At 46.0% G+C, this 71,127-nt stretch overlaps 4 protein-coding genes across 5 annotated transcripts; 2 read left to right on the forward strand and 2 right to left on the reverse strand.

Moving 5' to 3' along the window:
* Window positions 1-24,170: 24,170 nt before the first annotated feature.
* Window positions 24,171-30,485, reverse strand: LOC123183316 (probable protein phosphatase 2C 52). The gene is made up of 9 exons (XM_044596098.1): window positions 30,235-30,485; window positions 29,410-30,161; window positions 27,287-27,414; window positions 27,109-27,207; window positions 26,844-27,002; window positions 25,884-25,970; window positions 25,631-25,722; window positions 25,429-25,503; window positions 24,171-24,514 (listed from the first exon to the last, which is right to left on the reverse strand). The coding sequence occupies exons 2-9, from the start codon at window positions 30,141-30,143 to the stop codon at window positions 24,335-24,337; spliced, it is 1,554 nt and encodes a 517-aa protein (XP_044452033.1). The 5' UTR covers window positions 30,144-30,161; window positions 30,235-30,485; the 3' UTR covers window positions 24,171-24,334.
* A 2,230-nt stretch (window positions 30,486-32,715) lies between these two features.
* LOC123183317 (CTP synthase) lies at window positions 32,716-38,178 on the forward strand. 2 transcript variants are annotated; one of them, XM_044596100.1, is made up of 21 exons: window positions 32,716-33,009; window positions 33,885-33,964; window positions 34,052-34,138; window positions 34,589-34,639; window positions 34,753-34,870; window positions 34,973-35,029; window positions 35,116-35,180; window positions 35,325-35,408; window positions 35,489-35,539; window positions 35,624-35,686; window positions 35,771-35,817; window positions 35,904-35,973; window positions 36,058-36,120; window positions 36,208-36,297; window positions 36,379-36,417; window positions 36,488-36,715; window positions 36,907-36,992; window positions 37,078-37,126; window positions 37,245-37,325; window positions 37,408-37,501; window positions 37,598-38,178. In XM_044596100.1, the coding sequence occupies exons 1-21, from the start codon at window positions 32,892-32,894 to the stop codon at window positions 37,798-37,800; spliced, it is 1,824 nt and encodes a 607-aa protein (XP_044452035.1). In that variant the 5' UTR covers window positions 32,716-32,891; the 3' UTR covers window positions 37,801-38,178. The 2 variants fall into 2 exon arrangements, with proteins under 2 accessions (XP_044452035.1, XP_044452034.1); XM_044596099.1 differs by having other exon boundaries at window positions 35,904-36,120.
* A 1,315-nt stretch (window positions 38,179-39,493) lies between these two features.
* LOC123183318 (protein PLASTID TRANSCRIPTIONALLY ACTIVE 14) lies at window positions 39,494-44,048 on the forward strand. The gene is made up of 12 exons (XM_044596101.1): window positions 39,494-39,763; window positions 39,852-39,989; window positions 40,725-40,850; window positions 41,326-41,454; window positions 41,562-41,651; window positions 41,726-41,876; window positions 42,105-42,214; window positions 42,714-42,782; window positions 42,898-43,003; window positions 43,116-43,313; window positions 43,407-43,449; window positions 43,593-44,048. The coding sequence occupies exons 1-12, from the start codon at window positions 39,509-39,511 to the stop codon at window positions 43,669-43,671; spliced, it is 1,494 nt and encodes a 497-aa protein (XP_044452036.1). The 5' UTR covers window positions 39,494-39,508; the 3' UTR covers window positions 43,672-44,048.
* Window positions 44,049-49,392: 5,344 nt separating this feature from the next.
* Window positions 49,393-53,502, reverse strand: LOC123183319 (TPR repeat-containing thioredoxin TTL1). The gene is made up of 7 exons (XM_044596102.1): window positions 52,388-53,502; window positions 51,685-51,886; window positions 51,384-51,568; window positions 50,973-51,306; window positions 50,685-50,889; window positions 50,394-50,500; window positions 49,393-50,286 (listed from the first exon to the last, which is right to left on the reverse strand). The coding sequence occupies exons 1-7, from the start codon at window positions 53,287-53,289 to the stop codon at window positions 50,125-50,127; spliced, it is 2,097 nt and encodes a 698-aa protein (XP_044452037.1). The 5' UTR covers window positions 53,290-53,502; the 3' UTR covers window positions 49,393-50,124.
* Window positions 53,503-71,127: the final 17,625 nt, after the last annotated feature.

Raw genomic sequence — 71,127 nt, forward strand, 5'->3', positions numbered from 1 at the left:
CACAACGAGCGGCTGACATCAGGGACCCAGCAGCTCGCCCGGTTATTTTTGTTTTGGGTTAATTTGATAAATGTCACTCCAAATCTGGTGTTTCTAAGAAATGCCAATGCAATTTCCAAACTTTGAAAAATGCCATTTCATGCCATCCCCAGTGGCATTTTTCGAAGTCTGCAGTGGCGTTTTTCAAAGTTTGCAAATTGCAGTGGCGTTTTCCAAAGTTTGCAAAAATTGCAGTGGCATTTTTCAAAGTTTGGAAATTGCAGTGGCATTTTTATGAATCGCCATATTTGTTGTGGCATTTATCTAATTTGTTTTCGAGACGGAAGCAGGGTGTCAACTGGGCTGTGCGGGGCACTCTGGCATGTCTAGACAGCCTTCTCTTTTATGTTTACCACAGACCAGCCCAGTAGTTTTTTTTCTTTCTGAAAATGGCTAGCCCAGTTTTTTTGTGATTCGCCAAGTAAGTCGCTTTGTCAGGCCTATTGGGCTGCAAATCTTTCAAGACGAGGAGAGCTTCATTCGGCTGGACGAGAAAATGGCCTATCAGTAATGAGAAATGGGCTGTACATTTTTAAAACACATCAAACCGGCAATTACTTTCACATTTCTTTTTTTCATTTCAAGATTTTAAATTGCATTAATTTTTATGCGTGGACAATTTGTTGGATTTTATATTGATATACATTTAGTTTTAAAATTAGTTTGAATGTGACTCGAAATTTCGGGATTAAAAACAGTTCGGACCGCACCGAAATATGCAACATTTCGTATAATTTTTTAACCGTGGCCAGAATATGGGCTGTAATGCTAACAAAAAGAATATGGGCTCCAAAAAAACCTTCAGAATTAGCAAATGGGCTGTAAATTATTAGAAATAATGGCAGATGGGTTGTATGCTGTTTTTCACAGATTTGAGGCTTTCCTAAAAAAGGTTGACGCACAAGCAGTGACTGTTGGATGTCCATCCAACGGCCGTCGTGCTTCTTCAATCTCTGCTCTTCCTGCTCCAGCCGCTCAACCAAGCGCCGGCGGGACTGCCTGCTCCCTCCTCTCCGCGGCCGGCTGTGCTGCCGCGCAGGCTTCACCGCCCCACCGTACTCCCATCGCTGGCCTAGCCATCCCTCTACTCACCCACACCTGTTGTTATTCTCCGGCGATGGCAGACGAACCAGTAAACCCGCGTATAGTCGTACTCCCCTCCGCGTGGGAAACAACTGCCGAGTCTTCCCTGCCTCCGTGTCGTTTCCTTCCTAGGCCTCACCGTCGTCCACCGCCCTGGTGCTCCCGGCGCGGCCTGGTCAACGTGGTCAACGACCGACATGCATCTGAAGTGGACTGTACGTGGAGAGGCTGACAGCTGGGTCCACGGCCGCACGTAAGGAAATGCCTCCTTATTACGCGCAAAATAATGATTCCTCCACCTGACATCTGGGACCCACCGAAAGGGCCTCTGTATTTCGCGAAAAAATGTTACCGCCGCTGACAGCTCGGACCCACCAGCTATATCTTCGCACGCAAGGAAGTGCGTCCTTATTACGCACAAAAAAATGAACACTCCCCCTGCTAGCTGGGACCCAGTATAGTGGCAGGCTGACTTGTGGGCCTACTAAGTTGACGGGGACGGAGGGCTTTTTCAACTTAGTCAATATGCAAGATTCTAGCTCCAGTGACCGTATGATGTCCATCCAACGGCCGTAGTGCTTCTTCAACCTCTCGTCTTGTTGCTCCAGCCGCCCAAAGCAGCGCTGGTCGTGCCGCATGCTCCTGCCTCCCGTGGCCAGCTCTGCTGCCGCGGAGAACTCACCGCCCCCTACTATTCCCACTGCTGGCCAGGCCCTGTGGTGACGGCAGCCTCACACCGCAGCCGAACCAGTGAACCCTCGTACTCCTCTCCGCGCGGGCTTCCACTGCCGCGTCTTCCCCGGCTCCGCGTCATCCCCTTCCTAGGCCTCGCCGTCGTCCACCGCCCTAGTGCTCTCGGCGCGGCGTGGTCAACGTGGTCAAGGAACGGCTTCCATCGGACGTGGACTGTACATGGAGAGGCTGACAGCTGGGTCCACAGCCGCAGCAAGGAAGTGCCTCCTTATTACGCGGAAAATAATTATTCCTCCACCTGACAGCGGGGACCCACCGGACGGGCCACCGTATTTCGTGAAAAAAATGTTTCCCCCTGACTGCGGGGACCCACCAGCTACATCTTCGCACGCAAGGAAGTGCGTCCGGGCAAAAAAAACGATTCGCCCCCCTGACTGCCGGGACCCACCAGCTACATCTTCGCAGGCAAGGAAGTGCCTGACAGTCAGGACCCACCTGGTCGAAGCGTACGTAGCATTGTCATTCTGGTCGCGAACGTGTACGTACATACTGGTCGATGTAGAGGCGCGCACGTGTCGTAGTAGAGGCGCGCACGTAGCATGTACACGTACGTACAGCGGCCAGTGTGCAAGAAAGAAAATACGGCCACGTACGTACATACGGGCAGGGTCTCGAACGCCTACTCGCACATACGTACGGCCAGGGCTCGTGTACATGGCTGGGTCAGAACCGAGAAACAACGTCGTCGTCGTGTTCATGGGGAGCCAACCGGCTGGGTCGGAACAGAATGCGTCGTCGTGTTCATCGGGAGGGCTTGGACGGAACAGCCGATGGAAACGAGGCCTGGCATACCGCAGAACGGAGGAAATGGTCTTGTGTTCGACCGGCCACGTTTGAAACGGAATCCTGTTCATCTGGAGGGGTCTGGCGTACCGCAAAACGGAGGAAACGGACCTCCTACGGTCGAAACGGGAGTCCTGTTGATCGGGAGGGGTGTGGCGTACCGCAAAACGGAGGAAACGGACTTGTGTTGGAGCGCTATGGTCGAAACGGGGGTCCTGTTCATCGGGAGGGGTGTGGCGTACCGCAAAACGGGACTCCATGAGACACTGTTCATCTCCACCGTCGACCCCCTCCAGCCTCCACGGGCTACTGTTCATCCACCGTCGACCTCCTCCAGCCTCCACCTGCGACTGTTCATCCACGGGCTCCTGTTCATCCAGCCTCCACCACGTGCTACTCCACCGGCTACTGTTCAACCAGCCCTCTCCACGGGCTCCTGTTCAACCACCCCTCCACGGGCTACTGTTCATCCAGCCCTCCACCGTCTACTATTCATTCTGCCCTCCACGGGGTGGTCCTGTTCATCCTGCCCTCCACGGGGTCCTGTTCATCCAGCCCCAACTGGCTCGATCGATCGGGGTCCTGTTCATCCAGAGGCAACACCACGGGGTCCTGTTCATCCACCCCACCAGGAACTATTCATCCAAACCCCCCCAGCAACGCTCACTGTTCATCCAGAGGCAGCATCGATCGGCTTCAGTTAGCAGCAGTAGCGAAGGAATCGCTCGATCGGGTTCAGTTAACAGCCATCGATCGATCGCTCGGGTTCAGTAACGCGTAGCCTGCAGTGCAATCACTCGGGTTCAGTTAGAGCCCAACGCCTCGCTCGGGTTCAGTTAGAGCCAACGCCTCACACACACGCGCGTACGTGTACGAGAGAAACGCGCATCGCTCGGCCCCCGACCTCCCACCGTAACCGGGAACTCCCCGAAATTTTCCTCGCCCTCGCTTCTACCACGGTTTTTTCCGTCATGGACGGCCCAAAGAATGTCATGCAGCTGCGTCTCCGGCCCGCCCAGGACGAAAAGCCCATTTTCTGCCATGATTTTTTGTCATAGAAGTAGGAGCCCACCACATCTATGATGATACCGGGTTTTGTCATAATTATCGTCATAGAAGTGTCATATGTATGACAGAAAAAAATTCGTTCGACCCAAAATGTCACGGATGTGTCTTTTTTTTGTAGTGATGAAGGCAGCTTTCTCGCTACCTGGACTACCAGATCATCGAGCTGCGTCATCGTCAGCTTCCTTAAGCTTAGCGGCAAGCCCAGGTAACGGCATGGGAAGGCCCCCACAGGACAGCCAAGCATGTTATCGGTCCACTTGTTCCTCTGAGCACCTGATGGGTATCGCACACGTCTTTGCTCTGTTAACCCGCAGCCCTGAGGCTCCCGCAAACGAGCCAAGAATGGCATTACAGAGATCTAGATCCCGGGCCTCCGGTTTCAGGAAAAGCATCACGTCGTCCACGAAGATCGACACCCTCTGGTTTGGAGCCCCCACAAAAGGCAAGAGCAGGCCCTGACTGTCCGCCATGGCAAACAACCGCTGGAGTGGTTCCATCATTAAGATGAACATCATCGGGGATAATGGGTCACCCTGCCTAAACCCCTTCCTATTCCTGATTGGGGCCCCTGGCACGCCGTTGATGAGGATCCGGGTTGAAGCAGTGTAAAGCAAGCCAGCGATCCACGAAACCCATCGCGAGCCGAAGCCGAGGGCGCGCAGTACTTCCAGCACAAAGGGCCACAGCACCGAATCAAAAACTTTTGATATATCTAGTTTGATCATCACAGCCGGCTGCGTGAGGGAGTGCAACTTCCTGGCCATACCCTGCACCATCATAAAGTTATCATGGATGGCCCTTTGATAACCCACAAGTATAGGGGATCAATTGTAGCCTCTTTCGATAAGTAAGAGTGTCGAACCCAACAAGGAGCTAAAGGTAGAACAAATATTCCCTCAAGTTCTATCGACCACCGATACAACTCTACGCACGCTTAACATTCGCTTTACCTAGAACAAGTATGAAACTAGAAGTACTTTGTAGGTGTTGTTGGATAGGTTTTCAAGATAATAAATAGCACGTAAATAAAAACTAGGGGCTGTTTAGGTAAAGAAGCAATAAAGTTAGTATAGCGAGTGTGGAAAAGTGGTGGTAGGAGTTGTGAAATTGTCCCTAAGCAATCGACTACTTTACTAGACTGATAGCAAGTTTTATGTGGGAGAGGCCACTGCTAGCATGTTATCCCTGACTTGGAACTCTATGCACTTATGATTGGAACTATTAGCAAGCATCCGCAACTACTAACGTTCATTAAGGTAAAACCCAACCATAGCATTAAGATATATTGGTCCCCCTTCAATCCCGTATGCATCAATTTCTATGCTAGGTTGAAGCTTCTGTCACTCTTGCCCTCCAATACATAGTCCTATCAACATACAACTAACCCTATGGTGTGATCCACGCGCGCGCTCATATGATGGGCACCAAAGGACAGCAACATAACCACAACCAAATTAAACCAATCATAGCAATTCACCAATTACCAATAGAACAACGAAAATCTACTCAGACATCATAGGATGGCAACACATCATTAGATAATAATATGAAGCATAAAGCACCATGTTCAAGTAGAGGGTACAGCGGGTTGCGGGAGAGTGGACCGCTGAATATAGATGGGGGAAGGTGATGAAGATGTTGGTGAAGATGACGGAGGTGTTGGTGTAGATTGCGGTGATGATGATGGCCCCGGCGGCGTTCCGGCGCCACCGGAAGCGAGGGGGAGAGACCCCCCCTCCTTCTTCTTCTTCCTTGACCTTCTCCCTAGGTGGGAGAAGGGTTTCCCCTCTGTTCCTTGGTCTCCTTGGCGTGGGAGGGGCGAGAGCCCCTCCGAGATTGGATCTGTCTCTCTGTCTCTCTCTGTTTCTGCGTTCCCTGATTCTGCCCTTTCACCGTTTCTTAAATTCCCGGAGATCCGTAACTCCGATTGGGCTGAATTTTGGACACGATCTCTATCCGGATATTAGCTTTCTTGCGGCAAAAGAAGGGCACCAACCGCCTTACGGGGTGGCCACAAGGGCCCAGGGCGCGCCCCCTGCCTCGTGGCCCCCTCGGGCATCGTCTCGCGTTGATTCTTCTTCCCAAAAATCACATATATTCCAAAAAAATCTTCGACAGTTTTTATCCCGTTTGGACTCCGTTTGATATGGATTTTCTGCGAAACAAAAAACATGCAACAAACAGGAACTGGCACTGGGCACTGGATCAATATGTTAGTCCCAAAAATAGTATAAAAAGTTGTCAAAAATATATGGAAGTTGTAGAATATTGGCATGGAACAATAAAAAATTATAGATACGACGGAGACGTATCACCCTTCCTCTGACGAATGCACTCTGTTGCATTCCAACAAGTTTCGGTAGATCGTCCGTAACTCTCAAAGACAGGACTTTGTCAAAAATCTTCACCACCCCATGGACTAAGCTAACCGGTCAAAAATCCTTCAGCTCTTCCGCCCCATCCACCTTTCGAAGCAGTGTGACAAGGGCTTTGTTGATCGCATGCATTCCTCTCATGTCTGTTGGGGAACGTAGCAATAATTCAAAATTTTCTACGCATCACCAAGATCAATCTATGGAGTTTACTAGCAACGAGAGGGGAGGAGTGCATCTACATACCCTTGTAGATCGCGAGCGGAAGCGTTCAAGAGAACGGGGTTGATGGAGTCGTACTCGTCGTGATCCAAATCACCGATGATCCAAGCGCCGAACGGACGGCACCTCCGCGTTCAACACACGTACGGAGCGGTGACGTCTCCCACGCCTTGATCCAGCAAGGAGGAGGGAGAGGTTGAGGAAGAAGGCTCCAACAGCAGCACGACGGCGTGGTGGTGGTGGAGTGACAGTTCTCCGGCAGGGCTACGCCAAGCTCGCACGGAGGAGGAGAGGTGTTGGGGAGGGGAGGGACTGCGCCTTGGATGTGGTGTTGCAGCCCTCCCCTCACCCCTCTATTTATAGGGAGAAGGAGGAAGGGGGCTGGCCCCTCTAGATGGGATCTAGAGGGGGGGCGGCGGCCAAGGGGGAGGTGGCTTGCCCCCCAAGCAAGGGCGGGCCCCTTTAGGTTCCCCCAAACCCTAGGCGCATGGGCCCTAGGGGGTTTGGCGCCCCAGCCCACTTAGCGGTTGGTTCCCTTCCACCTACAGCCCATAATTAAGGCCCTCCGTGGCAGGTGGACCCTCCCGGTGGACCCCCCGGAACCCCTTCGGTGGTCCCGGTACAATACCGGCATACCCCCGAACACTTCCGGTGACCGTATGGTGACTTCCCATATATAAATATTTACCTCCGGACCATTCCGGAACTCCTCGTGCGGCCGGGATCTCATCCGGGACTCCGAACAACATTCGGTAATCACATACTGTTGGGGAACGTAGCAGAAATTCAAAATTTTCCTACGTGTCACCAAGATCAATCTAGGAGATGCTAGCAACGAGAGGGGAGGAGTGCATCTACATACCCTTGTAGATCGCGAGCGGAAGCGTTCAAGAGAACGGGGTTGATGGAGTCGTACTCGTCGTGATCCAAATCACCGATGATCCTAGCGCCGAACGGACGACACCTCCGCGTTCAACACACGTACGGAGCGGGGACGTCTCCTCCTTCTTGATCCAGCAAGGGGGGAGGAGAAGTTGATGGAGATCCAGCAGCACGACGGCGTGGTGGTGGAAGTAGCGGGATCCCGGCAGGGCTTCGCCAAGCGCAAGCGGGGAGGAAGAGGTGTCACGGGAGGGAGGGAGGCGCCAGGGCTTGGGGTGCTGTTCCCATGCGCCTCCCCACTATATATAGGGGTGGAGGGGGCTGGTTTCTTGCCCTCCAAGTCCATTGGGGCGTTGGCAAAGGTGGGGGAAAGAAATCCCATCATTTCCCTTCCCCACCGATTGTTATCCCCATTTTTTAGGGATCTTGATCTTATCCCTTCGGGATATGATCTTATTCCTTCTAAGGTGGGATCTTGGTGCGCCTTGACCAGGGGTGTGGGGCCTTGCCCCCACTACCCACGTTCATGTGGGTCCCCCATGCAGGTGGGCCCCACTTTGGAGCCTTCTAGAACCTTCCTCGTACAATACCGAAAAATCCCGAACATTTTCCGGTGGTCAAAATAGGACTTCCCATATATAAATCTTTACCTCCGGACCATTCTGGAACTCCTCGTGACGTCCGGGATCTCATCCGGGACTCCGAACGACTTTCGGATTTCCGCATACTAATATCTCTACAACTCTAGCGTCACCGAACCTTAAGTGTGTAGACCCTACGGGTTCGGGAGACATGCAGACATGACCGAGACGACTCTTCGGTCAATAACCAACAGCGGGATCTGGATACCCATGTTGGCTCCCACATGTTCCATGATGATCTCATCGGATGAACCACGATGTCGAGGATTCAATCAATCCTGTATACAATTCCCATTGTCAATCGGTACGTTACTTGCCCGAGATTCGATCGTCGGTATCCCAATACCTTGTTCAATCTCGTTACCGGCAAGTCACTTTACTCGTACCGTAATGCATGATCCCATGACCAAACACTTGGTCACATTGAGCTCATTATGATGATGCATTACCGAGTGGGCCCAGAGATACCTCTCCGTCATACGGAGTGACAAATCCCAGTCTCGATTCGTGCCAACCCAACAGACACTTTCGGAGATACCCGTAGTGCACCTTTATAGCCACCCAGTTACGTTGTGACATTTGGTACACCCAAAGCATTCCTACGGTATCCGGGAGTTGCACAATCTCATGGTCTAAGGAAACTATACTTGACATTAGAAAAGCTCTTAGCAAACGAACTACACGATCTTGTGCTATGCTTAGGATTGGGTCTTGTCCATCACATCAATCTCCTAATGATGTGATCCCGTTATCAATGACATCCAATGTCCATGGTCAGGAAACCATAACCATCTATTGATCAACGAGCTAGTCAACTAGAGGCTTACTAGGGACATGTTGTGGTCTATGTATTCACACATGTATTACGGTTTCCAGTTAATACAATTATAGCATGAACAACAGACAATTATCATGAACAAGGAAATACAATAATAACCATTTTATTATTGCCTCTAGGGCATATTTCCAACAGTCTCCCACTTGCACTAGAGTCAATAATCTAGTTCACATCACCATGTGATTAACACTCAAAGTTCACATCGCCATGTGACTAATACCCAAGAGTTTACTAGAGTCAATAATCTAGTTCACATCACCATGTGATTAACACTCAAAGTTCACATCGCCATGTGACTAATACCCAAGAGTTTACTAGAGTCAATAATCTAGTTCACATCACCATGTGATTAACACTCAATGAGTTCTAGGGTTTGATCATGTTATGCTTACGAGAGAGGTTTTAGTCAACGGGTCTGCAACATTCAAATCCGTGTGTGCTTTACAAATCTCTATGTCATCTTGTAGATGCAGCTACCACGCGCTACTTGGAGCTATTCCAAATAACTGCTCTACTATAAGAATCCGGTTCACTACTCAGAGTCATCCGGATTAGTGTCAAAGTTTGCATCGACGTAACCCTTTATGACGAACCCCCTTTCCACCTCCATAATCGAGAAAATTCCTTAGTCCACTAGATACTAAGGATAAGTTCGACCGCTGTCATGTGATCCCTTCCTGGATCACTATTGTACCCCTTGACTAACTCATGGCAAGGCACACTTCAGTTGCGGTACACAGCATAGCATATTGTAGAGCCTACGTCTAAAGCATAGGGGACGACCTTCGTCCTTTCTCTTTCTTCTGCCATAGTCAGGTCTTGAGTCTTACTCAATACTCACACCTTGTAACACAGCCAAGAACTCCTTCTTTGCTGATCTATTTTGAAATCCTTCGAAATCTTGTCACGGTGTGTATTCATTTGAAAGTACAATTAAGCGTTTTTGATCTATCCTTATAGATCTTGATGCTCAATGTTCAAGTAGCTTAATCCAAGTTTTCCATTAAAAACACTTTTCAAATAACCCTGGATGCTTTCCAGAAATTCTACATCATTTCTGATCAACAATATGTTCAACATATACTCATCAAAAATTCTATAGTGTTCCCACTCACTTCTTTGGAAATACAAGTTTCTCATGAACTTTGTATAAACCCAAAATCTTTGATCATCTCATCAAAGCGTTCATTCCAACTCCGAGATGCTTACTCCAATCCTTAGAAGGATTGCTGGATCTTTGCATACTTGTTAGCATCTTTCAGGATTGACAAAACCTTCTGGTTGTATCACATACAACCTTTCCTCAAGAAAATCGTCGAGGAAACAATGTTTTGACATCCTATCTGCAAGATTTCATAAATAATGCAGTAACTGCTAATATAATTCTAATAGACTCTTAGCATCGCTACGAGTGAGAAAGTCTCATCGCGGTCAACTCCTTGAAATTGCCGGAAAACATCTTAACGACAAGTCGAGCTTTCTTAATGGTGACACTTACCATCATTGTTTGTCTTCCCTTTAAAATCCATCTGTACCCAACAGCCTTACGACCATCAAGTAGTTCTTTCAAAGTCCCTACTTTGTTTTCATACATGGATCCTCTCGGATTTTATGGCCTCGAGCCATTCATCGGAATCCGGGCCCACCATCGCTTCTCCATAGCTCGTAGGTTCATTGTTGTCTAGCAACATGACTTCCAAGACAGGATTACGTACCACTCTGAAGTAGTACGCATCCTTGTCGTCCTATGAGGTTTGGTAGTGACTTGATCTGAAGTTTCATGATCACTATCATAAGCTTCCACTTCAATTGGTGTAGGTGCCACAGGAACAACTTCTTGTGCCCTGCTACACATTAGTTGAAGTGACGGTTCAATGACCTCATCAAGTCTCCACCATCCTCCCACTCAATTCTTTCGAGAGAAACTTTTCCTCGAGAAAGGACCCGTTTCTAGAAACAATCACTTTTGCTTCCAGATCTGAAATAGGAGGTATACCCAACTGTTTTGGGTATTCTATGAAGATGCATTTATCCGCTTTGGGTTCGAGCTTATCAACCTGAAACTTTTTCACATAAGCGTCGCAGCCCCAAACTTTTAAGAAACGACAGCTTAGGTTTCTCTAAACCATAGTTCATACGGTGTCGTCTCAGCGGAATTGCGTGGTGCCCTATTTAAAGTGAATGCGGTTGTCTCTAATGCCTAACCCATAAACGATAGTTGTAATTCGATAAGAGACATTATGGTATGCACCATATCCAATAGGGTGCAGTTATGATGTTCGGACACACCATCACAATATGGTGTTCCAGGCGGTATTAGTTGTGAAACAATTTTCCACAATTTCTTAATTGTGTGCCAAACTCGTAACTCAGATATTCATCTCTATGATCATATCACAGACATTTTATCCTCTTGTCACGACGATCTTCAACTTCACTCTGAAATTACTTGAATCTTTCAATAATTCAGACTTGTGTTTCATCAAGTAAATATTCTCAGCATCTACTCAAATCATCTGTGAAGTAAGAACATAACGATATCCACTGCGTGCCTCAGCACTCATTGGACTGCACACATCAAAGTATTGCTTCCAACAAGTTGCTCTCTTGTTCCATCTTACTGAAAACGAGGCCTTTCAGTCATCTTGCCCATGTGGTATGATTTGCATGTCTCAAGTGATTCAAAATCAAGTGAGTCCAAATGATCCATCTGTATGGAGTTTCTTCATGCATGTATACCAATAGACATGGTTCGCATGTCTCAATCTTTTCAAAAATGAGTGACTCCAAAGATCCATCAACATGGAGCTTCTTCATGCGTTTTATCCCAATATGACTCAAATAGCAGTGCCACAAGTATGTGGTACTATCATTACTATCTTATATCTTTTGGCATGAACATGTGTATCACTACGATCGAGATTCAATAAACCATTCATTTTAGGTGCAAGACCATTGAAGGTATTATTCAAATAGACAGAATAACCATTATTCTCCTTAAATGAATAACCGTATTGCGATAAACATAATCCAATCATGTCTATGCTCAACGCAAAAACCAAAGAACAACTATTTAGGTTTAACACCAATCTCGATGGTAGAGGGAGCATGCGATGCTTGATCACATCAACCTTGGAAACACTTCCAACACATATCGTCATCTCTTCTTTAGCTAGTCTCCGTTTATTCCGCGGCTTTTATTTCGAGTTACTAACACTTAACAACCGAACCGGTATCTAATACCCTGGTGCTACTAGGAGTACTAGTAAAGTACACATTAATATAATGTATATCCAATATACTTTTGTCGACCTTGCCTGCCTTCTCATCTACCAAGTATCTAGGGTAGTTCTGCTTCAGTGACCGTTCCCCTCATTTCAGAAGCACTTAGTCTCGGGTTTGGGTTCAACCTTGGGTTTCTACACTAGAGCAGCAACTGATTTGCCGTTTCATGAAGTATCCCTTCTTTCCCTTGCCCTTCTTGAAACTAGTGGTTTTACTAACCATCAACAATTGATGCTCCTACTTGATTTCTACTTTCACGGTGTCAAACATCGCAAGTTGCTCAAGGATCATCATGTCTATCCCTGATATGTGATAGTTCATCACGAAGCTCTAATAGCTTGGTGGCAGTGACTTTGGAGAACCATCACTATCTCATCTGGAAGACAACTCCCACTCGATTCAAGCGATTGTAGTACTCAGACAATCTGAGCACATGCTCAACGATTGAGCTTTTCTCCCTTAGTTTGCAGGCTTAAGAAACTTGTCGGAGGTCTCATACCTCTTGACGTGGGCATTAGTCTAAAATCCCAATTTCAGTCTTTGGAACATCTCATATGTTCTGCGACGTTTCAAAACCGTCTTTGGGGCCACAATTTTAAACCGTTAGCATCACACACTGAAATATCACGTAGTCATCAAAACGTGTATGTCAGATGTTTCGTAACATCTACAGACGACGCTCGAGGTTCAGCACACCGAGCGGTGCATTAAGGACATAAGCCTTCTGTGCAGCAATGAGGACAATCCTCAGTTTACGGACCCAGTCCGCATAATTGCTACTAGCAACGAGAGGGGAGGAGTGCATCTACATACCCTTGTACTTCGCGAGCGGAAGCGTTCAAGAGAACGGGGTTGATGGAGTCGTACTCGTCGTGATCCAAATCACCGATGATCCTAGCGCCGAACGGACGGCACCTCCGCGTTCAACACACGTACGGAGCGGGGACGTCTCCTCCTTCTTCATCCAGCAAGGGGGGAGGAGAAGTTGATGGAGATCCAGCAGCACGACGGCGTGGTGGTGGAAGTAGCGGGATCCCGGCAGGGCTTCGCCAAGCGCAAGCGGGGAGGAAGAGGTGTCACGGGAGGGAGGGAGGCGCCAGGGCTTGGGGTGTTGTTCCCATGCGCCTCCCCACTATATATAGGGGTGGAGGGGGCTGGTTTCTTGCCCTCCAAGTCCATTGGGGCGTTGGCAAAGGTGGGGGAAAGAAATCCCATCATTTCCCTTCCCCACCGATTGTTATCCCCCTTTTTTAGGGATCTTGATCTTATCCCTTCGGGATATGATCTTATTCCTTCTAAGGTGGGATCTTGGTGCGCCTTGACCAGGGGTGTGGGGCCTTGCCCCCACTACCCACGTTCATGTGGGTCCCCCATGCAGGTGGGGCCCACTTCGGAGCCTTCTAGAACCTTCCTCGTACAATACCGAAAAATCCCGAACATTTTCCGGTGGCCAAAATAGGACTTCCCATATATAAATCTTTACCTCCGGACCATTCCGGAACTCCTCGTGACGTCCGGGATCTCATCCGGGACTCCGAACGACTTTCGGATTTCCGCATACTAATATCTCTACAACTCTAGCGTCACCGAACCTTAAGTGTGTAGACCCTACGGGTTCGGGAGACATGCACACATGACCGAGACGACTCTCCGGTCAATAACCAACAGCGGGATCTGGATACCCATGTTGGCTCCCACATGTTCCACGATGATCTCATCGGATGAACCACGATGTCGAGGATTCAATCAATCCCGTATACAATTCCCTTTATCAATCGGTACGTTACTTGCCCGAGATTCGATCGTCGGTATCCCAATACCTTGTTCAATCTCGTTACCAGCAAGTCACTTTACTCGTACCGTAATGCATGATCCCGTGACCAAACACTTGGTCACATTGAGCTCATTATGATGATGCATTACCGAGTGGGCCCAGAGATACCTCTCCGTCATACGGAGTGACAAATCCCAGTCTCGATTCGTGCCAACCCAACAGACACTTTCGGAGATACCCGTAGTGCACCTTTATAGCCACCCAGTTACGTTGTGACGTTTGGTACACCCAAAGCATTCCTACGGTATCCGGGAGTTGCACAATCTCATGGTCTAAGGAAACGATACTTGACATTAGAAAAGCTCTTAGCAAACGAACTACACGATCTTGTGCTATGCTTAGGATTGGGTCTTGTCCATCACATCAATCTCCTAATGATGTGATCCCGTTATCAATGACATCCAATGTCCATGGTCAGGAAACCATAACCATCTATTGATCAACGAGTTAGTCAACTAGAGGCTTACTAGGGACATGTTGTGGTCTATGTATTCACATATGTATTACAGTTTCCAGTTAATACAATTATAGTATGAACAACAGACAATTATCATGAACAAGGAAATACAATAATAACCATTTTATTATTGCCTCTAGGGCAAATTTCCAACACATACAAACCTTCCTTATAACCCTAGCGGCATCGAACCTTAAGTGTGTAGACCCTACGGGTTCGGGAACCATGCAGACATGACCGAGACACCTCTCCGGCCAATAACCAATAGCGGGATCTGGATACCCATATTGGCTCCCACATGTTCCACGATGATCTCATCGGATGAACCACGATGTCGGGATTCAAGCAATCCCGTATACAATTCCCTTTGTCCATCGGTATGTTACTTGCCCGAGATTCGATCGTCGGTATCCCAATACCTCGTTCAATCTCGTTACCGGCAAGTCTCTTTACTCGTTCCGTAACGCATGATCCCGTGGCTAACTCCTTAGTCACATTGAGCTCATTATGATGATGCATTACCGAGTGGGCCTAGAGATACCTCTCCGTCATACGGAATGACAAATCCCAGTCTCGATTCGTGCCAACCCAACAGACACTTTCGGAGATACCTGTAGTGCACCTTTATAGTCACCCAGTTACGTTGTGACGTTTGGTACACCCAAAGCATTCCTACGGTATCCGGGAGTTGCACAATCTCATGGTCTAAGGAAATGATACTTGACATTAGAAAATCTCTTAGCAAACGAACTACACGATCTTGTGCTATGCTTAGGATTGGGTCATGTCCATCACATCATTCTCCTAATGATGTGATCCCGTTATCAATGACATCCAATGTCCATGGTTAGGAAACCATAACCATCTATTGATCAACGAGCCAGTCAACTAGAGGCTCACTAGGGACATGTTGTGGTCTATGTATTCACACATGTATTACGTTTCCAGTTAATACAATTATAGCATGAAGAATAGACAATTATCATGAACAAGGAAATACAATAATAACCATTTTATTATTGCCTCTAGGGCATATTTCCAACAGTCTCCCACTTGCACTAGAGTCAATAATCTAGTTCACATCACTATGTGATTGTAATGAATCCAACACCCATGGGGTTTGTTCATATATCGCTTGTGAGAGAGGTTATTAGTCAACGGGTCTGAACCTTTCAGATCTGTGTGTGCTTTACAAATCTCTATGTCATCTTGTAGATGCAGCTACCACGCGCTACTTGGAGCTATTCCAAATAACTTCTCTACTATACGAATCCGGTTTACTACTCAGAGTCATCCGGATTAGTGTCAAAGTTTGCATCGACGTACCCCTTTACGACGAACTCTTTTACCACCTCCATAATCGAGAAAATTCCTTAGTCCACTAGTTACTAAGGATAAGTTCGGCCGCTGTCATGTGATCCATTCCTGGATCACTATTGTACCCCTTGACTAACTCATGGCAAGGCGCACTTTAGGGGACGACCTTCGTCCTTTCTCTCTCTTCTGCCGTGGTCAGGTCTTGAGTCTTACTCAATACTCACACCTTGTAACACAGCCAAGAACTCCTTCTTTGCTGATCTATTTTGATCTCCTTCAAAATCTTGTCACGGTATGTATTCATTTGAAAGTACTATTAAGCGTTTTTGATCTATCCTTATAGATCTTGATGCTCAATGTTCAAGTAGCTTAATCCAGGTTTTCCATTGAAAAACACTTTTCAAACAACCCTATATGCTTTCCAGAAATTCTACATCATTTCCGATCAACAATATGTCAACAACATATACTCATCAGAAATTCTATATTGCTCCCACTCACTTCTTTGGAAATACAAGTTTCTCATAAACTTTGTATAAACCCAAAATCTTTGATCATCTCATCAAAGCGCACATTCCAACTCCGAGATGCTTACTCCAGTCCTTAGAAGGATCGCTGGAGCTTTGCATACTTGTTAGCATCTTTCAGGATTGACAAAACCTTCTGGTTGTATCACATACAACCTTTCCTCAAGAAAATCGTCGAGGAAACAATGTTTTGACATCCTATCTGCAAGATTTCATAAATAATGCAGTAACTGCTAATATAATTCCAACAGACTCTTAGCATCGCTACGAGTGAGAAAGTCTCATCGTAGTCAACTCCTTGAACTTGTCGGAAAACATCTTAACGACAAGTCGAGCTTTCTTAATGGTGATACTTACCATCATTGTCTGTCTTCCCTTTTAAAACCCATCTGTACCCAACAGCCTTACGACCATCAAGTAGTTCTTTCAAAGTCTATACTTTGTTTTCATACATGGATCCTCTCGGATTTTATGGCCCCGAGCCATTCGTCGGAATCCGGGCCCAGCATCGCTTCTCCATAGCTCGTAGGTTCATTGTTGTCTAGCAACATGACTTCCAAGACATGATTGCCGTACCATTATGACGTAGTACGCATCCTTGTCAACCTACGAGGTTTGGTAGTGACTTGATCCGAAGTTTCATGATCACTATCATCAACTCCCACTTCAATTGGTGTAGGCTCCACAGGAACAACTTCCTGTGCCCTGCTGCACACTAGTTGAAGTGACGGTTCAATAACCTCATCAAGTCTCCATCATCCTCCCACTCAATTCTTTCGAGAGAAACTTTTCCTCGAGAAAGGACCCGATTCTAGGAACAATCCCTTTTGCTTCCGGATCTGATACAGGAGGTATACCCAACTGTTTTTGGGTGTCCTATGAAGATGCGTTTATCCGCTTTGGGTTCGAGCTTATCAGCCTGAAACTTTTTCACATAAGCATCGCAGCCCCAAACTCTTAAGAAATGACAGCTTAGGTTTCTCTAAACCATAGTTCATACGGTGTCGTCTCAACGGAATTGCGTAGTGCCCTATTTAAAGTGAATGCGGTTGTCTCTAATGCCTAACCCATAGACGATAGTGGTAATTCGATAAGAGACATCATGGTATGCACTATATCCAATAGGGTGCAGTTATGATGTTCGGACACACCATCACACTATGGTGTTCCAGGCGGTATTAGTCATGAAACAATTTCACAATGTCTTAATTGTGTGCCAAACTCGTAACTCACATATTCATCTCTATGATCATATCATAGACATTTTATCCTCTTGTCACGACGATCTTCAACTTCACTCTGAAATTACTTGAACCTTTCAATAATTCAGACTTGTGTTTCATCAAGTAAATCTACTCAAATCATCTATGAAGTAAGAACATAACGATATCCACTGCGTGCCTCAGCACTCATTGGACTGCACACATCAAAATGTATTACTTCCAACAAGTTGCTCTCTTGTTCCATCTTACTGAAAACGAGGCCTTTCAGTCATCTTGCCCATGTGGTATGATTTGCATGTCTCAAGTGATTCAAAATCAAGTGAGTCCAAATGATCCATCTGTATGGAGTTTCTTCATGCATGTATACCAATAGACATGGTTCGCATGTCTCAATCTTTTCAAAAACGAGTGACTCCAAAGATCCATCAACATGGAGCTTCTTCATGCGTTTTATCCCAATATGACTCAAATAGCAGTGCCACAAGTATGTGGTACTATCATTACTATCTTATATCTTTTGGCATGAACATGTGTATCACTACGATCGAGATTCAATAAACCATTCATTTTAGGTGCAAGACCATTGAAGGTATTATTCAAATAGATAGAATAACCATTATTCTCCTTAAATGAATAACCGTATTGCGATAAACATAATCCAATCATGTCTATGCTCAACGCAAAAACCAAAGAACAACTATTTAGGTTTAACACCAATCTCGATGGTAGAGGGAGCATGCGATGCTTGATCACATCAACCTTGGAAACACTTCCAACACATATCGTCATCTCTTCTTTAGCTAGTCTCCGTTTATTCCGCGGCTTTTATTTCGAGTTACTAACACTTAACAACCGAACCGGTATCTAATACCCTGGTGCTACTAGGAGTACTAGTAAAGTACACATTAATATAATGTATATCCAATATACTTCTGTCGACCTTGCCTGCCTTCTCATCTACCAAGTATCTAGGGTAGTTCTGCTTCAGTGACCGTTCCCCTCATTTCAGAAGCACTTAGTCTCGGGTTTGGGTTCAACCTTGGGTTTCTACACTAGAGCAGCAACTGATTTGCCGTTTCATGAAGTATCCCTTCTTTCCCTTGCCCTTCTTGAAACTAGTGGTTTTACTAACCATCAACAATTGATGCTCCTACTTGATTTCTACATTCACGGTGTCAAACATCGCGAATAGCTCAAGGATCATCATATCTATCCCTGATATGTTATAGTTCATCACGAAGCTCCAGTAGCTTGGTGGCAGTGACTTAGGAGAACCATCACTATCTCATCTGGAAGACAACTCCCACTCGATTCAAGCGATTGTAGTACTCAGACAATCTGAGCACATGCTCAACGATTGAGCTTTTCTCCTTTAGTTTGTAGGCTTAAGAAATTTGTCGGAGGTCTCACACCTCTTGACGTGGGCACAAGCCTGAAATCCGAATTTCAGCCCTTGAAACATCTCATATGTTCTGCGACGTTTCAAAACGTCTTTGGTGCCTCAATTCTATACCATTTTAACATTATGCACTGCACTATCACGTAGTCATCAAAACGTGTATGTCAGATGTTCGCAACATCTACAAACGACGCTCGAGGTTCAGCACACCGAGCGGTGCATTAAGGACATAAGCCTTCTGTGCAGAAATGAGGACAATCCTCAGTTTGCGGACCCAGTCCGCATAATTGCTACTATCAACTTTCAACTAAATTTTCTCTAGGAACATATCTTAAACAGTAGAACTAAAGCATAAGCTACGACATAATTTGCAAAGACCTTTTGACTATGTTCATGATAATTAAGTTCATCTAAATTATTTAATGAACTCCCACTCAGATAGACATCCCTCTAGTCATCTAAGTGATACAGGATCCGACTCAACTAGGCCATGTCCGATCATCACGTGAGACGGACTAGTCATCATCGGTGAACATCTCCATGTTGATCATATCTACTATACGACTCATGTTCGACCTTTCGGTCTCTTGTGTTCCGAGGCCATGTCTGTACATGCTAGGCTCGTCAAGTCAACCTAAGTGTTTCGCATGTGTAAATCTGGCTTACACCCGTTGTATGCGAACGTTAGAATCTATCACACCCGATCATCACGTGGTGCTTCGAAATAACGAACATTCGCAACGGTGCACAGTTAGGGGGAACACATCTCTTGAAATTTTAGTGAGGGATCATCTTATTTATGCTACCGTTGTTCTAAGCAAATAAGATGTAAACATGACAAACATCACATGCAAATCATAAAGTGACATGATATGGCCAATATCATCTTGCGCCTTTTGATCTTCATCTTCGAGGCGCGGCATGATCACCTTCGTCACCGGCATGACACCATGATCTCCATCATCATGATCTCCATCATCGTGTCTTCATGAAGTTGTCTCGCCAACTATTACTTCTACTACTATTGCTAACGGTTAGCAATAAAGTAAAGTAATTACATGGCATTTTTTATTGACACGCAGGTCATACAATAAATTAAGACAACTCCTATGGCTCCTGCCGGTTGTCATACTCATCGACATGCAAGTCGTGATTCCTATTACAAGAACATGATCAATCTCATACAACACATATATATAATTCATCACATCCTTTTGGCCATATCACATCACATAGCATACCCTGCAAAAACAAGTTAGACGTCCTCTAATTGTTGTTGCATGTTTTACGTGGCTGCTATGGGTTTCTAGCAAGAACGTTTCTTACCTACGCAAAAGCCACAACGGTGATATGCCAATTGCTATTTACCCTTCATAAGGACCCTTTTCATCGAATCCGATCCGACTAAAGTGGGAGAGACAGACACCCGCTAGCCACCTTATGCATCAAGTGCATGTTAGTCGGTGGAACCTGTCTCACGTAAGAGTACGTGTAAGGTCGGTCCGGGCCGCTTCATCCCACAATGCCGTCGAATCAAGATAAGACTAGTAACGGTAAGCAAATTGAACAAATCATCGCCCACAACTACTTTGTGTTCTACTCGTGCATAGAATCTACGCATAGACCTAGCTCATGATGCCACTGTTGGGGAACGTAGCAATAATTCAAAATTTTCTACGCATCACCAAGATCAATCTATGGAATTTACTAGCAACGAGAGGGGAGGAGTGCATCTACATACCCTTGTAGATCGCGAGCGGAAGCGTTCAAGAGAACGGGGTTGATGGAGTCGTACTCGTCGTGATCCAAATCACCGATGATCCAAGCGCCGAACGGACGGCACCTCCGCGTTCAACACACGTACGGAGCGGTGACGTCTCCCACGCCTTGATCCAGCAAGGAGGAGGGAGAGGTTGAGGAAGAAGGCTCCAACAGCAGCACGACGGCGTGGTGGTGGTGGAGTGACAGTTCTCCGGCAGGGCTACGCCAAGCTCGCACGGAGGAGGAGAGGTGTTGGGAGGGGAGGGGCTGCGCCTTGGATGTGGTGTTGCAGCCCTCCCCTCACCCCTCTATTTATAGGGAGAAGGAGGAAGGGGGCCGGCCCCTCTAGATGGGATCTAGAGGGGGGGCGGCGGCCAAGGGGGAGGTGGCTTGCCCCCCAAGCAAGGGGGGGCGCCCCCTTTAGGGTTCCCCCAAACCCTAGGCGCATGGGCCCTAGGGGGTTTGGCGCCCCAGCCCACTTAGGGGATGGTTCCCTTCCACCTACAGCCCATAATTCCCTCCGTGGCAGGTGGACCCTCCCGGTGGACCCCCCGGAACCCCTTCGGTGGTCCCGGTACAATACCGGCATACCCCCGAACACTTCCGGTGACCGTATGGTGACTTCCCATATATAAATCTTTACCTCCGGACCATTCCGGAACTCCTCGTAACGTCCGGGATCTCATCCGGGACTCCGAACAACATTCGGTAATCACATACAAACCTTCCTTATAACCCTAGCGTCATCGAACCTTAAGTGTGTAGACCCTACGGGTTCGGGAACCATGCAGACATGACCGAGACACCTCTCCGGCCAATAACCAATAGCGGGATCTGGATACCCATATTGGCTCCCACATGTTCCACGATGATCTCATCGGATGAACCACGATGTCGGGATTCAAGCAATCCCGTATACAATTCCCTTTGTCCATCGGTATGTTACTTGCCCGAGATTCGATCGTCGGTATCCCAATACCTCGTTCAATCTCGTTACCGGCAAGTCTCTTTACTCGTTCCGTAACGCATGATCCCGTGGCTAACTCCTTAGTCACATTGAGCTCATTATGATGATGCATTACCGAGTGGGCCTAGAGATACCTCTCCGTCATACGGAGTGACAAATCCCAGTCTCGATTCGTGCCAACCCAACAGACACTTTCGGAGATACCTGTAGTGCACCTTTATAGTCACCCAGTTACGTTGTGATGTTTGGTATACCCAAAGCATTCCTACGGTATCCGGGAGTTGCACAATCTCATGGTCTAAGGAAATGATACTTGACATTAGAAAAGCTCTTAGCAAACGAACTACACGATCTTGTGCTATGCTTAGGATTGGGTCTTGTCCATCACATCATTCTCCTAATGATGTGATCCCGTTATCAATGACATCCAATGTCCATGGTTAGGAAACCATAACCATCTATTGATCAACGAGCCAGTCAACTAGAGGCTCACTAGGGACATGTTGTGGTCTATGTATTCACACATGTATTACGTTTCCAGTTAATACAATTATAGCATGAACAATAGACAATTATCATGAACAAGGAAATATAATAATAACCATTTTATTATTGCCTCTAGGGCATATTTCCAACAATGTCACCCCAATAGAACCGCTCCATTGCTCGCATAAGATCCGCTTTGATTATACCCCAGCAGCAGGCGTAGAAACGCGTGGTGAAACCATCCGGGCCCGGGGCCTTATCCATCGGCATCGATTTGATTGCGGTGAGGATCTCCTCCTCCGAGAATGGCACCTCCAAGTGCTCAAGATGCAGACAGGGAAGCTGGACGGCCTCCCAATTGAGGCTAAACTCCCTGTCCGGTGCAACACCCAAAATCTGCCTGTAGTAGCTGTCCACCGCGCCCGCAATCTCCTCATGGCTGGTCAACACATTGCCATCTACCTGCAGCCCCATGATCACATTCTTCTGTCTCCGATGGTTGGCATGCTGGAAGAAGAACCCTGAGGTGGCGTCCCCCTCGCGGAGCCACAGCATCCTCGAGCGTTGGCGTGCAATAGATCTCTCCAGAGAGCAAAGCCCGAGCAACTTCCGCTTGAGCACCCGCCGAAGAGCTAATTCGGCTGGGGAGAGCTCCCTTCCTTCCATAGCCACGTCAAGCTGCTTGATGATCTCGAGCGCGAGAGAAATCTGAGTCTTGACATTCCCTATCCACCGATCACTCCAGCTTTGCAGTTTCCTTGCCGTTGCTCGCAGCTTCCTATCCAAAACCACGAAGGGGTTGCCTTCGGAAGACATAGACGCCCAGGCCTCGGCCACGACATCATAGAAACCTTCGGCCTTCGTCCAGAAGGACTCGAAACGGAATCGCTTCCCCACGTGAAAATCCGCATGCAGGTCAAGCAGCAAAGGGCAATGGTCCGAAACAGCTGTCCCCAAAGCTGACAGAAGGCAAGTAGGGTACAGCGCCTCCCAGTCCACGGTGACGAAGACGTGGTCAATCCTCTCCAACGTTGCATGGCCGCGCTCATTCGACCAAGTGTAACGCCTTCCGTTAAGATACAACTCTTTTAGTTCTAGCAGGTTAAGCTTGGAGCGAAAGCGAGACATCATCCGCCTATCGATGGCGCTATTGCTCTTATCCTCAGGGTTGGCAATTAAGTTAAAGCCGCCAACCACTGCCCACAGCCCCGCATGCAACTCTCTGATGTCAAGCAACTCTTGGAGGAACTCCACCTTGTCTGCGTCCGACTGCGGTCCATACACACCAGTGATCCACCACTGCCCTACCGCGCCGACCGGCTTGACAAGCGCCGTCACCGTGTTATTAGTGTAGTGCGGATTGGAGAGCTGCACGAACACTGGGTCCCAAGCCAACAGAACACCACCCCGCGTCCCATTCGCGGGCAAGAAATAAAACTTGTCAAATTTACTCCCCAAGCATTGGGATACAATGCCTACTGTGATGTGATGTGCTCAAGCTTTGTCTCTTGGAGACACACCACGCTAGGACTAGCCGCCAGCACTACTTGATACACCGCATGCCTCTGCGCCGGTGTGTTTAAGCCACGCACATTCCACACCATCGTCTTGATAGGTTGTGAGCAAGCCCACCGCTAGCAGCCTGACCCGGTACTCAGAAAGCCCCTGCCACCTCCTGTGGCACATCCACCAATGGCAACGCCGAAGCCTCCCAGCCAAACAGAGCTGATTTGATTGAAGAGGATACTGTATGCTAGAATGAAACTCTTATTAGGGACATATTCACCCCTTCTGATGTGACAACCAGTCTTATATGCCACGACCCAGGATTGCTGGGGAGGACATCTGGTCTTGGGCATGGGAGAAATCAGGATTGTTTTCAGCCAGCTCATCGTTCCATGGAATGATGGACAAGATGCAAAAAAATTCTGCACATGCATCAAGTTCATCGGAAAAGCTGGCACGTGGAAAGCGTTGTGGAAACTCAAGGTGCAGCCAGAGGTTAGAGTTTTCTGGTGGCGAGTGATCAAGAATATCCTACCATCCTACTCAGAATTAATCTGTGCAATGTGTGGTCATGGGAGCGAATCAGTATCTCATGCCCTCGTCACATGTACTCCCGCTGCTTATGCTAAACGCTCTTATATTATATTATGGGACGGAGGGAGTAGTATTTGGGATAGAGCTCGTGATTATTTTCGGAGGGAGTAGTAGTCACATGTACCACTGTATGTAACCAGCACCACAATTTGTATACCAGTTAACACCATGTACGGGAGTCGTCATCTAGTACGAGCCGCCAATGTACATACAACTCATTCAACAGAGAAAACATCCATCCAGCTGCTGTAAATTTTAAAGGCTAACAACAACATGTATACGGACGAATAGAAGCAATCAAATTTGATCGCCCGGGGGAGAGATCGGAGGGGTGTCACCACCGCCCGTCTTGCTGTGCTGGAACTTGACGACGACGCAGGTGATGTTGTCGCCGCTCCCACGGCCGAAAGCAGTCTCCGTCAGCTTCCGGGCCGCCGCCTCGGGGTCCTCAACCATCTTCACGAGAGAGACGGCGTCCTGCGTGGACAAAAGGTGAACGCACGGTGAGGTTTTCAACAATGAAGACGTAGAGACTGCCGTGGCTAGGGCAAGTGGCTGAAAAAGCTTTTAGATGCAAGTACCAAGTGTAACATAACCAGATACTAGTTGAAAAACCTTCAAAAGGTTGCCCAAAAGAACTATGAGATCAATTCTGTTGGCTACTTAATGATTCTACCAGTCAAAAATCGCAAATGCATTCCTTGAAAAAACAATAAAATCACAACTGCACTACGTTTTACTCCCTCCGTTCCGATTTACTCGTCGTGGTTTTAGTTCAAATTTGAACTAAAACCACGACGAGTAAATCGGAACAGAGGGAGTACTTGATAGGTGGCATCATGTAAAGCACGGAAACTTGCTGCAAAACGTATGTTAATAATCCTCATTCTTGTAAAACCAGTAAAATGAAAGTTAAAAGAAGATGCTTAATATATTAAATGCTACTCCCACTGTATCAAAATATTGAACTGCAAAAAGGTTTTATATTTTGATACAGAGGAAGTATTTGGCTTTCACAATAAAGGAAAATGTCAGCAAGGTTAAACGAATTTATGCAGCAATCAATCCAGATGTAAATGGATATTGCTTTCTTGAATTAGGGAATTATATCTTGTGTACTCTCTCTATAAAGTAATATAAGACTTTTTAGATCACTAAAGTGTTAAAAAAATTCTGCACACTGCCATGATTTTGTGGATCACATATTACTTGCATGGCAATCATAACGAGTCCTGACTGCTTGTTGTTCACAAATCACCACTCCGCTACGTATGTGCCATAAATCCAACTAAGCTCCTATGTCCAACTGAGTTTATTCTACTCTGGCAGACCTTGTGGACAAAGGGATATGTACACCTCTAAACAAGCAATTAATGTAGATAGCAACTAACCTCATTTGGAACCACATCCCACAGCCCATCACTAGCCAAAATCAGAAACTCCAATTCATCATCTATTTCTTGTTCCTGACAAATTAATAAAGGGTCACACAAAAGACCTTGATCACTGATAGTTTGACATATAAGCCATGAAACAGAATATATATATATTTTTTGGCTAGAAACAAACACCAAGTATACAAGCACAAGTTACCTGAATCTCTGGTTCCGCGACAACAAATTGCTTCAACAAGCGGTTGCCAAATGCCCGAGACATTGCAAGTACACCACCAACCCTCCAAGTTCCTGAAAAGCCAATTTGCTACTATCAGATTTTCCAAGCCCCACACTCCAAGAAAATGTTATTTCTTCTGCTAAATAAATAGATAGACTACCCAAATGTTATCCAAATATAAACATATGTAGTTCAGTCAAGTTGGTGCTTCTGTGATGGATGCATGACTTACCAGCCCACATAACAATCCCACCAGCACTCTCAATTCGTTTCCTCTCATCACTTCTGTTTGGCTTGTGATCATCAGAGAGTGCAATAGCTGTGAATAAGAAAACACTATTTCACCAACAATTCAGCAGGTATATACATCTGGATTGTTAACATTCACACTGTGCCAAAGAAGTAAGCATGTCCCTTGGACATCGCAACAAGTATCAAGACCTCTGATTTGCTAAGCTTAAGGAAGCTTTTGTTAGTGAAATTTGGATGAGATCAAGAAATAATTTAGCAAGTCCCAAAACACCTCTATGTGGACTAAATGTTAATCAAATGATCTTATGCTAGGCATATTCAAGTTGGTGCATGTCCAACAACCAACTTCATCAGAAAGCCAGGTTGATATGAAATGAGCAACAATTGTTCCAGAAAAAGAAGAGTGATCAGTGGTGGTAAGTTGACAAACATGTTTCATGCACCTAGGTTAGTGTTTTCCACTATACTGGTTGCAAATTATTAGACCCACTACATATTGATCATCATAAATATACCAAGTAACTAATGGAAAGCTGTGATGTGTGCCTTCCTAGAGTGTACGGCACCGATCTTTCCAATAATAAAAGACGATGATGACTGAACTCAGTAAAAAGAGACATGTGCTACAAATTTTCACAAAATGGAAAACGTCACTATTCTTAATTTGGTGGAAACTATTTAAAGTAATTAGCATTTCACAACAACCATTAATTTGCATTCATAACAATATAAACACCAAATGATGAGTCCTCCAAAACAAATACTTGAATACTTGATTACATCAACACCGTAACTAAACACAACTGGTAAGAAAGTGCCCTGAACCATAGACCATCCTACTATTATTGTACAGTAACCATGCTAGGCCCTGCTGTGCATGTGCTAACAAATCTAGCTGAATCAAATACTAATCAATGTACAGCACATAAGAATCAATCACCTTTGCCCGACTTTGATATTACAGCCCGAGAGTCACCTACGTTAGCCACGTAAAGATGATTTCCAAGCAAAACTGCTGTCGATGCAGTTGACCCGTCATCTCTGTGAGTGTTGATTTCAGAATCCAAGAAATCTGAATCAGTTTTTTTATATGTTTCACCTGCGAGTTACCACTAATTAGATAGTCCACACATGAAATATCAAGGAAATGTTGGAAATAGCATTAACAAAATTATACGAGTTACTTTTTGAAAAGAGAATCTTACTTATTGCTAATTTTGTATCTGACATGAATTGTGGGTGTTTCATGAGGTTCTCAAACAAGTGCTCCTTCAAATACTCAGCAGCACGTGAACCCCCATGACCTGCAAGAAAACAAATGGTTTAGACATAGAACCATTGAGGAAAGATAAGAGAAATCTACAAGAAAAAAGAATCGCCGACCATCAAATATTCCGAAGAGATTTATTTGTTTATCATCAATTTTAGATGATTTTATGTCAAAGAAGTCTTCCATGCTTGCCCTTTTTCCTCTAAAACTTGAATATCCACAACTCAAACTTCCATCATCACTGCAAATGAGTCAAAATCCAAAATGCCTGCTGTTAAAATTTAGAAACTTACAATTTCCTGTATAAGACAAGTAAAATAATTTTGCAAAAATCCTGATAGCATATGTGTATAGCCAAAAGGCTGTCTATTCAAAGTACAGAAATAATCTGTATATGTTAACAGAAATTAGATGCATGTATTTGAATTAGAAGTTGTAGGTCTAATAAATATGGGGTTGTATGCGATCAGCAACTTGAATCAAAGAAAGGTAATTTCCACTTTTCTCAAACTATCCAAGGAAGGAGATTGAACAATATTCTTTAAATAGCAAGACCAGGACCAACAAATAGAATCACTAGAACGGAGTATGTTTAAAGAAATAAAAATTGCACAATTGAAAATTATCTTTAGAACCATTATTTTACGATTAATCCAACATAACTCGACAAGATAATTGCAGCTGTTACAAAATGAGTTCAAGATTTATGAAGTTCTGCATTATATAAAGTACATTTATATAAGGAAATATCAAACTATTCCAGAACCCTGAGTCGCTTCATCTCTACTTTTGGGCCATGCATGATTCCAGCAACTACACTCTAAGCTGCTCATCACCAATGTGGAATGGATTGATGTCACAAGAGAGGATGATGGGTGTAAAAATGGGAGCAAAATGTAGACAAGTCACCAACTAAATGAAGTAGACGTGATGGACTAGCCATGCTACCCTAGAAAAAGGCATATGATTGCTGATCCCACACAACAATTCCAAGCAAAGTTGGTTTGGTTGAAGAAAGTAATACTGAGTTGAGTAGTTGACCCACTTAATGATGAAGACATGCCAATATTCTATTTCTATCTAGATATTGCACGGGCATCTTTAAGATCTGATGATGAAGAAATGTTGTATTAACAGCAAATGTTCCTTTTCAAGACATCATTTCCCATATGATACGTTGCTGAATTTTTTGGAGAATAACTTGCCAAAATCAAATTGAAACATTTTAGTGAAGCTATATTCTTCGTATGGCCAAATAGTAGTTTCACAGAGTACTGTAGAATTTAGATGTATCTCGGTACGGTAGCATGTTCTATCATTCTCAGTTTGAAAAGCAACTTCTATATTATGATATTGCGCTTCCGTCAAAATAATAATAATGTATTTTCCTCCTATAATGTTTCTGTCAAAATAATAATAACATATTTTTCCTTTTGCAGAAGATGGCATCCCTATGGGGAGCAGACCATGAAAACCAGCAAGCAACCAACTGTTAACGCCTTAAGGAAAAGATACAACATTATGCTTTGCAGCACAATTATGCCTGTTCACTGCTCTTTGTCTAAAACTAAAAGTGAGCATCCACTACTCTTTAGCTGCGGCATGTGTGCATACTATGCAACAGGTTCAATGGATGCTACCGCCAGTAGGAAAAATCGCACAAGAGTTCTCGAATTTATGTTGGTTCCGTAAAATTGATGTCCTGGTTCATCACAAGTCTGGAACAATACATAGTTCTAAATAGGGAGAGTACTAGAATATTCTGGCCAGAAAAGGGCAGCACGGACGTATTGCCAAGGTACACCCGCGGCCTTCAGTATTGAATGATTGAATCTAAATTGTCGTTTACCGGTATTTTCATTAAATCATTTCTTTCCATTTCGCATGGGAGCAGCTAAAAATCGCACGTAAACTTCAGCTCTCAAAAAATCTATGGTGATGCCAAAATTGTTAGGGCTAGTTGAGTCGTAACTCGTAACCAAACACACCTTCATAATCCCACAGAGTAAACCACCAAGCTAACAAACTACACACGAAAGCTACATTCTGCATCACAAACACATGGTCATGCAATTACGTTCTAAGCTCTACCGCACCGCCTTGCATTAAATACATGAGAACACAAGCTGCACATGTAGAGCATTTGAATCAAACAGGCCAACGGTGCTTCGCGCCAACAGATGCGAGCACCCGCAATCGGCGAAGCAAACGAAACCGAGGAGCGAGCGAGCATTACCTCTTGCAGCCGCCACTCATGTAGCCGACCTCGTCGACCCTCTCCCTCTCCCTCTGCCTCTCCTTCTCCTTCTTCTCCTTCTCCAGGTCCTGGTCCTTGGGCACGACCAGAGCCGGCACGGCAGCCACCACAGCAGCCCCTTGCTTCCTCCTCGCCTGCTCCGGCAGCGCCAGCACCGGCGATGACGACACCTCCTCTTCCTCCTCCTCCTCGGATGAGTGCTCCGAGTCCACCATGGCCACGGCCGCAGCCGGCGACACGTCCATGCCGGCCCCCTCCTCCACATCCATCTCTACTGCTGCGGAGGACACCTCCATCTCCACCTCCACCTCCACCTCCACGACGCCTGCCCGCACCTCCCGCTCGGGCGAGGAGGCCTCCTCCTCGACCTCCCCCTCGCCCTCCTCCAACTCCAGCTCCTCCTCCAGCGGCTGGTGCGCGGGGGTGACCCCGGGCTCCGCCATCGCCTTCCCCTTGGCCCGGAACCGGCGGTACTTGACGGGGTGCCGCACGCCCAGCCGCTTGTCGCTCCCGGGCTTGGACGGCCCCGCTCCTACTGCCGCCTCCCCCTCCCCCGCTCCCGCTTCCGCCGCTCTCGCCGCCCCCGCCTCCGCTGCCCCGGACTCGGCCTCCGTCACCGCAGATGCAGAAGGCGCGGGGATATCCGGCGACCTCTCCTCCTCCTGCTGCTGCTCCCGCTGCTGCTGGTCCTTCACGGCGCCATCGTGAACCATGAGCCAACCGCGGAAACCCTAGAAGCGGCACGCAGAGAGCTCAGATTCAAATCCGCATCCGACGAGCGAGCGAGCGATCTCGGGCACTCACCTTCGGGCCGGATCCGATCGGGCGGCGGGCGGTCGGTCAGGTCGGGGCAGATCGGATCTACGGGGAGCGGCGGCGGCGGCGGGGTGGGTGGGGGTGGGGTGGGGCGGCGGGCGTGAGCTGGGGTGGGGGGGTGAGGTGTGGAGTGATCGGAGCGGAGCGGAGCGGAGTGTCGCTGTGTGTGTGCGCGTGCGTGCGTGAGGAGGAGATGAGAGATGAACAAAAATGGAAGAGGAGAAGCGGCGTTGCGCTACGCCCTACCCCTCCCTACGCTGATGTCGTATTTATTTATTTCGTATATTGTTGTATTTCTTTACGTATTTAATGCGTATTTATTTGCATATTTTATTATTATTTTTGCCTTCCTGTGTGCGTGGCGAGGGCGGCCTGGAGCACCTGGGGCGTGGGCTACCGGCGGCGGCAGGTGTGTGCTCGCTGCGGTGTGGGGCTGGCCGGCTCTGGGTCGTGCTGTCAGTGTAGCGGAGTGGACTGGACTGGTCCCTGTGGGGACTGAGTGAGGAGTGAGGAGGAGCGTGCTGGTGATGGGTCACGGGTGAAACGTGGGCTGGTAATTCTGGATGGGCTACGTAGGAATGTCAAGTGGGCTTTGCCGACTGCGAACTGCACGTGGGCCGGCAGAATTACCAGCCTACTAACATCGTACGTAGCCCATCCAGAGTTACTACCGGGTATCACCGTGACCCAGTAGAGCGACTGCAAACTGCCCACGGGCCGCCGTCCCGGTCTATGCTTTCTCAGAAGAGTTTAGAAGCTCCTTTTTATCCAGACTTTCTCAAAGGTTCTTTGAATATTTTCTTTATTTTTTCTATATCTGTTTTCATGTTTTATTTTCCAAAGTTAGAAATATATTTAATATTGGGGAACATAAGTTAAATTCTTGAACAATTATTTGAAATCATAAATGGTTTCTCCAAATTTGTGAACATTTCTAAATATCCCTGATGATTTTTCATGTTCATGAACATTTTAAAACTTTACAAACATTGTAATAAATACATAAATATTTCAAAAGTCATGAGCAATTATAAAACTCATGAACATGTTTTTTCCATATTCATGAAGGATTTATAAATTCATGAACATGAACATGATTTAACTTCATGAAAGTTTTACAAATTTACAAACATTCTTGAAATGGAAAAAAATATTACCAAATGTTTTGTTGAAGTGTTTCATTGACCAACCCTGGTCTTTTCCTGCATACTTTGTCCTCACTCGTGCGCATCCGGAATCAACTACTCAGTCAGTCGCTCATCCTCAAATTGCTCCAACCCAAGCATGCTTAACTATGAAGTTTCTTTTGGATGCGCTTTCAGAAGAAGAAAAATGCACCTTGTTGATATGAGTAGTCTATCATTCATGGTAATACGGGATGTCACAGGGTCCACTTCGAATAAAAAAACTTTGAAGCTTCCACAGGTCTCTATCCACTAGGAGCTTAATAATTACAAAACAAAACATTTTCGCAGAATTCATAGATGTTTTCTTCAAAATTGTGAACATTTATGCAAACTCATAAATGTTTTCTTCAAAATTGTGAACATTTCAATAGAATTTTTAAATAGACGGTATGGAAAAAATTTCATGCTTATGAACATTTTTAGAATTCAGAAGCATTTTTTAATCCGCAAGCATTATTTAAAATTCGTGAGTATTTAAAATAAATCATGAACAACTATGAAACTTGTGAACATTTTTTAGAAGTCCTGATTATTTTTACATATTTCTGAATAATATATATCTAACACTCCTTAAATTCATGAATGTTTCTAAAAAATTGTAAAACCAAAAATATTAATGTTCTTGAATATTTAAAAGAAACCGAGAAGCATTTTAATAGAATGTCGGTTTCGATCTTGTTATGTTAGACCCATGACCTGACCAAACGCCTACACGTGGGTCCACTTGCAATAAAAAAACCTTTGGAGCTCATCCATGATCTGTAAAGTTTGAGATGACAATGAGCAATGAATGATAAGCTAGTTAAAGATGAAATTGCAAGTCAAATATATCGATACTAATGCTTCTTTGAGTTTGTTTCAAACATCCGAAAAACAAGCACGTTGAGCTAGATATTTGATTCGTCATCCGATATCACAGTTACATTTGTTTCTCATGACCCCAATATCATAAACAACCATTCTACATGGACATATCGCATAAGTTATCTTTGTTTTTGTGTTTTCTTATATTGGTACTGTCGATCCCACGTTTATTCCATACGAATACATAGTTTGTTTTCCTTAGACGCGGTTTTGAGAAAACATCACATAATTTTTTGCTCCTTCCAAATAGAGACCATAATTTTGATGTCCCTCTAAAAAAAGTGTGACATTCTAGGGTCAAACATAAGGTTTCACCATTCAAAAGGGGTGGAAATATAAGACCCTTTCCAGATTTGGAAGAAATAGAGAGGGGATAGAGGGGGAAAGGTTTTCGGGGGTATAAATACCGGGAGCGAAGCCCTCGTCTCGTCTCTATCCCCTGCGCCGTTCCCCTCTCCCTCTCGTGACGGCTGCGCGCTTGAACCCCCACCCCGCACACACTCGCGCCGGACCGGACGAATCGCGGCGGCGGAGGGCTGAGGCGTTGGCGGACGAGAGGAGGGGCGGAGAGAGAGAGAGAGGCGCCCCGGCGAGATGAAGTACGTCCTGGTGACCGGCGGCGTGGTGAGCGGCCTCGGGAAGGGGGTGACGGCCAGCAGCATCGGCGTCGTGCTCAAGGCCTGCGGCCTCCGCATTACCTCCATCAAGATCGGTACGCGCCCCGCCCCCTCCTCGCCCTCCCGCGCCCCGCTCCGCCGAGAGAGAGACCGGATACCGGCGGCCGCCGCCGCCGGCCCGATACGTTTCTTTAGATTTCTTTTCCCCTCTTTTCCCGGGTTTGTTACACGGGGGCCGTCCTATATCGAAATACCCCGGTTTTCGAGGGGATTCCGCCGTCCCCGGGCAGGAATTTCAGGCGAGGCCCGTCCCCCGTCCCCGACCAGGGGCTCCGCATTGGGGGGGCGCCGCTGGCGCGGCCTTGGGATTTTGAACGGTGCTGAACAGTAGCAGCGGCTTCACCCGGCACCAGCCAACCTTTTATTTCGCCTGTCCGTGATTTGTCCATGGATCATATTGATGTGAATCAGGAAAGGATCAAGAATTAGCCGGGTTTGGTCCTCAGTGCTGTTGTATCCAATCTAAATGGTACAAGGTGGCCAGGATAAGTTTAAAGAACCACCACTAGGTTTATCCCTCCATTTCTTGTTTCTGTGCTGGAGGCCTCGTGTGTTCCGGAGGGATTCTCGATGCGTTGTCGCCGCGCCACGGAGGCCCGGTTTAGATTTCTACCATTCCAGCATCCAACCATCGGCGATACACGTAGGGTACACGTTGGATAAACTCGGATTAGTTTGTTTATGCTACTCATCGTTTGATAGTTATTGGTTTCTAGTTAACTACACCCTTCTTTCTCTTGGCTCCTTGTGGCTATTTGTTTATGTTATTGCCAGGAAGAATCATCATTTCGAGTAATTTTTGTGTTGTAGCGTTGGGGCAATGCTGGCTATTGCCTGGCCGGATGCTTTGACTGATTACTTCTGTTCTTGCAAGGTTGGCATTTTCTGATTGTATCACTCAAATGTGCAGATCCTTACCTTAACACTGATGCTGGAACCATGTCTCCTTTTGAACATGGCGAAGTGTTTGTTCTAGATGATGGTGGCGAGGTATTGGGATTTGCTATATGACTAAGTCATTGATGTTTTAATGCTGGCACAGATCTGTTCAGTTGATATAGCCTTATATTGTTGCAGGTGGATTTGGATCTCGGAAACTATGAGAGGTTTCTAGACATTAAGCTGACACGTGACAACAACATAACTACTGGAAAGATCTACCAGGTGTGCAACTACAACCTACCACCACCTCCTGCTTAATGGCAATGTCAAACTATAGCTGGTTCGGATAATGTTCATGCTGAATCGTTGGCTGTATTTCAACATCACTGCAATTTATTAATCTTAACTGTATGACTTGGTCCATACAAGGTCATTAGCTTCTTATCCACTTTCTTTGTTACATAGCCATCAAACATAATTTAATTTAATAAAGCTTCGTACATTTTGATGTTGACATCTTGTAACAGCTTAGGATATAAAAAAAACTTGTTTTCTCATCCACCTGTATATTGAATGTGCAATATAACTTATACTTAAGCATATGAGTAAAGTGAGAAACTCAGAATAGTGGCATGTAAAACATGTGCATTTGTAAATATGTGTTGTAGAAGTTGCAAAATAGTCTGATCTTGCTTGTTTATTTAACTTAATATTAATATATTTTTATTGCAGTCTGTTATTAATAAAGAAAGAGAGGGAGAATACCTGGGAAAGACTGTGCAGGTGCAAGCCACTTCCTCCAGACCCATCTTTTTTTTCTTACTTGAAATTTGGCAACTTACATTGAACATTTCTTGGGAATCTAATATGATCATGTTTTTTTTCCTTTAATTAAGGTTGTCCCACACATTACAAATGCTATACAAGATTGGATTGAGCGTGTTGCAATGGTTCCTGTTGATGGCCAGGAGGGACCTGCCGATGTCTGTGTTATAGAACTGGGTGGCACTATAGGTGCAAGAGATAACTTTTAACATTCTGTTCATTTTTAAGACTCTCTTTGCTTACAATTCATTTTGGGGTTCTAATCTTCTGTAACTTAATGATGTGCTGCAGGGGATATTGAATCCATGCCATTTATTGAAGCTCTAGGTCAATTCTCCTATCGTGTTGGTAAGGAACTTGCATGTTACATTTTTTTAATCTTCTACATGGTGGTACTAATATCATTATTTCCATGTTCTTTATTTATTTGCCAGGTGCTGGTAATTTCTGTTTGGTACATGTCAGTCTGGTTCCGGTATTGAATGTTGTCGGTGAGCAGGTAAGTAAACTTCTCATTTCTCAGTCAGTTCATAATGCCAGTCTTCGCTTTGCTGATTGTGGCTTGGTGTTGTGACTAAGGCACTAAGCATAACTAACATCATATTTAATATACTTTGTTACGTATGGCTTGCTGTTATTGTAGAAAACTAAGCCAACTCAACACAGTGTACGTGGTCTGAGAGGACTTGGTCTCACGCCAAATATGCTAGCTTGTCGCAGTACTAAGGTTAGTCAATGGACCCGTCCAACTTACCATGTCTCTGACCCGTATTGATTTGTTAACTTCTCATGCTTTATTGGTGACAGGAGCTAGAGGAAAATGTGAAAGAAAAACTCTCCCAGTTTTGTCATGTGCCGGTATTGAAATTGTCCTTTTCTACAACGGATAATGTGTATGTGCAGCTGATCGCTCTTGTTGATAATGAATTCTTTTGGTTGCAGGCTGCTAATATTTTCACTCTATATGATGTTTCGAACATTTGGCATATTCCTTTGCTGTTACGGGTATAGCGCATCTCATTATTTATGTATAAATGTACATCTTTCCCATGCACTATATGATATTTTCATTTTCCATTTCCATTTCAGGACCAGAAAGCACACAATGCTATTCTTAAAGTTCTGAATCTTGAAAGGTTTGTTTTCATGTACCTTATTGAGGTTTTCTTCCAAAGATGCCATGCTGACATGGTGTTCTGAATCTTCTTTCCCATGTTTGCAGCGTTGCCCAGGAGCCGAAGTTGGATGAATGGGTGGCAAGGGCTACTTTATATGACACCCTACAGGATGAAGTTGGTTTCTGTTCGTCCTTTTCAATTGTTTTATCTGTCTGGAAACCTTTACTTAGGCCCAATTATACTGCACTGTTGTTTCAGGTGAGGATTGCCATGGTTGGAAAGTACACTGGTCTGTCTGATTCGTACCTTTCTGTGTTAAAGGTGAGATGATCATTGTGGCCATTGTTTCAGTCTTGTTGTTAAATCTGTTTATTGTTGTCCAACATTTTTTTCTGCATTCTTTTGTAGGCACTTTTGCATGCTTCTGTCTCTTGCCACAAAAAACTTGTTGTAGATTGGGTTGCTTCCACTGATCTTGAGGATTCAACTGCTTCTGAGGTTTGAACTACACATAGTATGCAGTTACTTTAGTCTTTTCTTTACTGCATTTCCTCACCTGTCCGTGGTTAAATTTTATAGGCGCCTGATGCTTACAAAGCAGCATGGACTTTATTGAAGGTGAGGAGTTTATGCCCTTAAATACTGTCAAATTTACAATTTGTACCTGTCTGACAGATTTTCATTCCAGGGCGCTGATGGCGTTTTAGTGCCCGGTGGCTTTGGAGACAGAGGTGTTAAAGGGAAAATGATGGCTGCTAAGTATGCCCGTGAAAACAATGTCCCCTATCTTGGTATATGCCTTGGCATGCAGCTTGCTGTTGTAGAGTTTGCGCGCCATGTTATGAAATTCCCTGATGCGGACAGCACAGAATTTAATCCCAATACGAAGACCCCATGTGTTATTTTTATGCCAGAGGTAATCTTCAAGCACACACACACAACACACAACCTCCACCCATAACTTTAACAACTTGCAGGGGAAATTATTTATCTGCAGACCTGTGGCATTTTTTCTGTATACAACGTATTGCATTTAGTTTTATTTTGAAACTGGAAACTGCCTTGAGCTCACATATGGTTCCTTACAATTTATTAATATTTTTTTAGGGTTCAAAAACACATATGGGTGGGACCATGCGCCTTGGATCAAGGAGAACATTTTTCAAGGTTACTGACTGCAAATCCGCCAAGCTGTGAGTGCAGTGCATGTTCTCTGTTATAGTTGTCTGGGTTGACACTACTCCTTGCCCACTCATGAGTTTTGTTTTGATCACTCAGCTATGGTGATGTCAACTACGTAGATGAGAGGCATCGGCACAGATATGAGGTCTGTAATAATCTTTGCTCAGTCATATCGATGTATAAATGCTTTGGATGCGTTTAACATGGTCTTTGTTCCCTTTTTGACCACATTCATTGTTTTGTTTTAAAATGGGTGTCTGCAGGTAAATCCTGATATGGTGCCAGCATTTGAAAATGCTGGACTTCAGTTTGTTGGCAAGGACGAGACTGGACAGAGAATGGAGGTATGTATAATAACAGAACCAAGAATCTTACTTGTGCTTCACCATGCTAGTTGATTCACCATTATAACTACTATTTTTCTAGATCATTGAAATACCTGATCACCGGTTCTTCGTCGGCGTCCAATTCCATCCAGAGTTCAAGTCAACGCCTTCAAAACCTTCACCTCCATTTGTCGGTAAGCTACTTGACACTTACTGGAAACTATCTTGGTCCAGTGGGAAGCTACAGCAAACACTGACAATCTGCTCAAACATCCACACGTTGCCTACAGGACTAATCGCCGCAGCGTGTGGGCAGCTGGATCAGGTGCTGCAGGACAGCTGCAATGGCCATGTGGTTGCGGCTAAACACAAGCTCGGTGACAGCTCCTCAACACCCCTAGTACACCAGAACGGGCACGCGCAGAAGCAAGCCAATGGTGGTGTAGCAAATGGAACCTGCCATGCCAACGGCAATGGCAGTACCCATGGTTAGCGTACCGTCGGTTTCGCCAAGGGGATCATCTCGCCTGTCTTCTGTGGTCCTCATCGTCCCGTCGACTGCGACAAACGGCTGAGCAACTTATCAGCAGGGCCGGCGGCCCTACAAGAAGGGCGACGGTCAGAGCCTAGGAAAAAAATAGAGGACTAGCATTTTATACATGAGCACCTTGTATAGTATTAGGTTCTGTGCTGATATGCAGCCGAATGTTTTTGATCCTTGCGTCTGGACTAAATAATAAGGTAGACCATCTTAGAAAGTCTTAGTCTTGTCGAGACAGAGCCTGGGTTGTTGGGTGTGTACTTTGATTTCCTTTAAGAAACTTATGGTTACTGTTTCTTCCCAGTTAATTCCAGTTTCTTTCTCTGTTTATAGTTTGTAGAGCTAACTAAGATAAGCTTCTTTGCATTCAAATTAAAAGTATTTGGGTCAATCACATGGCAGTACAGCACTTTTGTTGATTGGAATGCTTTAACCATATTTATGTTGATCAGATTATGTCGTTTCAATATGTTTCTTGATATTTTCATAACGGTTTTACATGAAAAGAATATCCAAGCCAAAATATTCTTATAATAGCATAATTCACTCGAGCATTATTAATCTATGAGCATGTTTGGTTAATAATTCACACATTGCCAAACTTTGCTACAAATGTGGCAGTGGCTCGTGGTTTGTTTGTTTCACTATCATAGTTGTGCCCTGCCACACTTTTTTAGCAGCATGCCCTACATTTCATAACCCGATATCTTAGATTCTTGTGAATCAAAGAGGAAGAGTTTTCTCAATATTTTATTTTAGTCATAATAGATTTTTTTAATTGGTTCGTACCAAACCATAAGTTAACCCACAAAAAGTATCATCGCTTTCGCCCTCAAGGCGATAAGGGAGAGCCATCGTCCTCCACCGGCGTCAAGCCCACAATCCCAACTCTCCGACATCATGGGGTGTGCGGAAGCCTGCTGCCTTGACGTTGTATCATGGATAGGTTAGCGTTAGGGTTTCACGACAACGCCTACAAAAAACATTCCTCCATGACTTCCAATCTCGAAGAGGTCGTTTGCAGTGGCGTTGATGACTCGGGCCGACTTTTTTCGCTACTGAAGTTAGGGTTTCCAGGGGTTTATCAGCGAGGCACCACCGGTGGCCATTATTTACATTTTAGTCACCCTGCCTCGTTTGTATCAGGTTAGTGCGACCTCCGGAGCCGACGTGAGGTCTATGAGAAGTTTTGGAGATTTGACTCTTCTGCAACCCACCCTACCGTGACGGCTTCTTCATGGCGCTTGTGTTACTGTCATCTCGATGAATTCCGTTCACGGGCGATGGAATGGCAGCGGTGGCCCTTCGACCCAGCTGAGTGGATGATGACGGTCACACCCCTAGGGATCTCGTTGCAATTTTTAACTTTTTTTTCTTGGGCTTTTACACAGTCACAGCTGAAGGTTTTTCTGCAAAGTAAAAGAATGTTAGGATCAGAACCCCATCGCTGAATCTTTATTTCTATTTTGATTTGAGATATTAGGAGCACATGAGTAAAATGTTAAAATGCAAAGTGAAGATAGTGTTTATTTGGTTACCGCTTCCCCGTGGCGAAAGCGGAAGCAGCCGCGACTAACGGATACCCCCCACGCGGCGAGAGCCCGCCAAACTGAATAGATAACGTCTTCACTCCACTCTCCGGCCGCCTGCGCTCCCTCCCATGGCGACCCCCGTCGCCTCCCCTCTCCTCCTCCCCTCCCCGCTCCCCCTCCCGGCCCCAACCTTCCCGCCCCGCCGCATCACCTCCTCCCGTCGCCTCCTCCTCTCCCCTCCCCCGCACGCCGGCCGGCCGCGCCTCCGCGACCCGCCGCCGGCGCCGGTGGAGGAGGCCGCCGCCGCCGCCGTGGAGGAGTACGAGGCGCCCCCGCTCAGGCTCCTCGACCCGCCGCAGGAGGACGAGCCCTACCCGGACGAGGTGGGTTCGCCTCCCCCTGGCATTGCGCTGTGCCGCTCCCTCCATCCCTCGCTGACGCTGCTTGGGCGACGTGTTTGTGTGTGTGCAGATGGAGGCGGCCGACCCGGACTTCTACCGGATCGGATACGCCCGGATGATGCGCGCCTACGGGGTCGAGTTCCTCGAGGGCCCCGACGGCATGGGCGTCTACGCCTCCCGGGACGTCGACCCGCTCCGCCGAGCCAGGGTCAGCCGCTGGCCGCCGCTTCCTTTCCCTTATCATTGCTGCATTTCGCCTCCTCACCACTGATTAGTACTACTGTCTTTTGGTGCCACTAACACTACACATTGCTCACTGCTTATTAGGATTATCCATCTGAAGACCGTTGAACAGTGAAGTAAATTTGTTATACTAGACTGCTAGAGACATGCTCTTGTGTTAATGCCTAGCTCCATGCTTCCACTTGATGGTGCCTATAACTGTTCGTTTGTATACAACATTTGAACCAGGACAGTGCTTGCAGTTCTGAAAAATTAGTACTCAATGTCTCTGTCTCAGTGGCATGTGGGACCTGAACATTCTAACGGGCAGTGGTACTTGTACGAAATGCCAGCTCTGGTCGTATGGTTCCAGTTTCTCTAATGATACACACGCACAAGTTGGATCAGATGTAACCATAGGCATAGGTTTAAGTTTAACCTTGTATACTGCCAACTTGATCATCTATTCTGTTAACCATAGGCATAGATTTCAAGCAATACCTATCACCCCTTAATGATCTTTATTATTCATTTATTTTACATTTTACAGTGATGTTCTTAACCAAATAAAATATGTCACCTGGATGCCACACATTGACTGGTCAGAAGTAGTGATGTGGCTAGTCATGCATGCTGTTGCTGTTTGAATAAGAAATTAAGTTCAGTTGCAGAATGATGTTGAATTTTCTTGACTGATACACTACTATTTTTTGTCCACCAGGTGATAATGGAGATTCCATTGGAGCTCATGCTGACTATAACTAAAAACCATCCTTGGATGTTCTTTCCTGACATTATCCCACTAGGACATCCTATATTCGATATTATCGAGTCAACAAATCCCGAGGTAAATGGATGAGTTGTCATGTTGTGAAAACGGAAATCAAACTATTGTTTTCCCCCGGTTTCTTGTGTATTTCATGGGCAGCTCTGCTATACTGATCAGTTTGTTAACCACTTGTGGGGTCCTTGCATCAAATAATTTTATTTGTTTGGTTATGTGAAACACCTTGGAAAGAGTCTAGTTCGACGTGTTGAAGTTGTGGTTATATGTTTGTTCTTCGTTTCCATATTTTTTATGATGTAAATTTCTACAGCATGAGTGCTGAAGAGCCTGCGTAATTGAGACTCCATATCAATTTTACTGCACATTCCTACCATATGCCTGCGAAAATCATCCTTGCTGTTAAATTGGAGCAGAGGGAATTATATCACTCTAAATACTTGATTAATCCTGTTTTCTCCGTTCATTTGAGTGTCAAAGCTTCAGTAATCAACAGGGATGTGGACTGCAGACTAATGTGATTCGTATTTTCTTGCAGACAGATTGGGATTTAAGATTAGCCTGCCTTCTTCTCTACGCATTTGATGTAGAAAACAACTTTTGGCAGTTATACGGTGATTTTTTGCCTAGTGGTGATGAATGCACCAGCTTGCTTCTGGCACCGAAGGTACTCTATAGCTAACTAAAACGTAACTCCTGCTTTGACTTCCTTTTCACATGGAAGCTTCTCACAACTTTGAATGAGTTTTGCTTATTTACCTGCCTGGCTTGCAGGAGGATCTAATGGAACTGGAAGACGAAGATCTGTCCTCAGAGATGTTAAAACGCCAGCAGCGAGCAGTTGATTTTTGGCAGAAACACTGGGTACACTTTTGTGCTATTTTATCCACTTTGCTGGCTTGGATACCTCTAACACTGGCTTGATGGGTAATGTCCAGCACAAAGCAATCCCTCTCAAGCTAAAGCGGCTTGCCCCTGACCACGAGAGATTTCTCTGGGCAGTGAGCATTGTTCAGTCTCGCTCTTTCAACTTGAATATGAGAATGGGAGCTTTCATTCAAGATGCAAATGTCCTAGCTCCTTATGCCGGTACTTGTTAATGTTTATTCTTCTTTCACCCATTTACTTATTTTCAGTCTGAAAATCAACAAAAAAACTCTTTTAGTAAATACTTCAATTTTTTATTTGTATCGGTGAATACTGTATGATTGTTCATTATTTTCATAACTCTAGCATATGAGTTGGCTTGAAATCGTGGTCACAAAATTCAGAACTGCAAGCCTGAAAGATGACTTACAATTTCTCTTTTTGCTCCAGATATGCTGAATCACTCACCTGATGCTAACTGTTTCCTGCATTGGCGTTTCAAAGATCGAATGCTTGAAGTTATGATTAAGGCGGGGCATGCTATAAAAAAAGGAGATGAGGTACTGTTTAAAGAGTAGACTGTACACAAGCTGCAGATGCACCTTGGTTGCAGAACACTTATTTTGCTTTTCAGAGGGCCAATCCGTATGCCTTGGTAGAAAAATATTTTATAGCACCTGAGAGGGGCAATCCTTGTATTTCAAGATCAATTGCTGGCAGATTCATCTGTAGTCTCCCTCTTTGTTTTTTTAACTGTCGCTCAGTTGGCTGGCTGCTTCATGCTCGCAGCCCATCGGGGTTCGAGGCTTGGCCTCCCCACGGTGCTTGGTAGTTATTTTAAATAACAAACATCAGGTGCTAGTTTCTGTAGGTTGAGTTTTTTTTTTGTAATCATGTGCGAGTTAATTGATACTACAGTAGTCTGTTCAGTCCTAGTTCTTTGCAGGACCTTGTTCTTCTTAGACTCAGCATAAAAGTATGCTATTCTCGCAGTGTCTATTCTCTCAAAAAATTGAAATCACTTTTCTTAATGCAATCTTTATATTTGACCGTGCACAGATGACAATCGATTATATGAGTGCGGTGAACAGCACGCTGATGCAGAGATATGGCTTCTCATCACCAACGGTAATCCATGCCTTTGAGTTTAATTACAATTCCCCTGTATGCAAATTCAGTGGTGAAATTCCTTTCCCACTTTTCGAACTTACGTGGCCCTCTATGCACACAACAAATTCTGTAGAATCCCTGGGAACATATAAACTTCTCGGGCCCTGCCAAGATCCACCTGGATTCTTTCCTGTCAGTCTTCAACATAGCTGGCCTGCACGACGAGCTGTACCACAACGGTAGGGAGCACAAAATGTTCTTACGAGTCATTTCGCAGAGAAGAGCTGGCTTGATCCGCAACGTTCTGATTTAAACTATCGTGTTCGTTCATTCATGTTTGCTTGCTTGCAGTTGCATTGACATCGGGAGAAAGCACCTTTGTCGACGGAGGAGTGGTGGCGGCAGCGAGGACTCTGCCGACATGGTCAGACGGAGACCTTCCTGCCATACCGAGTGTGGAGAGAAAATCCGCTCAGGCGTTGCAGGAGGAGTGCCGGAAGATGGCCGAGTCTTTCTCGACCACGATCCAACAGGACGAGGAGATTCTAGGTAACAGGCTTCTTGGTTCCCACTAGTGTTTATTCATCTTCTTCTCGTTCCCTTTTCTGACACTGAAGCTGGACTGTTTTATGTGTGTTGCAGATTCCGACGAGCCTATGAGGAAAACACGTGAAATCGCGATCAAGTACGTGGAACCAGCTAACGAATATCATATGACACTACCCCCATGAAGTTTCTCTCTGGGCACCAGCATGCTATATCATCATCAATCATTTTATCCCTGGACCACTGTCTTGGTAACAGTTCTTTACGTTGCGGAATGCGCAGGTACCGGCTGCACCGGAAGCTGCTGCTGCAGAAGATCATCGACTCGCTGGAGATCTACCAGGATCGGATTTTGTTCTAGCTAGATGTATTATAGGACTAGAAGGTGCGGTTCTAGATTTCTAGTGTGCTAGTTCTAGGTGTGTCCCGAGTGTTCTGAACTGTAGGGCGGTTGCACCACCACAGCACCCTTAGATGATTTTGAAGGGCTTCAGAAGCCTAGGTTCATACTGCATAGTAGGAAGATCCCAGAAAGATAATGACAAGTGTCAAGTGTCGCCAAGGCATGTCGGTGTCGGAGGTGGCACCATGGTTGTTGGAAGAGAGGGGCCCGCCTGCCAGGATTCACCAGCACATAGTTGCCCCACCTGTCAGGATAGGTAAACGCTTCTCGATTTCTCGAGCAACGTGTTACCTGCTTCATTTAAATGTGATTCATGCTGATGCCTCCACGAAAGATATCATCGGCACTAAATGGAATCTACTAGTAGTACCAGATAAGCAAGAGCATCAATGTAATCGCGACCGATCGGTACCAAGTTTGTCCACATTAGTGAAGGCCGCTTCTCTTGTGTTGTTCTCAAACTTGCTGTAGAATGTAAATGGGGTAGTACAAGGTATAACTTGCAGTGTGTAACTGTTGGACGGTGACTCCCAGTGGCGGCGGCGGCTGCTGCTGCTACTGCTGCTGCAGAGTAACTGTTCAAGTTGAAGTGTTGAGCCTTGGGTTGAGAGGCAGAGCTTCATGCATCTCCTGGAGGCGAGATAGTCTCTTCTCGGAAGTCCTCCTTGTTCCGCTAATATAAACCATATTACCAGAGTTCCTCAACATGCCCACGCATCTCGAACTAGCAAAAATGATCGAATTTAAACACATTATGAAGAGTTGTAGTGTGGCCTCGCTAAACCAGCACCACACATGCGCCAAAATGAAAACCTCAAGGAGGCCAAGAGAGAAAATAAAATGAGACCATCTCTCATTTTTGTAGAAACATCGTTAGAAAGTTATAATCTTCGTGTCCATGATGCCCCACTACAGAACAAAAAATGTATATGTCAACTATTTGGTCGTTTGCCAAATACTCCCTCCGTCCCAAAATTCTTATCTTAGATTTGTCTAGATACATACTAAAACGTGACTTGATACATCCGCATGTAGACAAATCTAAGACAAGAATTTTGAGACGGAGGGAGTAAAATGAGACCTTTTAGGTACTCAGCCGACAATGTTTTTCATGCAGTGCGCAAACGTTCTCTGCTCGGAACATCTCATATGCACTGCGCTCTAGTGGTCACAGCGTTGGCGTTGCAGCTCCAATTCTGCGCTAGCTTGACGTCACCCGCGGGTTAATTACTCCACCGGTTAATTCACAAACTGTTATGCATAAGATTAGTACTAGTACATTATTTGCTTCCTAATATGTGCTGGCAGCTTCATAGAATCATTATTATCCCTACTTACCCCAGATTAACGTACGAAGTTGAAATCCGTGTGAGGTTTTCAGCTTACCATTTGTTCTCATATGTAAGCATGACTTTAATTATATTGATATTTTCAATAACTTCAAAATAATTGAAATGCGACACCGAGCACTCCGGCGATACATGTTCAAACGATGTATCTTCTCTCACAAAAAGAAGTGTAATAAAAAATAAGTATATCTTCTCGCATAATCTCTTGAAATTATAGACTTCACACCCTAGGCCAGACAGTATCTAGACAGTTGCAACCTGCGCTCTGGCGGAGGGCCTCGAAAGTGGGACAGCACGCCAACTCACAAGTCTTCATGAGCCAACCATCACATTTTCCACTTCTTCTCCATTTCTTTTTTTTTCTTTTCTGATTTCATGGGCCCAAGATGGTGTTTGTTGGAACAGTGCTCAAGCAGGTCACCGCAAAATATGGCCCACATTCCCATCCAAGTGCCCAATTTCCAAGCACAAAATAAAAACAAATGTATTGTGAACATTGGATGCGGTTTATCCGGACAAATTTCACGAAGTACTTGCTCAAGCAACCTCGCTTTGACTCGAATCAAACGAAGTATAAAATGAACTCAACCGGAGTGCAGTGAGCCAGAAGCAGAGACAGAGCTTAGATGCTCGCCCGAGTCACAAAGAGTGAACTACTTTGCACGCACATCAAGAAAAAAGCATGCATGGGTATCCACATAAGCATTTGTCAATAAGAATGTCCTAACTTTGGCGACGGAGCTCATGAATAAATTGATAAAATGTAGAAGGCAAGGGGAGGTTAAGAAGCTTGGGATGGAGGGGTGATGGTGGTCAGAGAAAAACTAGGAGCGGGAGGTTGATCAAATAATATCTAGGTGGGGAGAGGGGAAGGTTGATCAAATAATATCTAGGTGGAGCTATGAGGTTGCCTTAATTCAAAAACATACAAGTTGGGGGGGGGGGGGGGCATTGGCCCCCTCTCTCTAACAATTGTTAATTTGCTTCTCAAATATCTCGCCCTTGAGTTTACGGGTATATATGGCTTGCTTACTATATTGATTTACCTGCATTAAGGCTGCAATCAAATGGATGGGCTCGTCACTCGAGACACTTACCTGGAAATTCCTTTATCATGGAGTTGAACTCTATTCAGCTTGCAATCACTAGGATTGGGGAATCATGCCGTCTTGGTCCAGGGTTTCCTTGGCGGCTCAAATCACAAAAGAATAACTCCTCCTTTCTATGTCTGATGCTAGCATAGACCTCTCCACTCTCCAGCAATAACATCAGTGGCACATTACCAGCTACTGTTTCACGGATGGACACACTTATATTAAGTCTAATCTCAAATCAATTGAATGGTTCAGTGCGACCTCGTAATAAAATTGGGTTGGATCTCTCAAGAAACTATCTACTAGGGCCTCTACCATTAAAGTTTCAATTTCACACGACCAATAATTGGTTTGTTTCTGTTCGGCAACCAATTCACACGCACTAGTTTGGTTCCTAACATCATTATAGAACTACCTTTCATATCTTGACACTTGGAAACAATATGGTAACATGTCAGTTCTCTCAATGTTCAGAAAATTCGCATCTGTTGCCACGAGAGAGCACGTTGTTTCTCGACATCCTTGAAATGGCCCCAATTTTTTTCATGCCCTTGCAGACCAATTCAAGGCACCATGCCTTGGGTTTTCAACAAGTTTTGCATTTTCTGGAGTTTTCACGGTGAAAAAAGGTTGATAAATGGCTGGACGTGTCGCAACATGCAAACGGTGTCGGAATTCATTCAAACCTATCATGGATGCCTAACATGGGCATGCCCACCTGATTACAAAAGATGGGATCACTTATCCATGGTCTAAAAAACCACAAGTTGAGAGAAGTGTGCTAGCCTAGTCCAGGACAGGTGCATCAGTGGGTATGTACTTTTCCTAATTTGAATGCTTATGTTATTTGCAAATTTCCATATTATTAATCACATGAACATTTTCTTTTTTTCGTAACCATTTCTTAAAATTTGAAAGCAATTTTGAATTTTAATTTTTGTATGAATTTTTTTACAAACTTGAACACTTTTTCCAAAATTGTTAAAAAACACCCAACAATAGATGAAAACTTAGAACACAAATTCCAAACCATATAGTTTTTCAAAAAATTATCAACTTCTTTTTGAAAGGCAAACATTTTTAAAATTTGTGAACAAAAAATTCGAAAACGGGAACATTTTGTGAAATTCTGGAATATTTTTTAAAATTGTAAGAAATATTTGAAAACAAGAACATTTTTGGGTATTCCAAAAAATATTTCAATATTTTGAACTGGTTTCAAAAAGAATAACATTTTTTAAAGTAGAAAAATGAATTAACAAAAAAGATAGAAAAGAAATAGTATGCCCAACTAGGCGAAGACATCGCTCCAGTCGGGTACCTGTTGGAAAAAGTTTATCGATTTTGAAAAAAAAATGTTCACGGACACGAAAATTTTCGCTGATTTTCACAAAAAGTTCTCAACTCCAAAAAATAGTTTGTGAATTTGAAAAAAAAATTATAAATTTTTAAAAAGAGTTCATGAATTAAAAAAAATCATGGGTTTTGATTAAAAGTTGAAAAGAGTTTGTGCATTTGAAATACATTCATGGATATGAAAAAAAGTTCACAAATTTAAGAAAATGTTCATGAGTTTGAAAGGTTCATGAATTTAAGGAAAGTTCATGATTTTAAAATAAAATTCGCGAATTTAAGAAAAAGAAAGAGAAATTAAAACAGAAGAAAATAAAGAAAAGAAAACCAAATAAGAAAGCGTATGTGTGTTTTAAGCATTGAAAAGGGAAAAGAAATAAAAAAAGGATACGTCAGGTAAGATGTCCCACTTGATTGCTACTGTTGCACTTAACCCAGGAGGTCAGAAGTTCGAATCACTCACTCTTTCATTGAGTGTCGATGTGGGAGTTTCAAGCACACATATGCGCGGCTGCTGTTTGTCGCGATCAATTCATAAACTACTCCCTCTGTAAAATAATATAAGAGTGTTTAAATATGTTAAACACTTTTATATTATTTTACGGAGGGAGTACTTGGTAATCTCATCGCTTGTCATACTGGGTTTACAGGATGCTGTTGCGCTGGAATCCATCACATGGCGTGAAGTGGGGAAGGCTTAGGCCTTCATAACTTTCATAATTGCTTTTGATGCTAAGCAGGTTGTTCTCGAATGACAGTCATGGCAGGTACTGACTCAATCATCACCAAGATCAAAACCAGGAAGTCAAACTTTACATGCAACTTTGTGTTCAAAGGAAGTGCTGCTAATGGTGAAGCACATGGTCTAGCTAGATTTTAAACTTTACATGCAACTTTGTGTTCGAAGGAAGTGCTGCTAATGATGAAGCACATAGTCTAGCTAGATCTTCATTATCCTTAGATCAGCCACGGCATGTGTGATGTGTGGCTGATCCAACCCCATGACCCTATTTGTATCCCACAAACTGTGGTTTATTATGAATAAAGTTGGTTGTTGCCTCTAAAAAAGACGTACAAAATGGGTACGGAGAGATCTGATCCGTTGATGTTTCGAGGGAGTTGTACCGAACATTACAACATTACTTCAAATTTGCGGTCGACGTCCAACCCTGGATAGTCAAAAGTGCATTCAGACGGGACGAAGAAAAACTATATACCCCTATCACGATCGGCCGGAATCTTCTTCGATCCAGAGATGAGAAAGTCTTCCCTTTCTCTTACTCCGAGGCAGCTGTGCCCACAAACTAAACTAAAACTTGAGTGCTGCCTTGCTGGCCCGATGCCAAGTGTTGAGCGACCAGCCACAGGAGCAAATAAAGGGTGCCAATTAAGGGCCAGTCGGTGGTTGCTTAGCCACAAATCATTGCAAGTTTGGTTGCCGCAACCCTTGGCCAAAACCTGAGCAAAACAAATCTAGTAATACCTACTATGATTTTCTTTTTTGTCAAAACAAAATTCGCCATTTTCGATCGTGTAGGATTCATGTGGTTGCTGGTTGGAATTCAGTTTCAGCAGGCATTGCGATTGATTCGCGTAGCAAACCGAACAATTGCGATACGACAATTTAAGAAAAATCTCTGAACCAAAGAGACTTCAGCGATGTGCAATGCAGTTCAGTAAGTAGCAATTGTATCTGTAACATTGGCGAAAATGGCGCCTTTTGTTCCAAGGAAACAATGCTGGCACTTTTGTCAACTCTGCTAGGTATAGCAACGAGCTGATCTTCAAGGCCACAAAAATGGAGGATTTGCAAGAACGGGAGACAAAAAAAAAAAAAACACTCAACCGCAGCATGAGTGAGCAGAGCACAAATGGGGCAGAAAGAATGAATGTCGGGCTATTTTTATTCATAGAAACAAACAAAGAAAGAAATGTCAGCATGTATATGTATCACATCAGCGCCACATGGCCCTCCACAGGACATGAAAATGACAACCTTCCTACCACAGATTACATCAACATCCTTCTCAACTCAAATGGAAACTGGCCAGACGACAAAAATGGCGCGACCGTTCGTTCCTCCGCAGAATAACCAATCCTCCAATTTTTGTTTGCTATAATATGATTTATGTACACGTAATGAAGAAGCCGGCGCTCGGCAGGCCTCTTCTTATCTCTTCCTCCTCCCTCTCTAACAATGGCATGCATCTAAAAATATGTCAGGAGCTTTATTTTTCTCGTCTTTCTACGGGACAGAGCAGAATGTATGGAAATGGTGCATGAGGTGGCAGAGAGCAGAGTTGCAAGAGATGAAAGAATTGCTCAAGGCTGATGCAATGGTGGGTACTAGTGATAGTAGGAAATGAGGGAGCCTAAATGATCCAAGAATAGGTCGAATGAAGGGTCAGGACTCAGGGCTAGCAACAGGATGGGGGGTGATGGCAAACTCTTTGATGTACAAAATTTAATTTGGTTCATGCTCAATGGAGGCTGCTGAGGTGCTGTGGAGGGGCTGATTCTATAGAAAAAATGTGTTGGTAAAATGTCGGCAATCGACCGGGGGACTCTATGCATCGAAGGACTAGTATGGGTGCACTGCCACTGGTATGACCTCCTCAAGAATGGGAGACAGCATAGTGCCTCACTGAATAGCGCAAAACGTGTAAGCTAGGGCAGATCATCTCCTTCACCCGTGCGCCGTCCTTGTATATCTTGAATGCCGGGACTACACGCACATTCTCTGCCTTTGCAATCATTGGGCTCTCATCAACATTTACCTGCAAGTTTGCATATGCAAGGGATCGGTTAGCAACTTGGAAGACTTTGTAAGATGTTGCATACTGTAATAGTTGATATATACAGAGAGAGATGTTAGGTTTATTACCTTCAGAAAATTCACCGAAGGGCACTCGGAACAAAGAGCATCCACTGATGGGGTAATCTGTGCGCACTGCTGATTCATTGTTGCCATGAAGTAAAGAACAGTCACCCCTGAAAGTGTCGATTTTGATCAGTCAGGCCATCTTGAGAACCGAATACAGACAAGTAAGCATATGCAAGAAAATCTTGATAACTCTTTCAAGTATAGAACTGGGACAAAGCATGTACTAGCATAATTAAGGACATGAAAAAAATTTATAACAGCAGAGGAAAAACTTGTAAAGGAAAAACTCACCAGGCGAATGTATAGCAGCTCGGACTTGCTCTATGCTGGTAACTATCTCAACCTCTCCACCAAACTTCATATTTGATACCTCCTCACCACGGGTTGTCTTCAGCGCGACTTGGGCATGGAACAATGATTCCGCAACCTCCGTGTCACCAGGAAGCTCCTTGCGAAGCACCTCATAGTCTCGCACACAATCAGCCCAACGCTCAAGCTGCAACAATGCCAACAGGGAGTTGTCAAAAGCATACTACTAGGTGAGTACCAGGAACATGTCAACCTATGTAAGTTGCTTACCTTTGCGTAAGACGCTGCCCGCCTTAAGAGAGCTTTTGTGTAGCTAGGTTGGATCCTCAGCGCCTCATTGCAATCCTCAACGGCTTTCGCCCACCGACCTAACTTGGACCAGCAAGCTGCTCTATTGCAGTACAGCACTGGATTTGAGGACTCATGCTTGAGCCCTTCACCATAGGCGATAGATGCCTCAGCAAACTTGCCTGCTTTAAAAAGGTCATTCCCCTGAGCTCGAGCCCGTGCTACTAGCCTCATGTTATTCAGGATCAATCCAACCTCTGCATTTGCAGGATCAATAGCTCTGGCCTTCTCAGCTACGGCAATAGCTGCATCAAACCTGCAGAAACCGACTTTCAATGCTTGTACCAGAAATGGAAACTGATCATAATCCCTCAGTGTGCTATAGAATTGTACCTCCCAAATGCCATGTTGACCTGGGCTTGGACAACATGGACATATGAATCAGCTACCATGCCTGACAGTTTGGTGGACATTGAAGATAGGGATGCACTGTCCAATTTCAGCAAACTTGTAATAGTCGAATCAGCCTCCTCTAGTTTGTTGAGCCGGAGAAGCGCTTCGGACCTCATGGCAAGGAGCTGCATAAGAAACATGGGTCCATTGTTAGAAACTGAATTCTGACGCTGGCCGCGAAATGACAGTGTATCTTTATAGGATGAAAAAATATCACAAGCTATAAGGCCAGAGAGGTTACCAGCTGAGAGGAGTCTGCTCCGTTGGCAATGGCGGCGTCTGCTTCCCTCAGCGCGCTCTTCCAGTCCCCGACCCTCCTCGCATCCATGCATTTCCCCAGATGGCTCTCCACCTCATGAAGTTTCTGCCACTCAGCAGGGTCAGACTGGTTCGTGTTCCCGGCCAGCGTAAGCTGCCTCCTTGCCTTCTCAACCATCCCAAACCTGCAATGTGGCCATCACCAATGCCATTTCAGTCACAATTCAAGCGCGCGATTACCGCACATTGACACGACCACCGTTAACGTCGGATCGAAACAATAAACTAGGACCACATTCTGGTCTAAATGCACAATGCAAAATGCAGATAAGCACTCCATTTGAACCACATTCTGCGATGCGAATTCGCGAAGCACATTAAGAAGACATTGATTCACTACAATAAACCAACCAATGATGCAATCTTTCTTTTCCATTATTTGCGGCGCGCAATTAATTAGAGAATTCAAATGATATTCTCTTGTAGCTGGCTAGCTGCAAGATCAAAGTTTTTTGCTTCGAAGACAAGCAAAATAGCAGCTGCTACCGATGTACTATCTGCAAGGAAGTGCTTAGCACACAAGCAACAGTGGCAAGCAAGGTGAAAACACAAGATCTGTGTGGACCAATGGATTCGGGGATCCAACGCAATGCAGCGGGAGATATGCATGGAGGAGCGGGTCTCACCGGAGGCAGAGCGCGGCGAGGCGGCCGTGGGCGCGGCCGCTGGCCGGGTCGAGCCGGACGGCCTCCTCGCAGTCGCGGAGGGCCTCGGCGAGGCGGCCCAGCCCGGTGAGCGCGGCGGCGCGGTTGCCCCGGCACGCGGCGCTGTCCGGGCAGAGCGCCAGGGCGCGGTCGTAGTGCCGCAGCGCCTCGCCGTACCGGCCCTGCTTGTACAGCTCGTTCCCGGCCCGGGTGACCTCCTGCAGGCTGTCCGGCGGCGCCGGGAAGCTCGCCGGGGCCCTCGAGGATCTGCCGGCGAGCGGCGCGGCGTCAATGCCACCGCTCCTCGCGGGGGCCATGCCGCCCCGCATGATGCTGCCGTGGCCGTAGTGGCCGGTGCCGGATCCGAGCACGTCCGGGCGCGCGCGGGGCCGGGGCGCGGCCGGCGCCGGCGCGACGCGGCCAGACGAGCAGATGTTGCCGGTGGGGAGCGCATTGGTGAGCGGCGAGCTGGCCGTGCTCCCGCCGCCGCCGCCCCCTCCACCGCCCCCCGAGCTGCCGCTTCCGCCGGAGAAAATCAGCGGCCCGGATCCGGAGCGCCGGTGCCCGGGCGGCCGCGGCGGGTTGCTGCTGGCGCTGCCGCTGCCGCTCTCCGCCGCCAGCTCGCCCGAGTGGCTCCCCCTCCCGCTCACGCTCCGAGCACCGCCGCCCCTCCCGCCCGCCGCCGCCGCATTGCACAGAGCCGGCGACTTGGCGGACCCGGCGGAGGACGACGACGACGACGGCGTGGCCCGCAGCCGCAGCGGCGAGACCGGCGAGCCGAGATCCGCGAACACGTCCCGCTTGGAGTCCGGCTTGTCCCTGTCCACGCCCCCGCCCGCCTCAAGCGTCAGCCGGCGAACCCGGTCGGCCTCCGACGACGCCATGGCCACTCGCTCACCACCAGCGCCACCCCCTCACTAACCAAGCAGGCATGCAAGAACTCGCCCGACCGAGCTAGCTAGCAAGCAAGACGAGCTCCAGAGAAGCACGCACACGCGAGTCCAAGCAAGCAAGAGTCAAGCGCGGTGGCGGTGGCGGTGGGTCGGAGGGGTCTTGGAGAGGCCACAGGGGGTGGGGGTGGGGTGGGGTGGGAGAAGTGAGCTGGGAGGAAAGGAATAGAAGAAGAAAGAACGAAGGAGGGTGGGTGGCGTTGAATCAGCGCCGGATTTGTATTAATTTATAAGTAAACTCTGAGCTGTAAATTTTATCTTTCTGTAATCAAGGGTATTTTGATTTTGTTATTAGTGCGATTTAAAATATATTTTATTTTATTTGCTTGCCTTTTACATTTTGATTTTCATAGTGCAATTAAAAGTGTTTTCTATTTACTTTCCTTTTCTATTTTGATTTTGTGGGGCCAATTAAAAAATGTTTTTAGTTCCTTGCCTTTTTTGGTTTGATTTTGTTTATATGCTCAATTAAAAAGAGGATCTTTGCTAGGTTCGGTTGTCATAGCCGTTTCGAAATCCATGAACCGTTATAGTTTGGCGCATGCACTTTCATCAACCGTTATATATTGTCCTACCGAATGCGTCATCCAGTTTGGATACATAGGAGCAAGGATTCCGGAAATTTTGATGCATTTGGTGTACAAGAATTTTGTAGGAATACTATTTATTTCCTTTGTTTTTAAATATAAACTACACATCCTTTCAAAGTTCATTTTTCATGTAGGAACTAGACAAGACAATTCTGAGGATGACAAGACAGCTCATCCTTTCGGTCATCCTATCAAAATTTCAGTACTACTCCTAATTCCTACCTTTTATTTTTGTCCAAACCCCCTAAACAAACATATGGATATGAGCATATCCAATTCGAGTGGGAGTGTCAATCTTATTTTGCACAATCTGAAATTGTCCAAATGATATTGCTTTTGACAAAGCAAAAGTTTCGTATCTGTTGCAAGTTATCCACATGGTTACATGATCCTTACTCCAGGGTAGGTATACCCGAAGCATCGGGACGATGGATGCCACTATTTGAAGTTGGTCGCACGGGGTTTATGCAACCGGCTTAGTTTAGTGGTTTGGCAATAGTATTATTCGTTTTTTTTTCCTTTAGGGAGCCTTTGTGTTTGTTTTCCTTTAGGGAGTCTTTAAGTTTGGTTTGGGGCATGGCGCCGTTGCCCCAAGGTGGGAATAATGTTCTTCCCGCCTATCCATGTTTCGTTGGTGTGTTTTTCGTCAGGGAAGGGTGTGTGGAGTTGTCTCTCCGACAGGTCTCCCGGGAACCGGTCGGATTATGTTTCCGATGGATTTGTCTGGATTCGCCCAACTTTTATGGTCCACGCGGGCTTTGGAGTTTATACAAACCCTTATCGATGTTCTTTTTTTCTCCGGGGCAGCAATTTGCTTCACAGATCACGGCCGTCGTCGACTCCTGTTCCGCATCGACGACTTCCCAGCAGTTGTTTCTACAAGCTTTTGAGTTTAAAAAGTTTGCTCCGCTGAGGTGGAGGCGACATCAAGCTATGCGCACGACGCCGCGGGTGGATGCGGGAGAAAGTAGACTTGGGCATCCCAAAGATTTTGATTGTATTTATATCTTTCTGTAAGGGTGCGTTTATAAGGACCCGTGATGTTTAATGCACGACTTTAAGCCCTTTTTGCAAACACACACACACACGGAGAGAGATGGAGGAAGCTAGATGGTGGCACGCGGGCCCATGCCGGGCAATTTCGCGGGGAAGTAATGGAAAACAGTGCGTAGGCATGCATGTCTACATACCTTGGATGTTTTGCTTAAGGAAACTAATCGCCATTGGATTATTATTTTGAGATTATCGGCATTGGAATCCTTGTGGCGCCAGGTGTAATGTTCTCCTGTTGCCTGCACGCAAGATTCCCTGGCATAATCCATATTCAAATTTCCGTTCCAACGGCCATCTGCTACTCCTACACAGTAGTACCGTGCGTAATTAGAGTTTTCTCTCTCTCGATCGATCGTCCGTACACGTGTCGGTGACGGATCGGGATCCAGCACCACCACCCATGCAAGCTGGCGTGGCATATCGACCTACGCTACGCGTATACTGCTATAGCTGAGCTGGCTTCCATATACAGGCCTGTAAATCCGCTTCCATTCCGTTTCTGGTCGATATATACGCTACGTATATATCCCGTGATGCATATATGCACAGTTGCACACGCTGATGGCCGGACCACGCCAGGCAGGCAGGGGAGGGTAGGTATGGGTGTCTACGTGGCAGCCTGATCTCCACGTCACCTGCTCGTACGCATCCATCCAGCCATGGACGGATAGGTCCTGGTATATATAGATATATAGATCGGCATCGTCCGTCCGATATACGTACATGACGAGATGGCGCAACGTAGGAGTACGTACGCACGCACCCATGAGTGGCAAGCACTTGTACAGGTTTTCTTCTTCTACTACTGCTCCCATTCTAATTTGGAATTGGACAGATCATTCTAGCTGGCGCGCGTACGTGATTACGTGGACAGTCTCTCGGTCCAGCTGGGTACATACGTACATGTGGATGAACAGCTGGAGTACGTGCATGGTGCACGTACGTGCCCGTCCTCGTCCGTGGACGCGCGCGTACTGCTGTACAATAGTACAAATATAGGTACACGCTCTCTCGGTAAAAAAATACTACTTTCGTCCTGATTTATTGGTCCCTGTTGTAATTTGTGTCAAATTTTGACCATAAATTTATCTAACAGAATGTTCATGCATGTCATAAAAAGTTATATCACTGAAAACTATGTTCAAATACGAATCAAACAATATAATATTTGTTGACATGCACTAACATTTTGTCAGTTAATTTTTGGTCAAAATTTAGTACAAATTACAAAGGGGACTAATAAATCAGGATGTAGATAGTATAAGAGTATCTACAGCCGGGCGCCTCAAACCCGGCTCATACGCCCGGGCAACCCGATCACTGTCCGGTCACGTTTTTCCGGCCCAGACGAGCTCCTTAAACGGGCCTCAAACGCCTGGACTGACCGGCGCCTCTCATATCTAGCCCAAATATGGGGTGAATATGAGGGCGCCCGGGCACGCCTGTCACGTCGGACCCGACAGCCCGACCCCATCCCAAATTGCACCAAATCTACCCAACCCTTCCTCCTCCTCCTGCCGCCCTCCAACCTTTCTTGCGCCCAGACCCTCGCCGTCCTCCACCCTTGCTCCCAATCCTCACCATGGGTCCCGATCCACCGCCGGAGATGTCGTCTAGCCTAACCCACACCGCCACGTCCGTCGGCGGGGTCAATTCGTCGGATGCGACTTGCAAGGCAGAGAACGTCGCCCGAAAGTTGCGGCGACGCCGACAGCGAGAGAGGGAGGCGGCGACGGTGTCGCAGGGAGGTTCGGACATGGTGGAGCAGCTGTCTCCTTCGCCGTGCCCGGATCCCCGCACCCCTTCCCTCCGTGCGCTGACGCGGATTACGCCGTCCGACCCCATTGGGACAGAGGATGATTCGACGGCCGGCTGGGCCATTCCGGAGAGCTTTCCGCTCACGCAGATGTTGAAGGTCGATGTATATGACTCGCCACAGCTCGTTCAGGAGCCGATGAGCACGGGCACCGGCAGTGCTCGGGCTGCCCTCCACATGTTCGACGGAATGGCCGAACAAGAGTCGGTGTGTTTTCTTTGCCCTTGTCCGAACAAGAGCATACGAAGAAGTGGCTTGCGGACAAGAAGATGAAGATCAACGACCGTAGGAAGTACGATGTGGCGAGGGCGGTTGCGGCCCGGATGCAGGCGGAGGAGGCAGCCCGGATGCAGGCAGAGCAGGACAAGCAGGACGCATTCCGCCTGGAGCATGACGCATTTCGCTCAGAGCAGGCGCCCGACCAGTGATTCGAGGCCATCCATCACGCTCGGACATTGATTTTATTTTGCCATGTCCGATTTGTTGAACTATGATTTGCTTTGCTTTGTTTCGAACTTTGGAATTCAGACAAATTGTATCGTATGATTGACGTTTATGAATTGTATGGGTTTGAGGATCGGAATTTGCGGTATGCGCAACATTTGAGGGGTGCTCGGTTAGTGCCCGCGGACTCGTCCGGGCGGACGCGTCCACGGGCGTTTGGGGGGCTGGATTTGTCAAATCCGACTATAGATGCTCTAAGCGATTTTTAGATCACTAAAGAGAGAAGATCACCACGTGCGACATGAAAAAGAAAAGGTGAATTCTACCGTGTACCGAGAACACGCAAAGCAATCAAGACCACCATGCAAGCACGTAGGGGCTTCTAAAGGATTTGCAAAGGGACTCTAAATCTTGGGAATTTCTACTGTGTGGGTTTGTTTGATCCTGGGATGATAAACCATGGCAATTTTTCTTAGGATTCATTTGCACAAGTTGTAGATCCCGAACAATTTCCACAAGGTTTCTTTCAGGAGGTGACTAGGATGCAGCGGCTACTCCTCCCCTTCAACCGCCCGTGTCGTCATTGGTTCCCCTAGCCTTCTTCGGTCGCTGCGGCAATGCGAGGATAGGGGACCCCGCATCTTAGTCTTGGGGTTTATGGTAGAGATTGGAATAGTTTAGGATTTCTCCCCGTTGTCGGTGTCATCGGTATGGAATAAAGTCTTAGCATCCCGCCCTCGTTCTGGTGGTGCTTTGTACCGTTGGGAGGCGTGTGAAGTAAGTCCTCGCGGAGGCAACCCTTCATCGTTGAGATTATTGTCGTCTCCTTGGGGCAGCGATATTATGGTTTCTCAATGGACGTACGCGCCCGCAAGTTCTGGTGTCAAGTGCTTCAGATCGATTCAGGGTTCAACAATGACGGTTATGACTCCAGGTTTGGTCTCTAGGGCACGTGCATGACGACTTTCAGGTTGTTATCGACAAGGCCGGACCAGTTCAGTACGAGGAGCGGCGATAGCAACTTGTAATGACAACGGTAGTGGTCATTTGATTGTCTAGGGACCTCGATGCAATTTTTATTATGTTTAGGGCGTTTTATACTTCGGGTGAACATTTAGTTGTTCCAGTCATTTTTGCAAACAACGTAAAAACACCCTCACAACTATGTAGTATTCAAGATGGCATGTCATTCTACTCGTTTGTTTTTCATATTCCCGCCTTTTAAAAATTGTGTGAATCAAATACTCCCTAAATTTATTGGGAACACCTATGAGTCGGTTCCCTAAAGAACGTTTCTCTTTTAGTCGATTTCCCCTTCTTTCTTCCTCCTCCCCGTCGCCTTCTTCCTCCATGTGTCACCCTGCCCACGTTTGCCCCTGTCGACGCGGCGACGTCCAGCTCTCGCTCTAGGATGATCTTCACCGACGACGCCATGACCGGCCACGACGCCCTTTTTTCCCTAGCCGCATGGGAATACACTAAATTGGAATAACTTGTTTTCGGTTTGCCAACCTAGTTGATGATATATATAACTTGTTTGTACGTACGGCGGCATTGCTGTATATTTGTCCCTCCCATGGCAGGCATGTGCGCGTACATGCTTTTCCTCTTGTCATTTTGTCGATCGGTTAATTTGGTCGGTCGATTCTTACAGGGCTACAGCATATTTCTGGCTCATTACAGGATACAATAATGGATGGCATCTCCTGTCTTTGGACTGGTCGTATATACTCTCTTCCTGCCTAATTGGACTGGTCGTATATACTCTTCCTGCAGCTGGCAGAGCAGAGCGGGGCCAGTTGATTAACGCATCATCATGGATGCCTCCAGTAATCAACAGGAAAACAACACTGTTTTCAGATTTGGGGATCTAGAGGGATATTATAACACTACATATAATGCATGTACCGATGATGCAGATGCATACGAGTTAATGCAACTAGCTCTGTTTCAAAATATAAGACGTTTTTTAGCTTTATACTTTTTTTCCAATGGGTGAGTCGGACAATAACTATCTGTATACATGGATGAGACGACGGATGCCTTCTTCAGCGCACGCGACCACCCCCCGCACCCACACCATGTCAAGCCTCCTCCCTTCACCTTTGTCGGCGGCGGCGCGCCAGATGGACCATCCCTGTCTCACCATAACTTATCGTTCTCTAGTTCGAATGTTTTTCTTTGGGACACGTTTGATAGCCCGCATTAGGGTCTCCAAGCCCCGCCGGATGTAGTTTCGAGCCGTTTGGTTGCTTGAGTTGTACCGCAATCTTGGCCCATACGAACATTAAAGCACATCGGGGTCAAGCTATGGAGGAACATTTGAATCGGCCGTTTTTCACACCCAGACCCGAGCGATGCAATTCGAGGCATGTGGGCATAGGCGGTTGCATGCGCGAGGCTACACGCAAGACGTCACGTTGTTTCCTTAAGCACCGCCATAACTCCCCTCACCCTTCTCTCACAGCTCACTGTGCCCTCTCTCCACTCTCACACCGGCGGCGGCGAGCACAAGATCTGAAGGGCGAGCAGCGACAACGAGCATCGGAGCAAAGATCTGGACGGCGAGCACCGGTGTCATCACCGCACCGTCAGGCGTTCGTCAATGGCAGTTTGTCCTCTGTCTTCGATGGCATTGATTTATACCATGCCCGCATCCAATTTAGCATCACACACTCCATTTAGGCATTGAATCTACCTCTCGGCTTTGATTTGGGACTTGATTTAGGCATATCCGATTAGGGATTTGAGCGGTTCAAACATGATTGAGTAGGACTTTTATTAGGAGGAAGGGGTTAAATCGAGGTTACATCCCTTCAAATCCAATCCAACAAGTAGTAGCCGCGGCGAGCCTAGTGGAGCTTGGAATAGCGGTAGCCTTGAGGCATGTAATCGTCGACCTCAAAGAGCATTGTAGGGCAGCCTGGCTCGGGAGCCCTGACCGCCATCTCCACCGCTTCCACGGCACTGCCAGCATCCTCTATCTCCACCTCTTCGCCATTGCCACCATCCACCATATCCTCCAAGTGTAGTAGATTTTTTTTGCATTGTTCATATGCGGATTACATTTTTTCCGTTCATCCACCTTCTATTCATATGTTCGATGCAAATCGAAAAAATGGTGCTTTGGGGAACTCCTCCAATGGCATGGTGGTTGTGGCCGACAAGAAGGGCAAGGCGGTGGTGGAGCTTGGCAGCGCCGCTAAGAGGTTGAGGAACTACGTCCATTTCCATGAGGACGTCGGCCCAAGCCACTTCTGCAAGGTCACTTTGCACCCAAGATGGAGTGCTGCCAATGCCAGTCGAGTTCACCAAGCACTTGACCACCATCCCCGAGTAATTCATACTGAGGACAAACACCGGCTGCACCTAGAGGGTGACGGCCCGGGCGATCAACGATAGGCTCCCTTGATTTGGGTTAGCCCCTCTTCGCCGTTGCTCGTCAGACGGGTCGGGTACCTCATCACCTTTAAGCCGGCGACACTCAACACCCTGAAGATGATCGTCTTCAATAATGATGACATCAAGGTGGTGACCAAGTGCAAGAGGCACGATGAGGCATTAGTTGTAGATTGTTAGAAAGTTATCTCCACACCTTTAAGACTTTTGCGTAGGATGTTTAATATTGTGCCGCAACTGTTTTGTCATTTATTAACTGCATGTGAGTGTGTGCTTAAAACTCGTTTATGGGTTTATGCTATGCATATTTATCCATGTTGTGCGTGCCGCTAATCTCACCACTCCAACAAGAGGTTACCAGACCATATGTGTTGCATGTAACCAAACATCAACAACATGGATCTTCCTAGAACAGGCCTCCAAACAAACACCGTGTGTGCGATTCTGCTCTGCGGGCTAAAGGGATGCAGGCAAATGAACTATGTGCATAACATGGGTTTTTGCCAGTTTTCACTCGGTTTGATCGAGTCAGGCCACTGATGCAAATTGTCTAAAATCCATGCAGCCTACCAAACACGTCCTTGTTGTGTGGGAATCGACTTAACCGAAGTAAAATATAAGCTGCCTTTTAAATACCAAATGTGGAATGTATCCCAATTTCTCCTGGCAACAAAAACATCTGTGGTATACTATCTCCTTTATGGTTTTAGGCTCACGCATATTCCAAGATTTACAATTTGACCAACATAGTATAATTTATATATCACAAAAAATATCATTAAAAATTTCAAATGGTATATTTTCAAGTGGTATAAATTTTAGTGAAGATACTGTGATTCGGCGAACTGCACTTCTAGGGGATCATCCTCGGCTCAAGTACGTCCAGCGATCAAGGCTTCCCATCTTTTTGGATGGTGACTCAAGGTGCTTTCAAAAACCTTTGTTGATAATGTTCGTGCGGGTGAAAGGATGACATCGTTTATTTTTTGCGAGTGAAAGGGTGACATCGTTGCTTCAATCCAATTACAGTTTTTTTATTGAAGTCTTGGGAGTATTTCTTCTAGGAGAGAGTGATAACATGAGATTGATCCCACGAAGGTGTTTACATGCTTTTTTTGCTTTGTCCTTTGTACATGTGATCGGTTAATCTGGTCGGTCGGTTCTTATAGCACAGCTTAGCTCATTTTAGGACAATAATAATGCACGGCATCTCCTGTCCTAATCCAAATAACAGCCTTGGACCGGTCGTATATACTCTTCCTGCAGCTGGCAGGGCAGAGCAGGGCCAGTAATTAATTAACGGATCACGGATGCCTTCATTGATTTGATTAATCAACAGGAAAACAACACTGTTTTCAGATTTGGGGATCTAGAGGAATAGTATAACATTACACATAATGCATATGCAGATGCAGATGTATGGTCATGCTGCTACCTATTTTTTCTTCTTTTTATTATTCAATGGGTCCTCCACAGAATAACTATCTGCAGTATACATGGATGAGATGAAGTGAGATGATTGATTGTTAAACAAGACTATCCCAATAAGTAAGTAAGTGTCTGTAATACATACGATCTCCATGGCATGTTATGTATAGACAGGGCTCAACTCAAATAAAATAAAAGTAGACAGTGCTTGCCTAGAGCTAGTATTGACCAGCCTTGCCGACCATGGACGTGTCTGTCCATCCATACATTATAGCATCTCCTAGCCATGTTGGGTTTCTGGAATGAATTATTTGACGTGGATTAGTCAGATCATGCTCATCCAGCTAGCAGCTAGAAAAAACTGATTAGGCTAAAAAAAACTTGTGCAATTTAGCATCAGAACGTATTTTCAGTTGTGTAAACGCAGCTCATACCGACCAGATGTTGCCCTGTGTTCAGTCGCTAGCTCATTCCATCTACCAGACCGTTCTCCACAAGAAAAGATCTTAACCTTCCCTCCTCCTTCCATCGCCGCCCCCGCCGGTCTGTCCCATCTCCGATGGTCTTTGGGCCATGGAGGTGCAGAGGACCTCGGCCCCCCACCGACATGAGGGACCCGTTCTTGTTCTTGTTAGGTTCAGCGTCATTGTTGGGGTTGTGTGGCGGCAGCGATGTCCCTCCGCAGCAATAATGTCTCCCATGTTCTAAACCCGTCCCGATGGTGCATCTAGAGTCGTCGGAGGGCGTGTGAAGGTGTGTCTTCGTCGGATCTTGAGGGATTCTTTCGGTGCTAGTCCTTGATGGATCTGTTTTGATCCGTTCTTCGTTCGTCTTCGTTTGGATGTTTACAGGTTTGATGCTTCTGATCTACAACTTTCTTCACCGGCGATGGTTGCTGCTCTGGGTGCGCTGGTCCTACAGGACCTTAGCATGACGACTTTCCGACTGTCTACTACAACAAGGTTTGTCAGGCTCCAGCAAGGGAAGGGCGATGATGACGGCGCGCCTTCGGCTCGCTCCCATGATTGTAGTCGTCTTTAGGTTGTTCACGGATCTGGTTGTAATTTTGATTACCTCTGGTGTTCCTTGTACTGCCATGATTGAAAATGAATAGATTGAAAGTTCCCCATGCAAAACCCCCTGCCGTTGAAAAAAAAGTGCATTCTCTCATGTTAACACCGTAAATTAATATTATTCTCAGTTTTTTTGCGACAACAAAAATCCGTAGATTCTCGGTCGGTTAACTAACTACCTCATGTACATATTTATTTTGCATCGACAACTACCTCATGTATAACCATAATTGGTGTTAAAAATATGTACAACTGTACGTACAGCGGCATTACATGGAGTGTTTTTACAGACAGGCTGCAGTATGTCCCTCGCATCCCAGGCATGCATCTTTTTGTCGTCGGCAGAGACAGGATAACCAAAACTAATTCTCTGGATTTGGTCGGTTCTTACAGCACGATCTCGCCCCTTAATCCGCATCGCAGGACCCTAATTAATGGCGTCCCCTAATTAATCACCCTAGACTGGTCTTCCTGCAGCATCTAGCAGTAGCACCAGCAGAGACAGTTAATTAATAATAATCAGTTGGTTATTAACAGATCACAAATGCGTCGATTGAGTAATTAATCAACAGGAAAACAACAACTGCTTGAATATTTTTTCTGGCGGGGAACCGCTTGAAGATTTGGGGATCTAGATGAATGGATTAATAATGTTGCACCTAAAACAATTTTCTTCCGCACATGCATGCAAGCATGGGGCGGTCAGACTCAGACAATAATGCAGATGCAGTGCAGTGCGCAGATGAGATGATTGGATGTTGAATATGACTACGTACCCCTGTTAAAAATAGAGCAACCACCTGTATGTGTACTTCATCTCCATGACATATGTGTATATACAGTGTTGAACACTCTGGCTTGCCGGTTGATTGTTAACCAGGATTCAGGAACCATGGATGTGGTCTAGCCAGTTAACTTGTTGAGCCTGTCAATCTTTTTTTTTTTTGAGGAAATGTTGAGCCTGTCAAATGATTTGATCATGATTTCGATTTGACCGGTCCTAATCCAGTTTACTCTCAGCCAGCTAGCTACAAACGTGTGCGCATGTCAGTGTGCACTGCATTTCACTTCACTGCATGCACACTCCATAGTATACACACATCCAGCTGATTAACCAAACCGGCTCTGTCTGATGCATGGAATTAATTACTGAAACCTTGCAATGCCCAATAGAGAAAGTAAAGAAATAGTTAACTAGAAGAGGTCAGAAGTAGACCGGGTGCAAAGCAAGGTACGTAGGTACTCCCTCCGTTCCAAAATAGATGATCCAATTTTATACTAAAGTTAGTACAAAACTGAGTCATCTATTTTGGAACGGAGGGAGTAGCATTGTAGCCATGTTCCCCAAGATTTGGTTCCCTTAAACAACTAGATTTGATCCGGACCTAAACTTAATTAGCAGGGGAGGAGGAGGCCATGTGAGGGATGCCCTGCCTGCCAGGTCAGGCCTGCATGCAGGTCCAGTGAGACACTTATCTGCATGCCATGCCACAGTAGCAGCTGATGACGATGATGATGATGAGATCCACAGATTAATTCCCTTGCGCTGTTGTTGGAGCAATTAAGAAAAACCAGCACAGGCTCTTTCTGCTCCTCGATTAATTATCAAGCGATTAACCAAACATGGTGTCGTTTATATTTGTAGTGGTAATGAGGAACAGATGAACCGGGATAATTTATTGTGGCTAGAGAGGAGGCATGAGCAGAGAGTTTTTATTTACTCACACAGTAGTGTATTAGACTTTAATCTCAGGCATAAGTGGTTCAGTCTTGACTCTTGACTTCTTGGTTAGAGAATATTTATGCCTAAGTACGTTTCCTTTTTCACCAATGAAGGCACTGGAAGATGAGCCCCCTTTGCCTTGTGGTACAGATGAATGATTACTTAGTTGGATGTTAATTGCAGGTTAAGGCTTAATCCAGTGCTTTGCATCATTAGCCTAAACATGGAAATTAATGCCTACCCATTTGAATCAAGGGCAGGTAAGCAAGAAACAAAAATGATTGAGCTGGCCAGGCTGTGTGGCTTTGGTATACCTAAGCCCATGGAAATCTAGCTAGCCCCAAGAAGACACACCCCACCAGCATCAGCAGGAGCTGTCAAGCAAGAGCCAAGGAACAAGTGTGTGTTATTGGACAGTGGCTGCAGTGCAGGAGCATGTGAGCTAGTAGCTTAGAGTGCTGAGCCTCCCATTGACACCCCAGCTCAGAAGAACATAACATAAATGTTGTTGGGGGAACAACCCTGAACCCTAAAGGAGTGGAGAAAAGCAGGTGGGGGGGTGCGTGCACACCTGTCCTACTTACTCAATGCACATATGCAGATCACTCACTCACCACCCCCACCTGTGATGGCACCATTATTTATTCTCCTCCTTGCTCAGATGCTTCACACACAGCCTTGGAAGAGCCACACATAAACATTGCTTCCAACTCAAGGCCTGGCTGTACTTTGTAACCTGTGATGCATGCTCCACCAGCCAGCAAACCACATTGTATAATCAAGCAGCCCCTGCATGACCTCAGATGACACCAGCATCATGTGATGGATTTATGTGCATCTGGATGAAGGGTCAATTGGTTCTTAATTAATTAATATAATCTACAATGCAACTAGGTCTCAAGATCATAAAACAAGGGTTGGGCCTGTGGTGAACTGGTTATCCTCTGGTTTAAATTTGTTGTCACTGTCAGATGATTGGGCCTCAAGGGCTGTGCAGGGAAGGGGATCCGATGAAACACCGGAGCAAGCTCATTGGCCAAATCAGGATCAGATTAAAGGCTGCACCCTGCATGCATGTGCAGGTTCAGTCCTTGCTCAGTCACTAACTAGATTTTATATCATATTTCTTGCTCTTTGAGCAGATGGAACCTAATTGAATTGAACTAGGGTAGGGCATATTATAAAATTACTTAGCAGGCTCTAATCAAAAGAACTAACACATATATCTTTGCTAGTTACCATTGCAAATTTTCAGTTAGCATGTCATATCATGGAAAGGCCGGTGCAGCCGGCGGTGGTGGTCATCTCCTAAGTTGGAGGTGCTCGGCCTGAGGCTGGGTGGTCGGATCTCGAGATCTGTCATCTAGTCCCGGCTGTGATTCGGGAGACATACTTGCCGGTGAAAACCGAGCCGATGGTGGGCGATTGCGGTGTTCTGTGCCGTTACTTTGATAAAAGCATCGTCGTGTAACTACTGTCGACCCACTCGTGCTATTCAGGGGGAAACCCTAGGATCTGGTCTTCCAGATCAGACGATGGCGGCACTGCGGTGTCCTTTCTCTCTTGGGAGCATCATCTGTGGAGCAGCGCCGGAAGACGGAGGCAGGAGGTGAAGCAGCTTCGTCTTCCACAGAGTTTCGATGGAGATGTCAAGTCATGCCTGACCGACAGGTGCTATGCTGTGTCATGCCTGTTCGGTAGGTGCTACGCACGACAGATCTTCTAGAGACTTCAAGCTGTGTCGGTTGGTGGTACTTGGCGGCATGGTGCTGCGGTGTACCGGCAGCGAACGCGATGTGCTCAGCAGTTTGCGTGCAGGGAGGTGGTGTCGTTAGGCGTCGTGGTGGCGTCCACGGATGGCCGGACAGGCAAGGATGATGCGGATCTCTTTCTTGAAGATGGGTCAACGGTTCGATGACGATGGCGGCTTCTAAAACGTGTACATGCGGTGTACGCTTTAGGTTTGCTGCACCGACTGTAGGTTTCGATACATTACGTAGATGAATTGGCGACGACAACGGCTTTAGATATGGTGAGTGAGACCACTCCATATTATCGAGTTTGTAGGTGTGAGTGGTGGCTTCAGGTGATTTGATGTATATTCTTATCAGACCTTTGTTAAATAATTGATAAAGATGGCTATATGCATCGATTGATGAAGAGGCAGGTATTTTAACCTCTTTTTCAAAAAATCATGAAAAGGCAGGCATGGGTTTATTATGTACGTATGTATCATGTTGACATGACTTCTTTTTTTGCGTGGACATGTTGACATGACTTGCAAGCACTAGAATAAAATGCAGGGCAGCTAGCAAGCAAGCTAGCTACTTCCGAGCCCCAACTGGCTTGTCTGTCTTGTTGACATGTGCATATCGTAGTAAAGTGGCACACTGAAAGTTGGAGGCTTGGCCTTTTCCCACAGATCTAAGAACGGTCGACATGACATGTTCCTCTCTCCACTTTTCTGTATGCCTTCTTCTTTTCCATCAGATTACAGTGTAGTTGCTCCGTGGCAACACATAAACCAACAATGGACGGCAGAGAAAAAACAGAACAAAATCAACAGGAAGATGGAGCGACATGCATGCACGGTGGATATATATATTTCATCCAAATACTACAAACACAATGTACATATCTTGGAGAAAAAATGACAAAATTTTCGTCGAAAAATTCTATGGCGACCCATAGGAAAAAGAGTTATGAGCACACATCGATCTAAATTCAGATTGCATTCCTGGATAAATAGATGGATAAGATAGGATAGGGTTGCTTTTGGGGCTGGTCATGTGTTGAGAGCGTGCTCATTGATCTCAAGGTTAATCATGCAAGCAAGCAAGCAAGCATTGGGCATTGCGTTTGTCACGTGAGTGGGGCCACTTGCATGTGTTTTTCTTCATAAAACACTGCTTGTCATTGAAGCCTGAACTGCAGTGGTCAGCGAGAGAGAGAGAGAGAGAGAGAGAGGGAGGGAGGGAGGTGTTACTACTATAGCTAGATGAAAAGTGATCGATGTATGGTGAAGGGAGGAGGATGAGAAGAAGATGACAAGGGAGGAGTGCCAGTGCCTTTTCATTCACACACGGGACCCCTACCCCTACCCTACCTAAACCCTATCCACAAGACCACAACCCCTCTTCCTTCCTATGCCCACTCTAAAATCGTCTTGCCTTCTTGCCATGCATGCTCATGCTTGCAGAGGCAAAATTTTGTGTTTTGACCCTTTTGTCAAACAAAATCGAGATCTGACCCAGTTTGAAAGTTTTTCGTGATTTGACCCTTTCCCCTACCGCCACGAGGCACGGCGGTAGGATCCTATAGCCTACCGCCGAGACCTGCGGCGGTAGCAAACTTGTCCACGTCAGCAACGATAACGGCCTCCGTGCCCCCTCCATCACACCCTACCGCCGCTCCGCCTGGCGGTAGGATGTCTGAACCTACCGCCGGAGTCTCTGGCGGTAGGGTGTGGACATATATAAACCGCGGGCCGGCCGCCCCCACCCCCTTCTCCCCCCACCCAGCCGCCCCCACCACGAAGAACAGAGCAGTTGCTCCAACTCGCCCTCTCTCATCCCCTCCACTCCCCCCCTCCGATCTTCTTCGTTTCTTGACGGATTTTGCGGATCGAGATGGCCCCGAAGAAATAAAAGTAAGCTCTTTCAATCCCTCCAATAAGTTTTAATCAAACACCTTTCGATTCGTCGCATTATTCGATTCAAATCACTCCTATTTGAACTAGATTGATTTTTTTTAACCCTAGGATTGATTTAGGTTGATTCTAGATGTTATATTGTGTTAGATATGAACTCTATTGAATAGTTGGTATGGTTGTGTTAAGATGAACCCTAGTTCATATTTGATTTGAATGGTTTTTTTATATGATGGATGTTGAAGGTATTTGTTATGATAGATGATGCATGTTCCTATGCTATGATGCAAGTATTGGATGTAGTGTATGATGAATATTGGAGATGAATATTGGATATATTTGTTATATGTAGTGTATGAATCCTCAAGATGAACCCTAGTTCATGTTTTTTGTTTTTTAACAAAATATGAGATGATGCATGTTGGATGTTGTTGGAGAAATATGTGTTATGATGCATTTGAACCATGGTGATTGCATCTTCATAAAAGTATTTTATTTAGTTCTTGATATATGTATTGTATTTAGTTCACGTTCATGATAATCTTGATATATGATTATTCAAAGATTGAACTCATAGGTTCTGTTGGATGTGATTAATTTTTGTTATGCATCGATATGTTTCGTAGTTAATGTTGAACCCTAGTTCATGTTGAAAACTCTTTTGATATGCTTATGCAATTCTTTTAGGAGGCCACCTATTGCGGACGACATCGGCACGGAGTACACAATGCTTGACCCTAGGTTCGACAAGCGTCACCATGCCCGTTTCATTGAGAATGGAGTGGTAATTACCATTTTAAACCAAATCTTTCGAATTGATGAAAACAAGTTGCTAACTATTATGTCCATGCTAATTATGCTTTTGTTATTGAGTTTCATAGATGCTGCCGCCACTGAGGATGAGGGCTCACAAGACGATGGTTAAGATGGAGTACGACGAGCGGTACACATCGTTCTTCAGGAGAGCCCGACTATTGGGTTTCGTCCTGCAGTTCAAGCGTAAGCCGCCGACACTCGTCCACTCAGCTCTCACGGCTTTGATCGACCGGTGGCGGCCAGAGACGCACATCTTTCATCTTCCATGCGGGGAGATGACCGTGACCCTCGAGGATTGGGCGATGATTATGGCACTACCGCTCGAGGGCCGTGCTCTCACAGGAAGAGTGGAGAGGGCGAAATGGCATGAGAGGGTTGTCAGCCTCATCGGCGACTGCCCCCCCCCCCCCCCCCCCCGCTAAGAGAAACCGAACTTCCAGCATACCGCTGTCATGGATCCTCGAGCACTGGAGCAAGTGCCCAGAAGATGCCGAGTCCCGGGTGGTGGAGCAGTACGCCAGGGCCTACCTGTGGTACATTCTCACGGAGGTAGTGTTTCCGGACTGCTCCGGGAACTCTGCCCTATGGATGTATCTCGACTTCCTAAAGGACTGGGATGCGGGGTACAACTGGGGGGCCGCCGGAATCGCCTACCTATACCGTTCGGTAAGTGAATACCACTTTCTTTCAAATATCAGACGTGTGCTGCTTTACATTTTGACATCTTATCATCTATACTTGGTTTGTAGCTTGACGATGCGACCCAGAGAGCGGAAGTCACGTCCGGTATGTGTGGATGTGTATGGGGCCTCTCCATTTGGATGTGGGAGCGAATCCCGGTGGGCCGTCCGGAGAAGCTGCGGTCGCGTGCATGGACGGACTATGGCCAAGATGACGAAGATGATCGGAACCCGACCGTCGCATACGCTTGGGACATGGTGCGTGTCTACACGGGCGAATCGAAGGCCTTGTACAAGGTCTTCAACAACGAGCTTGATGCTCTCACGCCTTTCTAGGTATAAGAACTACATTTTCACTTGAGCTTACCATTGTTTCGATAACACTTTCACTTGAGCTTAACATTGTTTGGTTATAGGTTACTTGGCGGCCGTATAGTGATGATCGAGAGTGGGGGTTCGAGCTGAACAGCATGTGCAAGCAGGACCGGCTTCTCTTCCAGTGCATCGTGCCCATGATTTGTGTCTATGCCGTGGAGTACCACTTGCCACAGCGCGTTGCCGCACAATTTGGTAAGGCGCAACACACACCACCAGCCGGCCACGATACCGGTGGCTACGACCTACACCAGTGAGTACCACAAGCCGTCCTCATCAATTCTAAGTTCTTGTTTTGATGCTTTACATTCATACAAGAAGGCTGTTTTACATTCTTTCTTATGCATTGCAGGATGAGCAGGCAGAAGAATCAATCAATCACGGATTGGGAAGCCGAACATGCGAGATACGTGAAGGAATGGAATGAGTGGAAAGGACGCAAAGACACAGAGAGGAGAGTGATTGACTGGGACGAGTACGAGGATCACATGCTGTGGTACGACGATGGCATCAAGCATCGTCTGCGTCTGAGGCCCCAGTGGACGACAGCAGATGCCGAAGACCTGTTCGATGACGCCTCAGAGAATGAAGCCTACAACGAGAGCATCAGACAACTTCAAGGCAGGTTTAGGGAGTACGGACCCCTCATGAACAGAGTGGTATGTTGTTTTTACCTTTTTGAACCGACGGTTGGATGAAACCAGCTTTTAGTGCTATTGACTCATT

The sequence above is a fragment of the Triticum aestivum genome, chromosome 1D (assembly GCF_018294505.1).
Source record: "Triticum aestivum cultivar Chinese Spring chromosome 1D, IWGSC CS RefSeq v2.1, whole genome shotgun sequence".
Taxonomy (NCBI): domain Eukaryota; kingdom Viridiplantae; phylum Streptophyta; class Magnoliopsida; order Poales; family Poaceae; genus Triticum; species Triticum aestivum.

Coding starts and splice junctions, on each gene's coding strand:
- LOC123183319 (XM_044596102.1), bottom strand. CDS start 53,289: ATGGCGTCGTCGGAGGCCGACCGGGTTCGCCGGCTGACGCTTGAGGCG. Junction 51,569..51,684: donor GAGCAGACTCCTCTCAGCTG/GTAACCTCTCTG, acceptor TTTCTTATGCAG/CTCCTTGCCATGAGGTCCGA. Junction 50,890..50,972: donor GGGCAGCGTCTTACGCAAAG/GTAAGCAACTTA, acceptor GCATTGTTGCAG/CTTGAGCGTTGGGCTGATTG.
- LOC123183318 (XM_044596101.1), top strand. CDS start 39,509: ATGGCGACCCCCGTCGCCTCCCCTCTCCTCCTCCCCTCCCCGCTCCCC. Junction 39,764..39,851: donor ACGAGCCCTACCCGGACGAG/GTGGGTTCGCCT, acceptor GTGTGTGTGCAG/ATGGAGGCGGCCGACCCGGA. Junction 39,990..40,724: donor ACCCGCTCCGCCGAGCCAGG/GTCAGCCGCTGG, acceptor TTTGTCCACCAG/GTGATAATGGAGATTCCATT.
- LOC123183316 (XM_044596098.1), bottom strand. CDS start 30,143: ATGGTTCACGATGGCGCCGTGAAGGACCAGCAGCAGCGGGAGCAGCAG. Junction 25,971..26,843: donor AATATCAAAGTCGGGCAAAG/GTGATTGATTCT, acceptor TCTTATTCACAG/CTATTGCACTCTCTGATGAT. Junction 24,515..25,428: donor GGGATGTGGTTCCAAATGAG/GTTAGTTGCTAT, acceptor TTGTCCACGCAG/GACGCCGTCTCTCTCGTGAA.
- LOC123183317 (XM_044596099.1), top strand. CDS start 32,892: ATGAAGTACGTCCTGGTGACCGGCGGCGTGGTGAGCGGCCTCGGGAAG. Junction 36,716..36,906: donor GTGTTATTTTTATGCCAGAG/GTAATCTTCAAG, acceptor ATATTTTTTTAG/GGTTCAAAAACACATATGGG. Junction 37,502..37,597: donor ACCTTCACCTCCATTTGTCG/GTAAGCTACTTG, acceptor CGTTGCCTACAG/GACTAATCGCCGCAGCGTGT.